This window comes from Nyctibius grandis, chromosome 5, assembly GCF_013368605.1.
Source record: "Nyctibius grandis isolate bNycGra1 chromosome 5, bNycGra1.pri, whole genome shotgun sequence".
NCBI lineage: Eukaryota > Metazoa > Chordata > Aves > Nyctibiiformes > Nyctibiidae > Nyctibius > Nyctibius grandis.
The window spans coordinates 37061092-37133180 of NC_090662.1; the positions used below are offsets into that span (position 1 = coordinate 37061092).

The following is a 72089-nucleotide window of genomic DNA, read 5'->3' on the forward strand; positions in this document are numbered from 1 at the left end:
AGATGATTAAGGGGGTGGAACATCTCCCTTATGAGGAGAGGCTGAGGGAGCTGGGTCTCTTTAGCTTAGAGAAGAGGAGACTGAGGGGTGACCTCATTAATGTTTATAAATATGTAAAGGACAAGTGTCATGAGGCTGGAGCCAGGCTCTTCTCAGTAACATCTATTGACAGGACAAGGGGCAATGGGTGCAAGCTGGAACACAGGAGGTTCCACATAAGTATGGGGAAAAACTTCTTTACGGTGAGGGTAACTGAACACTGGAACAGGCTGCCCAGAGAGGTTGTGGAGTCTCCTTCTCTGGAGTCATTCAAAACCCACCTGGACACGTTCCTGTGTGACATGATCTAGGTAATCCTGCTCTGGCAGGGGGATTGGACTAGATGATCTTTCGAGGTCCCTTCCAATCCCTAACATTCTGTGATTCTGTGAAGATAAAGCACATTTTTATCAAGCACTTAGTGAAAGATAACATTCCCCAGCAGTCTGAGAACAGGAGACACCTCTGCTGTTAGAAAGTTAAAGGTAGAGTCACTTAAAGCTGCACTTATTTAACATGCCCTCTTAAACAGCCATGGCATAGACAGGGACAAAAATAGCCGCTAAATGAGAAAATATATGTATGGATTTGAAACATCTCCAATCAAGTTTCACATTCAATGTGAAGAGATTTCAAAAAAAAGTGAGGCTTGTGAGCCACACTGTTGGTTTTGGACATGGCCAGGATAATTTCCTAGCCATCCGCATCAGCTTTTTTCTGCAGAGCCCTTTAGTTCAAACCACAGTCTGAGCAGCCCCAGCATGGGCTGCCAGCCTGTCCTCTGTGCTCATTTGTCATTAGCTTGTTAGCTAATGAGCCACTGCCCTCTCCTTCCCCTGTTCAGACCCTTGCTGCTGCTGCTCTCCTGCAGCCAGACCCGGCTCCTTTCGGTCCAGGGTGCCCTGGACAGCTGCTGTCCAACTCACAGCTCAGTGCCAGAAGGTGGGCTTGTGTCCTGCTGGAGACCGTCTGCAGAAGATCAGCACCAGCAGGCCCTGCTCTCTGCAGCTGACCCTGAACCTACTCCCGTAGGAAAAAGGCTCATGGCAGAGGCTGCAAAGGCAGGCTTTTGGACGTACATGGCCTGTACTGTATTTCTAGAGCAAATTGCTTAGCAGAAGATTAGGAGGTGTGTAATCTGGTCAGATGTTTTTATATATCAGATCAGACGTACTCTGCTATTCCATAGTAAGTTGGGCTCCAGCCTTGTACTCTTGCAGCTACACTGAGCTCAACTGCAAGCTGATACACATTTGTGGACCCCCTTAGTAGATACTGCTAGGACTGAGACTCTGTCTAGATGAGTGAGGCTACCTTGGGCATCAGAAGGGCTGTAACCTTGCAGTTATTGATCCCTGTCTGAAAAAGTTTGCAAAGTGATTTGAGAAGGAAAGCACGGCTGGTGGCTGAATTCAGTAGTACAATGGCACAGCCATAGATAGCTTTCGTTTCTACATGCGAGTTCCCCTTGGAATGGAAAAAAAAACCTGAATTTAAATCTTTTAGCATGTTTGAGAAGGTATTACACACCTAAAGCCGAGCTCTTCCAGATGATTGTTATCTCTTTGTTGGCCTTTAGAGCTATGACAGGTGACACCAGCTGGAGCCTGTTATGCTCCAGCCCACCAGTGTTTCCAAACAGTGCAAGCCAGTTAAAGAGGCAGCCTACTGCAAGGGGTTTGGTGCTAAAAGGTTAGATTACTTATTTGTAACCAGAGCCATTGTTCAAGTCTATTTTCCACAATGTACTTCCACCAAAAGTAATTAAAAAAAAAAATAAATACTTTGAGACTTTTATATTATCTTTAACATATACCCAAATAATATGCCTGATGTTCCTGTCTGGAAATTCAGCTACAAATCAGCTGGGATAGGGGTTTCGACAGCGCTTTTCATTAGTGTCAATTCTGGGACAAGCAGTGAACAAATAATCCTTGTAATTTCAAGCTGGTGTTTTTGATTACAGAAGCTCATCCCATAACTGGAGTGTGTATTTCTGAATATCTTTTAAAATCTGCTGCTCGTTGCTTCAGAATATGTTTGTAATTGAGACCATAATTGTGCTGCAGCATTGTAAAACTGTTCAGTTTGGGAGTCTTTGAAGCCTTGTACGTCTCTACCTGCAACAAAAATGAAATCAGAACATAAAATTAACTTTTTTTTCCCCATCAAAATAGCCTATTCCAGCTAGCATACTTTTAAACAAGAGTTGGAATATGATAGCAAGTCCTAGTGCTATTTGAAACTGCCTGTGTTTGCTTTTCTATTATGTGCTTGCAATAATTGAAATTAGGTAGGGGGTGAATACCAGCAGGTGTCCTAATTTAAATTCTTTTTTTTTTTTTAATAAACCAGAAATGAATGCTAAAAGATGTGAACACATGCACTTCTAGGAAGATATGTGATATATTTGATACAACTGTTACCTTTTAGAGGTTGTGAAACTTATTTTTGGCTGAGAATCATCCCTATTTCAGGTATGTGAATAACAGAAGAAAATTAAGAAGTAAAAATGTTTTGATAGAGCAAAATGTCCTTTATATGTTAATGTGAATTCTAGAAGGTTTGTGCAGTTTGAATGTAATGCTTACTGGGCAACTGCTGTTACTGAAATGAGCTGCAATAACAAGAGCTTAATTGTTAGCTTTGGTACAGGGAGACTTGCAGGAGCCAGGAACTTCCTGAGAGCACAAGTCAAAGGGGCAGCTTTTTAGAGTTTTCTCCTAAATATAGCTTTTTCGAGCAATCCCAGAAGTTAAACAAGCATTAGACGTTGTCATTACAGTCACTGGAGTGAGACTCGAGGTATGCGAGAGGCTCCACCTTGAGCTCCCCTGGACCTCGTGGCCAGAGAGCAGAGGTGAGGGGTGGGTGAAGCATCTAGAAGTGAGTAATGCAGAGTTTGGATAACCTAGTGGGAGTCTGTCTTGACACAAGCCTGAAGGATGAAGAGGTGAAAGAAAGTATGAGTTACATCACTATGGGATTTATCTACACTCCTTCCAGGCTCTTGATTTTGGCTGTGTGTGACAAGGATGTGCAGTCCCTTCTGTCTCATGCTGTGATTCAAAGCTGTATTCTTGCCTCTTGGTGGCTGTGAGGATTTTGACATGGACAAGTTTTTCAGGAACTTATTTCTTAAAGTTTTCCTCTTTGTCTGTGTTTGAAAAAATAAATCACTGTTGCTTGTCTTAAAATCCATTTGGATATTAAAACAGGGTGGATTTGTTTTTTTTTTTTTTGTCTCATCAAATAGTTCGTGTTCTGCAAATGCAATTTCGGCTTAGCAGTGGGTGCCTATGGATTGGGGACAAGCTTGGCAACAGTATGGATTAACTGAAAAGTGAAGAGCTCAGAATTGTCTGAATGGTTTGGTTAGATGTTTCAGAAGTAAACAAAATCTGCCACACAGAAAGATTCAAAAGAGAAGCCAAGGCCTTAGGGAGTAACTGGTGGAGTCAACCTTTTTTCTTCCCTCTCTCATCAAACATCCTATGGTCTTCTGGCTGGGATGCTTCCCGAGATGTTGGTTTGCAGCCCTTCTCTGAATTGGACCTGTTCCTTCTCTGTGAGCTTGTCCTACCTGCCAGTAAATAGGGAATTTGGAGGAAGGTCTCCTTCAGCTTCTGCAGTGACAGTATGTTGTCTAGTGGCATGGCAAAGAGAGTAACTGAATAAAGGTTAATGTTTGTCAGCAATTAAAGAAAATGTGTTTTAAATTAATTTCTTCTTCCATTCTCCTGTTCTGAGTGTATCGCAACTCCCAGCCATCACGAGAGAGGCTGTGGGTAACTGCTGGGAAGAACAGTCCTGTTCCCATGCTTCTACTGCCCTTCCCTTCCCTTCTGCAGGTTTTAGTAGCTGGAGATGTTTACCAGTAGCAATATTTGGTGCAAAAACTGCTGTACTGTCCTTAATTGTGAAGAATAGCAATCAGTTCTGTCCTAATCACAGAATCACACAGAATCACAGAATGTTAGGGATTGGAAGGGACCTTGAAAGATCATCTAGTGCAATCCCCCTGCCGGAGCAGGATTACCTAGATCATGTCACACAGGAACGCATCCAGGCGGGTTTTGAATGTCTCCAGAGAAGGAGACTCCACAACCTCTCTGGGCAGCCTGTTCCAGTGTTCAGTTACCCTCACTGGAAAGCAGTTTTTCCTCATATTTATGTGGAACCTCCTGTGTTCCAGCTTGCACCCATTGCCCCTTGTCCTGTCAATAGATGTTACTGAGAAGAGCCTGGCTCCAGCCTCATGACACTTGCCCTTCACGTATTTGTAAACATTAATGAGGTCACCCCTCAGTCTCCTCTTCTCCAAGCTAAAGAGACCCAGCTCCCTCAGCCTCTCCTCATAAGGGTGATGTTCCACTCCCTTAATCGTCTTCGTGGCTAATGTATTTGTTCAAAGAAGGAAAAGCCACAGAAGTATAATAAAGGACTTTTTATTTCCAAAATCAGCTCTGAGGCACTCTGTGCCCATTACGGTGCTATGAATCCTCCCACAAACTCAGCATGGGTTTCCAAATGCTGGTGCGTGAAAGGTGCCAAAGGAACAATCCTCCCTCCCATCGATAGCACTGCCAAGCATAGCTGCATGTGGTGCAGTGCCTGTCCCTTTCTACACGCACATGTACTTGTCCCTCTCCGCTGGCAGAGGCCCATGTCATGCTTTTGATGGAGAAACTTTTTATCCTCCTCTCCCAGAGGTGGTGCCTTGGTGTCATTCACACGATGATTTAATTTTGGTGATGGGTCTTGGCAGACTCCTCCTCAGGTGCCTTTACAAGGCTTTGCTTGGAGCTGGCTTCAGGCCACCCTTGAGGACACCCACCCCTTGCAGAGCAGAGCTAGGTTGTGTGTGCATTGAGAAAGGAGGGCTATTGGGAAAGGTGCAGCAGGGTGGCGACTTCGTGAAGAGGATTGTGGAAAGACACAGATCCCTCTTGCAAGGTGTCACGGTTTAAAGCTGGGCTGGCTATTAAACCTGCAGCAGACGCTCTCTGTTAACCCTCCCCCCCCCACTCGAAGGGAAAGGGAAAGGGAAAAGGGAGAGAGACTTACGGGTTGGAAAGTTAAAACAGTTTTAATAAACTATAATAATGAAAAAGAGTATAATAATAATATTGGAATAATCAAATATATACAAATATATATACAAAACCAAGATTGAGCTCCCCCGATGTCGGCAACGTCACCACCGGCACTGCAGGGCAGGCTCCGGGAAGGCCCAGCCTGGGCCTAGCGACGGTCGAGAGCTGGATTCAGGGATGCACGGATCGGGATTGGGGGCAGCAGGAAAACAGTCGGAGTCCTCCTTGGACACCGGCCATAGCAGAAAGAGCAAGAAGAGCGAGACCCTCGTGATCCCCCCGCTTTATACCGAGAATGACGTGTATGGGATGGAATACCCTCGTTGGTCAATTTTGGGTCACCTGCCCTGTCTGCTCCCCACTGCAGCTGCGACCCCCCTTCGGCTTTTCACTCGTAAGCAGTGAGGAATTCAGCAGTGACCTTGGTTTCTCTAAGAAAAAGTACAGCAAGAGCCTTACTGCACAACATCCCTACCGGTGCCTCAGCGATAACTACAAACTTCGAGCATTATCAGTCCTGGAAGCAGACACTGTCTGCAAAACATGTAGTTAGTTTCAGAAAGTGCAGTTACTTAGAGGAGACTTAGCTGAAAGTAAAAATCACTGAAAGGAAAATCGGCCTGGTTTAGGCCAAACCAAGACACAAGGGGAGCTGTGAGAAGTGCAGTGGGGGAAAGAGGGGGTCTTTCCTGTGGGAGGGTTATGGCTTGTTGTGATAGCTACTAACTCACCTGCCTGACTTACCTTCACTTGGCATCAGCAACTACACTAGCTATCCTGAGAGAGTCTAAGGAACAAGGGAGCCTGGTCCATTTTGCTCTCCTCAGCTAGTCTGCTGCTTGTTCTGCCTATACCAGGAACCAGCCCTGCTTCTGACACACCCTAGTGCTGGTGCTGGCATTTGGTGTGGCCCCTTCCAGCTAGCTACCCCCAAGAAGTTCCCCGGATCCAGCTCCTCGCTCATGAAAGGTAATACCTGTCACAGTCCAACAGCTGTGGTAAGGTAGCTAGTCCCTCCTGGGAGCATGCGTGGAAAGTTACGGGTGGTTGCCTACCATTAAAGAACTTCTTCATAATGAAGAATGACTTATGTGTCTGAAGTTCTTGGACTTCTGAGACATTGATTTAAAACAGCAGAAACATATTTACATGCTGCTATCCTGTACTCAGCACTCCCCTCATGCCCATGAGTAGATGAAACTTTGTACAAGTCAATGAGACTTTGTTCTCTTGGAGACCAAGTCACAACTTGCCTAGGGCAGACTTCATGCCTCTGTCAGCCTCATGAGCCTAAAAGAGCTTTTGCAGCCCTTTCTCCCCTTCTCCTTCTGCAGGCTTGATCTTCACCGTTTGATCTCCGGATCTACAGTCTTAGAAAAACAACAGTTTCACTGGGGTTGGGGCAGAGCCATCACATCTTCCAGGCTGTAAATCTAACCATTGTGTTTGAGCATTGCCTGTGATGCTTCTTATCGAGATCATTGTTCCACCCTTTCCTGTTTGGCTTCTTTCACAATTCCTTTTGAATGGGCTCCCTAGTAAAGAGCCCATCATAAACAAACACATCGAGCTTTGCACAATGCAAAATAACATTGATTTCCCAGTTTTGCTCCCCCGCGGCATAAAAAATGCACCCCAAATATAAAATGAAAGAATCCCAAAGGGATGGAAAACATCTAAGAAAGTCATAGCCTCGAGTGGCAAACCACTGCTGGTGCAGCTGAGAACCCCCCCAGCCAGTTTCCAGCTTTCCCAGGGTTTTCAGAAGTGGGAGAAGGGAGAAGGTGTGGGCCCACAGAGCCCCCAGCAGCACCCCCGGTCCTGCCTTCCAACAAGGTCTCATGTTGATGCAGTGTCCTCTAGTGGCAAATCTGTGGCACAGGCACAATAGCGGGGGGACATGGGGACCCCTTTCTGTCTGGCTTCAGAAGGAGCAGCAGAACGTGGCCTTGGAGTAAATATCTTGGGGGAAGGAGGGCTATTGCACGTGTCGTCCAAGCCATGGGTATAATGTGTAGCACCTACATGTGTCAGCCAAGTCACAGCGTCACTGTCATCTGCTTCGGCCTTTGGTGTTAGACATGCCAAAGAGGCTTCTGGAGAGTGCTGTTATTGCAATACATCAAGATATTCTTACAGCTGAGCAAACTGTCCAAGATTTTTCAGGGTTGTTCACTGTGAATGACTGAGATACTTCCTTAAGAGAAAAATTTACAGTTTCACCTGTGTGAAAGATAAAAAAGCCAAGCTGCAGTAGTGAGAGGGAGCCCTTTTCATCCCTGCAGCTGGCTGGGAGCCAGGTGCATTGCGCAGCAGCAGCAACAGCAGCAGCAGCAGCGGTGCTCAGGAGGGCTAAAGGACTGGCCCTAAAATCCCTCCCTCACGAGCGCTGGGAATAACACGCTCTTTCTTGGTGTTTTCAGCATACTGGCACAAATTCTTCTTGTTGCATTGAGTAGTCATTGATTACTTAAAGTATCATAACCCAACTGCATTTAAAGTGCTTTCATTGATCTCCTTTTCTAAGTTCTGTTGCAATTTCTTGCTCTTTGCCCCCCCTGCCCCGGTTTTACTCCCATCTTCCCAAATTTGGCCAGACTCTGCTGTTGGATGCTGTTTCCCTATCTATGATTTAGTGATTTCAAATCCCTTCAGACTCGGAGTATGTTTTCTGTCTGGAGATGAACTCTGGCTAAGCTCATTTCTAGCAGTGACATGAAGGCATGACTTGTTATTTTGGCATGCAGCACAAAGTTGATAGAGAAATCAGAAGATCAAATGGATCTCTGCATTAGGCTTAGCTTCCTGGAAAAGATGATGCACTTTTAGCTGTTATCAACACAAGCCCCCAATTAAAAATATGTCATAACACTACCATTGAGGAATAATGATTCAGCTTCTTAGATAATGGAGTGTTTATCCGCACCAGAAACACATCATTTTAGTGGCTGCAACCCCCCCCGAACATCTTTCTGTGTTGCAAAAACACATATCAAACCTTTGTCTGTAATCATTCTCCCAGAAATTTGAAATCAAACACTATCTAGTGTTTTCCTGAAACAGATGTAGAAAAGCTTTTTTTTCTTTTTTTTTTTTTTTCCTACTTTTGCTGTCCCTGAAGACTCCCAGGAAAACTCTTCAAAATGTCTGAGGCTTTTCAGATGACACCTGTTGGCTGACCTTTTTCACTGTATTGGGAGAAATCGAGACTGCAAAGTTACTTTATTTCTACTTCTGTTTGCACAACTTTTGCATCAGACAAACTGGTTTTGAACATCTCCAACAGATTTTTTTCCTTTAACAATCCATACTGTTTGGATAAAATGCAGAACTGGTTCTTGGAGGTCGTACAGGAGCCCAGACCTTCCCTCTGCCTTGCTAAGTGTTGAGCAGCTACAAAGTTCACCGAAGACATCCTCCCTCTCTGGTCTCAGTGGAGTTTCCTTGCAAAGTAGAACCACTTCAGAAAACAAGTTTAAGGACTTCAAAGTTAAAGGCTGCTCTCGGGATCCAGCTAGAAGGGAAGCAGCAGCTGCTGTCTTCTGGGAGAAACCCAAACCTGGCTCTAGACCAAGGTGAGGCAGACACCAGCTGAGGACAGCAGATCCCTAGGATGGTAAGACACCTCCAGTCTTATCAACTGCTTGGACCAAGCCACTGCCCTGGAAAGCCAGGTTTGCTGCTTTCTGCCACTTAGGGTTGCGTTGGGGTAGATGCTGAGCTCGTGTCTGGCCATTGCCAGTGGCAGCAGTCACTCCATCACCGCCCCATCACAGTGGGCTGTAGAAGTGGACAGCCTGGCTTTTCTGCCCCATGCCATCCCTTCATCTTCCTTCTGTGGCAGGAACAGCTGCTTCCCAACCCCCCAAACACAGCGTGGCAAAACCCAACTTTGCCCTTGTGGCTAAAAACCTGGAGCTGGTTCAGGTGGCGTCCACCGTGTTACTCATGCTCAACGAATGGGTGGAAAAGGCAGGGCTCACACTGGGGGAAGGGAGTGATGTTGGTTTAGGGCTCAGCTGGAGCTTTTGTCTGATCGGAAGTATTTTGCCTTAGATGCTCATAGTTCCTGGGGGATGTGGAAGCCTGGGGGAGATGGGAGCAGCTGTCTCTGTGCTATCTGAGCTGAGCTGCTCCTCTGTGTCTGCAGAAATAATGTTCCTTGTAACTCTTGGCAATCTTTCCTTTTTCCCACCATGTTCCTTAAACCTATCTATAGCACCCTGCCCTTTCCCGTAACTGCTGGCTGGGCAAGAAGAAAGACATTTTGTGTCTGGGTGGAGATACGGCCAAATGATCAAACAGGCCAGAGGAAGGAGGCTCAGTTTGCAATCTTTCCTGCAGTGAAGGCCCTGATTTGGATCTCTTCTCTCTCTAGATGCTGATTTTCATCAACTCTTAGAAACATTAATTTCTTGAGGGCTGCGAGGTTCTGTCAGATTGCACCAAAATGGGCCAAAAATCAGTCCAGAAAACAGCAGGACGAGCTGACAGAAAGAGAAGAAAGAAAATGCATAATCTTCATTTCCATGGGAACCCAGGCTAATGTGAAGATCTTTATCCTATCAGTCCATCTGAGCAGTGAGAATAGATAAAACATAATAAGATTTGTGGAACCGCAGGCTGTGACTTCCAGCATGTCTTTATGCCCTCATGCTTCTCCACCATCTGCTGCTCATTACCATCCCACCCGACCCTCACCCCTGTGCCAGCAAAGCTGTCCCTGTGGTCTTGCAGGGGACCAGCCTGCAGAGCAGCAGTTCTCTGGCCAGCTCTCACTCCCACTCACTTTGTATATGGCAGGATAGGTGGAAACTCAATAGAGATGTGAAGAAATGTTTTATGGGACTGAAGTGTCTAGATCCTACTTTTATGTGCCCAAATCCTTTTGTTGTTGGACCAGAGTGCCTTGAAATGAGACGAAAGCTGCTGAGAAGCTTTCCAATGGATCCAATGTGAGAAATTCATAGAATCATAGAATGGTTTGGGTTGGAAGGGCCCTTGAAGATCAGATAGTTCCAAGCCCCCTGCCATGGGCAGGGACACCTTCCACTAGACCAGGTTGCTCAAAGCCCCATCCAATCTGGCTTTGAACACTCCCAGGGCAGGGGACAGCCACGACTTCTCTGGGCAACCTGTTCCAGTGTCTCACCACTCTCACAGTAAAGAATTTCTTCCTAATATCTAATCTAAATCTACCCTCTTTCAGTTTAAAGCCGTTACCCCTCGTCCTAGGGGTACGTAGCCAATTTTCACTGAGTTGAGGCACCCTCCCATGAACAGTACTGACGGACCACGGCTTTCATTTGATGTGATCTTTTGCTTCAGACTATCTAAAAAGTTTACATATTTGTGTTCTAAATAGTTATGTAAGACAACCTAAATAATCCTTTCTTGTTTTATCCTTCCAACCACCTCTTTTTTTTTTTCTGTACTGTAGAGGAGATGAAAAACAACTTGATATCCAGGAAGAAATGGGAAGTTTCTACACTGTTCTACTAGTGTGCTGTCACCTTTCTTCCTAGAGAGTCAAGGTGATGTAGTGGTAGTGCATATGCTTTCCTCTGAATAGAGTTTTTGACAAAAGTCCCCACAATTAGCTATTCAGTAAGCAAGTGGATAAAGGTCAGGCCTGATCGTGTAACTGATTAGAAAAGAGGAGGAGCTGACTTGGTAACACATGGATGTGTCTTAACTGATGTTTTAAAAAAATATGTCTTCTTAAGCTGATGGAAGAGGGAGTGAAGAAGATCAGACATAAATCTCGCAGATAACAGTTTATCTAGGTTAATAAAAATACTGTGTGACTCACTAGTCAGAGGGACCAAACTATGCCACCCAACACAATGATACAATAGCATATTAAATACTGCATACGCATGTGGAAAGAGTAATTTGAGTTGTAAATGATTTGTAGTCACTCAGGAAATCAGATGTCATTGTGGATAGCTCAGTGAAAACATCTGGTACACAGGATCAAAGGCAAATACTATTTTGGGTTGGAGTAGAGTGCTATTGAAAGTAATATAACATAATGTTTCAATCAATAGTGTTTGGTAGGTTGCATTCAGTTTCAAACGTAGAGGTACGGCCAAAGGAGCACAGTGGAAAGGACTAGATTTTCAGAGGTCGTGGTGTTGAAGAGAGAGGTGGACGCTGGGGCCATGAGGAGGCCGGGCTCTCCTCCTGATACTGTTGTTGGATTGTGCGACACTTGATACAAGGCACCTTTTACTTATCTGCCATAAGGCAGGCATTGGAATTGCTTGCTTATAGCAGCAGTAGATACTCCAGCACTAGAAATCTTTACCTCAGGGCTTAGTTTTTTTTCCCCATAAGAATTCAGGAATCTTCTGGTCTGTGCTCTCATGAGGTGAGGGTAGATAGCGGTCCCTAGCCTTAAAATATGTCAGTTAGGATGGAATAAGAGGGGAAAGAAAACTTAAGGAGAAAAGAAGTGACACTTTACAGATGACAAAAAAATCTAGAAACACATTTGAAGTACAGGAAGAAACATTTAGATTAATTTCTTAATGAGGAAGACTAGTGAACTGTAACAGACCCAACAGAATACCTATGCTGCTAGTTCATCCACACTTATGTGGCCAGATTATCCAGGTTCAAAATCCTCAAATCTAAAATCTTCTGATCATATCTGAAAACTTTTCCTTGCACTGGGATGAAATACTTTCCATGTGCCAAAACACCTGAATTTTTTCCTTTGACCAGTCTGTAAAGGACAAGAAGAGGCTGAAATATTCATTGTTTTTTTTCCAGACTTCTGGTTCTGACACAATTTTACCCATAAGGCACTCGGAGCATAGTCTAGAATAGCAAATATTTTGGTAAATTAGTTGTCTTAACAGGGGCTGATGAACTTCATCATGAGACAGTGGAAAAACACAAGGCCTAAGCAATCTAAGACGATGAGGATTACCATGGAGAGCAGGAGACTCCCAAATTACATCAGTTGGGGAAATGTCGTTATTAAGCTTCATCTGATTGATTTAATGACAAAAAGTTCTGTGTCTAGCGAGGCAAAATCAAATGCAGAATTACCAACAAGGTGCAAGGGTTTATGCAGTAGCAAAGCAAAAAAAGTGATCTGGGCATTATAATGGAGCACAAACCAAATAGCAGTCAGCCATGTGCAGAGGCAGAGTAGGAAGCATGGGGAAGCATTGCCCTTCCTCTCTGCATGCTGTAAGCTAACTTGAGCATTGAGATAGACTGCCTACCTATTCTCCCATTCTGTGGATTTGCTGTATAAACTTATTCTGTTATTTTAAAGGCTGCACATGTGATTCTGGAGCATATGAGCAAGATCTGGAACAGAAAATGCAGACAAATTAGATGGAGACCAGAGGCGGGCAAAAGAGAAAGTCCTGAAGGTTTAGAAAACAGCCCCTGTGAAAAAGGTTGAGGAGAATATGTGATTCTTTGGGTTAGATGTTCTGTTGAAGACAGCTGAGAGAGAAAAATGTAACATGGAAAGTGGCCATCTTAATGAGCTAGTCTGAATATTTGGCTTGGGTAGCACATGCCTCAGAATTTCTTGTTGCAAAACCTGCTTCATGTTTGATGTCATGTGGCTGCCTAGGGCGTTTCAGAAGGGCATACCACCTTGAAATAAAACCTTGGAAGGAGGACAGCTCTGCTGATGATGACATGATTGCTTCCAGAGAACTGCTCTGGGGTTCTGGGTTTAAGACCTTGGATGGGGATAGTCAGGACAGGTCCTGTGGCCCCTGGCAGCAGGTGGCACTTAGTGCCCATGACAAGGAAATAAAAAAGTGGATTTCATAGCGTTGTGTCATATTGCTGCATCAGGAAATGGAGACTCTTTGGCAAGGGGTTCTTCACGATGCGGTGTCATTAGAGACTTGGCAAACAGAGGCCGTGGCTAACCCCTGGGGTATTATCTTCAAAGGCTCTTCTTAGGCTCCTTTGTGCAGTGAAGTCTAATAATTCACAAGGACATGTAAAATCTAAAGGGGTTGTCTTGGCAATTACACGCTGTTTGAAGACTGTTTAGCAATAGCCTGCTCTGGAGTGGACAACCTTTCATGGCCTGGGAGCCAGGAAACAGAAAAAATGGGTGGCACTAAAGGGTAATGGGTCTTAAAGCATTCAATTTATGATTTCACGGATGTTATGAATATACCACATCCTATTTGCTTGATCTTTGCTTTCTTCGACTCTTTTTTAAAGCATACTTATTGTTTGTATATATCTGCAAAATCTTGCTCTTGCAGCAAACTCATCAGTTGCAGTTATCCAGAGGCAGAACTACAAAATGAAGCTATCTAGGGTTAGTCTCTCTGTGATTGTTTTGTGCTACCCTGCAGCACCCATAAGTCTAAAGCTCGGCACCCTGACACATACTGCTAACTAACCCCCAGGTGCTGCAGCCTCTCCTTGAAGTCCTGGGACCCTACATCTCTGCTTTCAAGTACACAAACAGGAAAAGCCTTATTTTAGCAGTCCCCAGCTGCTGTAAGCCATGGTTTCCACTGCTTTCCAGCCTGAAAGACTAATCCCCAGCTGCCCAGCTGAATACAAACACAGTGGGGAACAGTGTGCGCTCAGATAGCTTTCTGCGAGGCTGACCGCTGCCAAGGTGCAGCACAACTGTGGGGTGCAGCAGAGGCCACAGGAGTCGTGGGGTAGCAGGAACATGCTTTCCCTCAGGACTCTGCTGGGTATTTGCGGTCAGAGGGACCACGTGGCCAAGCAAAGTCAGCTCTAGGACTTTATTGCCTCAGATTGTGCCTTTTGCAGGGTAAAACACGGCCAAACAAAGCAGGCTAGTCATAGGTGGTACCGTGGAGGGGATGCACAACTTTTTTCCGGTCACACTGGGGATGTGTCAGTCCAAGCATCTGAGGACCATGATTCAACAAGTTCAATATGGGGGCAACGGTCACCAAATTAAAATGCCTCATGTGTTGCAATGGTGGAATTTACAACTTTATTACCCACAGAGAGAAAGGCCAGTGTGAGACCAGTGCTACAGATCAGGCTTTTCAAAAGCAGTTGCTTTTAAACTGCCTGCACTCGGGAGTATCTCATAAAACTGGTCGAAATTTCCCCCCATTCTGCAAATGTCCATTTATAAATGGGGAATGATGGACCCCTGTATTCAGCGGCAAGGCATACAGCTCTGAAGAATCAGATGTGAAAGCCTGCAGAGACTGAGGCTTTCACTTAATTTTCTCAAATTTGGTCCCAATTTCAGAACCAAATGTGTTGAGCTAGCAGTGACCGTGCTATGTGTAGGGACAGCCCTCACCTTGGAACGTCTGCTTCTTTGCCCCAGTTTCCTGGCTTACAGGACCAGCAGGTCACGTCTCAGCTGGGCAAAGTGTCAGCGATCTAGGGCTTTGGGCTACAGGCTGAATGTGAGCCCTGAGGTGCAGATAAAGTCATTGGTGTGGTACTTAGCCTAGTGGAGCCCAAGCTAGCTGCAGCCTTTTAGCACAGCAGCGGTACGAATGTTAATAATAAATCAGTGAATGGCTGAGAGATTTTCCCTAAAAGGAAATCTCTCCAGCTCTATTCTTTCCAGCTATGTTGTTTCTGGGAGGTTGGTGTGCTGTTTTCCTACAAAAAAGGCCCTTTTTCTTCTTCTCGACGCAAGATGCCAAGTCTTGAGGTCCCACTGCTCTGAATAATTAAGCACACAAAGTCCTTCCCTACAATGTGACTTAGGCCTTGTGCTCTGCTATGGTCTTCTCATTTCTGATTCTGACTTTAAACGACCAGATTTTGAATTCTATATGAGGCTGAATAAGTAGTTACTCATACATGCAAACTGTTTTCAGAGTGGAGCTAGCTGAGCATGTCTGATTAGCTGTGGGTGTAAAGACCTCATGACCTGCCTGAAGTGACGGTAGGGTCATTTTTAGCAACAGTACTTTTTCCTCCCTTTTCAGACTTGGGGTGAGTATGTTCCTGGACGCAGGAAAGAAACACAGTATTCAAAGTCCCTTGTGAAACAGAGGAACTGACTAACCGAACAAAAAGGAGGGGAAGAGTCCTCAGCCGAGAATGTCAAACCCATGAATCAAGTTGTCTTATTACCTTTTGGTTTTTTTTAGCCAGCTTGCTAACACGGTGATTCAAGCGGACCTTAGGAGGCAGGGGAGGGCAGTCTGACCTCTTTTAGCCCCTGAGGGATGCCACAGCGCTTCTTCCAAAGCAGCAGGTGTTAATTCCAGAGCCCTGGCAAAATGTGAGCCCTGGATTAGAGCCGCCGTCCTTGAGCAACTGCTACTGAATCGGGAAAAGCTTTGCTTCTGTACGAGCTGGATGTACACCAAAGGCAACCTCAGGATCTGGCCACGGAGATCCTACCTATAATTCTTTTTGTTTTCAGTTGAAAAATCTATCTTGTGGCTGTTCTCCTGCTGTAGTTTTGCTGTTGTGTAGTTCTGTGTTTCAGCCCAGAAATGGTAACATTTACTAGTGGCTGAAATACCTCATCTATTACCTCATCGGTTAAAGAGGTGTCAGATAATGATACTTCGTCAGTTAAAGAGCAATCCAGGACTCTTTGGATTTCATATGAAGATATATTTGTAGATGTTAAGCCTGTTGATCAGACTTAATTTTGTGGGCCTAGTATGATTATAGAAGTAAGTTATGCATGATCAGAAGGTATGGAAGGTAATGTAATTATTGTGCAGAACCCTGTGAGAGTCTAGGAGACAACCTGACAGAGACAAAACTGCGAACAGAGGTATCTGGGAATTACTCTGTATAAATTTCCCCTATTATCAAATTTCCGTGTTGGCCTCCACAACCAGTAGAAATCTATCTATAGAAAAGCTTATGGACAGCTGCCCGTAGATGATGCCTGGAAATCAGGAATGGGACAGCTGGAGCTTGACCTTGCTTTACATGATCCTGATTTATAAAAAAACCCTGGAAATCTCAGGGCTCCCATGACTCCGGTGGGAATCACCCTTTCCAGCCCTGTGGAACAGCCTTCTCAATAAGATCTATAAGCCACAAGTGAAATTTTCCATGTCCCTTGGAACCTTCCTCTGGCTAGCCATTGATTCACACCCCCAATGGGAGTTTCAAAGACGTTCATTGGTGGTGATTGATTTTTTTTCCAAACCTCTCGTTGGAGTCTTGGAACAAGCCATGTAATTGCAGCTTGAGAAAAATCTACCTAAAAACTACACAACAGATTCAGAAAATTGCATGCACAGTGAGCCTTAAAAAATCTCATCATATAGCCTGAGTGGCATGAGGGTTTTCAGAGGTGCATTGATACTTAAAATAACAAACATGGCACATCATTGACTAAAACTGTGAAAAGAAGTGAGTTATATAGGAGCTCTCCAATGCTTACTCTAGGGCTAAGAACCAACCAAAAAAAAAATCTAACTCTCCTCTGTCTTCTTCTTGGTCCCCTGCTGCTGTGGTCTGTCTTCTCAATCTAGCAAAAGTAGCTCAGAAAAATTTAACACTTGACAATAATTTCCAGAATTCCTGGGTCTTCCAGTAGAGGGAAGTATTGCTTCATTTCCTTTGGCTTTGAAAGGTTTTGCCAGGGAAATAAGGCACAAGTACAAAAAGATGATCAATATTATATAAACAAGGAGATGGAAATTGTCACTTAGACCTTAGTCCTGCAGGTATCTGTACACCTCACATTATTGCAGGAGCAGGCACTCAAAATAAGTGAACACATAAAGCTTCAGGATCAGGCCCTGCATCATTTAATATGCATGTGAAGGACAAAGAAACTGTACCAAAGTCCTGCAATGGAAGCTGAAAGTGCAAGTTAAAGTTTTAATTGTGCTATTGTAAGTGCTTTCCTGGATGACAGTCTGTACCCAAGCTTTTGCTTGTTTTCTTACTGCTGTTATATCCTGTCAGCTTTCTGTTATCCAAGGGAAAGTGGGGCTGGAAGCCCTATGTAATACAGCTACTACGGCTTCCCAAGGTGGCTCCACATAAAGCCAGCTTGAATTTCTGCGTCACGCTGCCAGGCGCACTCATTCAGGGGGAACTTCCCAGCTCACGTGTGCTGTCGTGTGGGTGCTGGAAGCCAGCTCAGGCGGGATCAGAGGCACTGGTCCTGAGCTCCTGGAGCAGAGAGCAGGAGGGGGCCGGGTGCGGAGGTATGGAGCCAGCTCAGATTTACCAGCTCCTGCTGCTGCGCTCCGGGGCTGCGGACATGCTGCTGTCAGCTGGCTCAGTGTGAGCAGAACCATGCCTGACTCAAATGAACCTGATTTGGGTACCTTGGCTATAGTAAAAACATTAGGGCCAGAGCATAGACTCAGACAGTGGCCCTTAATTGTTCACACACTCCTTGGTATGATTTTTCCTGGCACCAGTTAACTCTCCTGCAGACCAAGGTAGGCAGGGACAGTTTGGAGAGTGTGGGCTGGAGGCAACATGGACACAGCTGTCTCTCCTGGGGGTGGAAGTAAATTTCTCCATGTGGACACGAACTATATGGTACTGCTCAGACGCATTTTCTGTGCTAGTGTAGCCGTAGCCCCACTGCCCTGAGTAGAGCCAGCTTTGGTATTTCTATCCTGGGAGGTGTTATCTGTGGAGGAGGTAGTCTGCTGGCTGGTAATGGAGAGCAGACTGAACGGATGGTGCTGCTGAGGGTAAGGCTGGTCACAGAGCCACTCTGCTCCACAGCATGACTGCACCTTATGTGGCTTCACCTTTTCAGGTGCTGATACCAGCATGAGTCCCAGCAGCATGGGCTGCAGCACAGGCCTGGTGCCCTGGGTGACTTTCAGGGACTGAACTGCTCTGGGATCCCTTCTTCTACTGCCCCATCTGCATGGCTATTAGTACGCCTCCAAACTTGCCCTAGGATGCAGCTCATGGAAGGACTCAGCAGTGCCTGAGTGAATCCTCTCTCCTGTGGGACAAATGAGATGATACTGCTTTGGTTTTGAATAATTTCTCCCAGTATTAGGGTTACTGCCATGAGCTCAGCCTCGGTTCCTCAGCAATTCAGTGCCGTTTGCGATGCTTTTTTCCCCAGCCAATTCGGTGCTGCCATTTTCCCAGTGAAAGTAAAGGCAGGATTTTGGTGCACTTGAATGTGATCACTTCATGCTCTATTACCTTTCTTGCTACTCACGGCAGCAGTGATTAAAACTATAATGGTAGAAATTTTGAACTTATGGACCATTACATCTATCTTTTTTTTTACCTATAAATCCCACCTAAAGTGTTTTTTTGTTTTTGTTTTTGTTTTTTTTTCCCTTGAAAACAGTCAGACAAAAGCCTTCTTCTCCCTATAGAGTCAAGATAGATGCACCTGCTCCCTCCCAGTTCAGTGGTATATTAGCCTAGAGACTGGCCTGGCATTTCCTCAATTATAGTTGGGGAAACCTCTTTTATTTTCCTTCTAGCATCTATTGTGGGAAATTTGTCATTTTAAGGCCAGCTTTGTTTCTGCCATCGCACCTGTGCTGACTCACTGGTGCGTCAGGAACAATGTGAAGTTATCCTGGATGCAGCAGCTCATGGCGTATTCCTCAAAACATGAATCAAAGGGTCGGACAGACAGCACCCGCTGCTCTCTGCGAGGTGGCATAGAGCAGCAGTGACTGTGTATGATCTGTTACCATACCAGGCTCTTATTCAACCAGTCTGAAGGTGATGCTTCAAAGGACAAGAGTGGGTATGGCAGAAATTCCTTCTCAGCTTGTTTGTGGTAGCTTTGAGGATTAGTATGTCACGCTCTGCAGGAACTCAAGAACTTGTTACACTCTTTACACAGGCGTGAGCAATCAGGAAACAGCAATGTGGAGATTATTCCAAAATGCTCATTTCTCATGTGCACATTGTGTGTTACTGAGTGCAGAGCTGTTTGACATTGGCAGAAATGTCAAAGACAAATTTTATTTCCTCATACAGAGAATCAAATGCAAGCAGAAGCAGTTTTGTTGGTTACAATAGACAGATTAGCTCAGAGAACAGGTATCAGTCGGTTTGTTTTAGCATCGACTTTACTCATAACCTGAAAGTTAAAGGGTATCAGGCGGCTGCCTTCAGTGACCCTGTGTACGATGATGAACACGTTCACTGGAGAAAGGGCTTCAGCATTTGAAATATCACTTGCCCTCTGTGATGTTACTGCCCTTTGTTGGAAATGCAGTCCCCAAAGCAGAGCCACTGGGAGCGACACGTGAGTGCTCGTCCGCAGTTTCAGAGCATGCTCAGCCTGCTGGGTTCAAGCCACTCTGGTGATCTCTGGAAAGGATGTCTGGGCACTGCTGGTGCAACACCGGGGTGGGTGATCCCAATGGTTGGCGAGCAGCCGTGCCTGCGGTGGATAGGGTCACTTCTCACCCCTCTTGTGGAAAGATTTAATGTCTGACTGTTAACAGTTTGTATTTTTTTTTGCTAATGCTGAAAATGCTTGTCAGAGATATGTGTCTGGATGCTTTCTCCAGGCAGAAGTGCCGGTGGGATTGTGCACAGGCACCAGCCAGGGCAAGTGTCTGGCTGTTTCTGATTCCTTCCGCTAAAGGCTGTTGCTGAGGCTAACAGTTCACATGAAGGCATGCTGGTGAGCAGTGCCAATTAGGAAGGGGTATTTAACACAAAAAAAGATCTAATCATTGCCTAATAAACAACATCATCTTGCCTTGTGTCAACAATACACTGTGCACATGGCTACAGCTTCCTCCAACCCTGTGACCTCTATGATATGTAGCTTTGCCGAACAATGTTTAAAATAGCCACCCACATAGACTGGCTGTCTTAAAAGTGACATTATTCTAGGCTGAGGCTCATCAGTGTGATGAGAGACACTGAAAAAAATGCAAAATACAGTTCCTTATATTACCCAAACTTCAGGACTGGATTCATGAGCTTTCTGGTGTCAGGTCGCACTCCTGCCTTCCTTCTGCCTATCCTTTGATAAGGGTGTAACTATGGACAGTTGTGACAGAGGGTAGTTGTCAAAAAAGCTTTCTGAAGATGGGACAAAATTTCAACTACCACTACTACTTCTACTGTTATTACCTCATATTTTTGGTTTCTGATTGGGATTTTATTGCCTCACTGAGATTAAAATCTATTTGAACTTTGGATGTAACTGAGCTGAATGCTTTCAAAGGGCACATTAATATTATCAGTAGATCAGTGGAAACTGAATCCAAATGTATTGTTTGACATTCAACTCAATTCTCTGTTTGCAGGATAAATATAAATATAAGGTGATTTTAACTAAGAAGTTAGAAATATTGCAGGTTTTGTTCTGTATATCAGGTGCTTGACACTTCACATTTTGTGTTCCTGATTTCAAAGAATATCAGAGAACAATGACACCCCAGAAAAAAAGCTCAGAGGATTATGCTGTAACTGATATTTATACAGGGGTTACAGACATGGTGGAATAAAGCGCATGCTTAGAGTTAACCTGCATTAGTGCTTGCATGATTTTCTTCTATTAAAAGATAATATATGGGGATCCTCAAAACAGAAGAAGTGAGACTATTTCAGGAACATATTTAATATCTTCCTTCTTGTGATTTTGTTGCCACTTCTCTTTGGGTGCATGTGATTTTTTCTACTTGCTTTTACTGGACTAACTTCATGCTAGCCGCTACTAGATATATGGTGTATCAAGTCTGCATACCTTAGCAGAGATGATCTAACTCTTCAGGGTGATCAGTTAACTCCATATTTACTGATTCCTGTGGATTGCCATAGGAAGACTTGGATTTTTATGAACACGTTTGTTATTTGCTTAGTTCTGGATGTTTTTAGTCAGGTGCTGGATTTCTCGTAATTTCCCATCACTTGTTTCAGCCCCAAGTGACCAGTAATTCACACAATATATGGTGTCTTGGCTGCCTCCATCTCATGGGATGGTGTCTGCTTTATCATCGGCAAGCTGAAACTTTTCACGAAGGCTCGAACGAGTCCCTTGGGGCTTGGACCTTTGTGCAAACACATATTAGTGTTAAGTGTTGCTATAGCGACATGTGTTCATGTATTATCCATGCATTGCATGTCTCCCCAAAGCGGCAGCAATCATTCTGGAGAATTCATTTGCACATCAACGCTCTCCAGGCCATCTCCTTGCATGAGAATTGTCATGCGTGAAGTATTTTTGTGTTCAGGAATGAGGAGAGCAGAGCACATGGGTGATATTTAAGCAGATGTTGGAGAAAACTTAATATTTTCCTAGTTCCCCACTGTCTGCACTCCAGCTGAAAGAGAGAGGTTTTCCTATCTCCCATCTGAAGTGAGGGTCAGATGATGGAACCTTTCAATCTGGGCAATCTTTGTGCCTTGTCTTCTGTTCATCACCTTAACATAACTATATACCAATGTGAATGTACTGGTAAATTTATCAGAGCAAATAAGAAAAGTTTTTCTTCATTGTTCCTTAAGGCAACAGATATAACCAGTGTTTTTTTAATGGCTTCTCTCTGGTGATTTTTAGAATAGATGCTAAAATATAACGTTTAGATAGCTGTAGTAACCAGCATAGACCTCCAGTGTGGACACTAGCAAATATCAAAGGATTAAGATAGCTGGAATGTAAGAATCAAAGAAGATGATGGAGTAGTATCCAGTGCTCAGATGAAATCTCAGCACACAGAAGCTGTGAGCACAAACACCACAGGTCTTATTCACACATGCTGAACACCGTATTGCAGAGGCTAAAAGAGCATGTCTCCACTCTCCTCCGCAGTCACTCAGTAATAATGTTTAAACACTGAAGTTCTCTCCATTTCACTGTCTTTTGCTGTTTTTCTCTGCAAGCAGGTTTGCAGGAAAGCTATTTTTAGCTTTTGGGAGGGGAATCTGGACTACAATGAGCAATTTCTGCTTGGAGCTCCCAGAGAGAGAAAGCTCTTCCTGCCAGTTGCAGCTGAGGCTGGAGCATATGGCACAGCCTTCTGTGACAGGCAGGGTGGGCTTGGATGTTTGGGGTGACCTGCTACTGGTTTCAAATGGTTTCTTGTGCAACTCGTCGTTTGTTGTGTCCAACAGGGCAAAAAAGTTGCCTGCCTCCCTTGTTGCTGATTAAAGAAGAGAAAATGCTGTATCTGTGTCCATGGTGCCAGAAGGCAATGCTCAGCACACCCTGCGGGCCCTCTTCTCCTCGGATTCACATTTTATTGCTAGCACCCATATACTGCTTAGTTCATATTATTCACTGGTTGTGGGACATAAGGTTAACAGAAAAACTGAAAGTGAAATGGAAAAAATCTCCTTTGGCATGGAAACAATCCAGTTTGACTGTAGGAGAGTTTTCTTATTCTAGTAGTTTGCTTCCTGGTATTTACTATGATAACCAATCAAAATATTCTATCAGGCTGTAGTAAGTGTTGTAAAAAACTTTTTCACATGTGCACACAGCTATGAGGCCTTTCTCTGGTTTGGCATTGAATCTGATAGATGCTGAGTAAAGACTTCGTCACTTTAGTTGACTCCAGTGTTTTAGCAAATCTTCTCCTGTTCTGAACAAGTAACCTGGCCCTCATGGTAGCTGTTGTGCTTCAAAGCGGCTGGAGCACAGACTGAACCAGTATTAACTGCACAGTCCCATTCTGAAGTAAAGGATGTGATCCCTTTGCTGCTGGTGGCACAGTGTCTATGGCAGGGAAACAGTTGGTCCCATCCAGAGGATGCTGGTGATATCCTCTTGTTTTTACGGAAATATAGAGCTTGTCCTTGGCTTTCTCTTGTACCTGAAGCCAGGTAAGATATTCCCACTTAACTAAGATGTCTGTTCTTGTCTCTAGCAGTGTGTATGAGTGTATATAAAGAAACTGAGTTATCTCCATGACTAGGTTGCCTGACTCACCCCACAATGAATGCTCTTAGACTGAATGCAATTTCACGTAGTGCGATGAGATCTCAGACGCTGGAGACAATTTCAGTGAAACTTGCTTCCTGAGTAATCTTGTCTTTGATTTACCAATAGCTTCTAGGATCATAGTTGCTTTAGATGCCTGCTGTAGCTTTAGCTGCATGTTGGACAGCTTGCTGTGGGTGAGGTCAGTAGCAGTATTCAGTGTCTTGCAGACTCTTAATGAGCAATGTAAGGAGCCACATTCCCTGCAACAGCCTAGGGTTTGACATAAGATTTCCTGGAGAAAATAATCGGGGATATAATTTTCCATTGAGCCTGTATCTGTCCAGTTACTCACAGGTATAAAAGAAGGGGTAATTCAAATATTTGTTTTCTTTGAGGCTGAGGTCTGAATGGCATTTTGCAGGTTTATAAAATGAACTGTAGAGTGCAAAAGCATTACTAAGAGCAAAGGGGTGTATTAAGACAGCCCAGACCCCATTGGAAGATTTATATCAGTTCATTGCAGGTTCCAGAGATATGTAATTTATATCACTCTCTAGCTGAAGGAAGGAAACAGGTGGCTCTTAACCCCTGCAATAGGGCTTTGAGGACATTTGAGCACCTATTTCTGTCCACTAGTGATGTATTAGGCTGAAGTGCCTCTGAATGGTGAGGAGGTGGTGTTGCAAGCCAAGGGGAGACCACCAAGTGACCTGTAGGAAACAGTAAATAAGGCAGGGTATGTGAAAAGGTGTCTGCCTCAGCAGCTGCTTCTTCCTGGGGAAGTTCAGAAATGTTTTGTGCTAAGCCCTCAAAGTTTGCTCAGGCTGGACCAAGTTAAAGGTGGGGATTCAAAGGAGAAGTGTCAGTTTTAGTGTGAGCACTTGTATTATCTCATGCATGTGAACCTGTTTGTTGGTGTCCTGGTTTGGCCTAGAACAGACCAGTTTTCCTTTCAGTGATTTTTACTTTCAGCTAAGTCTCTTCTAAGTAACTGCACTTTCTGAAACTAACTGCATGTTTTGCAGACAGTGTCTGCTTCTAGGATTGATAATGCTCAAAGCTCATAGTTACTACTAAGGTAACAGTAGGAATGGTACACAGAAAGGCTCTTGCTGTACTTATTCTTAGAGAAACCAAGGTCACTGCTAAATTCCTCACTATACACAAGTGAAGAGACGCAGGAGGGTTGCACCTCCAGGAACGAGTGGACAGAACAGGTGACCCAAAATTGACCAACGAGGTATTCCATCTCATACACGTCATTCTCAGTATAAAGCAGGGGGGATCATGAGAGTCTCACCCCTTCTTCCCCTTCTCGCCCCCTTCTGCTATGGCCGATGTCCAAAGAGGACTCTGTCCGTTTTCGTGCTGCCCCCGATCCTGATCCGTGCGTCCCTGAATCTAGTTCCCATCCATCGCTGGGCCCAGGCTGGGCCTTCCCGGACCCTGCCCTGCAGTGCCGGTGGTGATGTGACCGACATCGGGGGAGCTCCATCTTGGTTTCGTATATATTTCTATATGTTTAATTATTTCCATTATTATTATTATTATACTCTTTTTCATTATTATAGTTTATTAAAACTTTTTAAACTTTCCAACCCATAAGTCTGTCTCCCTTTTCTCTTTCCCTTCCCCTTCTGGGAGGGAAGGAGGGTTATTAGAGAGCGTCTGCTGTCGGTTTAATACCCAGCTCAGCCTTAAACTGTGACAATTGGGTTAGTTTGACCATGGCAATCTGGAAACCTGGTCAATTGCTTGAGCTGCTTGTGTAAAAGACAAACTCAGCCATCTCAGAAAGAAAGGGTAGAAAGGGTCGGATGCTCTGTGGTGGAAAAGGCAGAAGTTTCACCTAGGTCAAAGAGGGAAAAGGAGGCTGATGCTGGTGGCATGCAGCTATCGCTTCCTGCCATCAGCAAGCTTCGCCCTGAGAGGAGGTATGGACCCTCCTTTTGGGAGTAAACAGCTAGGTAATAATTTATGTGTAGGCAATCTGTTGCTGAGGACAGGGTAACTTTCACAAGCTTTAAGATAAATGTGCCAGGAGAGGCGCATGCTGCATGTAAAGATGAATCAACACTTTCCGTTTGAGTGTGTGGAACTTGAAACACCCACTTCAAAGTGTCCCGGAGAGCTGTGGCCAAGTGAGCGTTCTTTTATGTTTAGTTTTGCTTCTGCTGGGTGATAAACACCTTCTGTTTCATGGTTAGTAACTGAACAAGGTCTCCATCTCATTTTATGTAGCAAAATTAGGACAGTGTATTGATTTCCAAAGCTATTTGTCATTATACAATGCGTTGTGTTTAGAACTTGCCTCACCAGGTGGGCAGGGGGACTCAGGCTACACATGATATACATAACTCCTTTCAGAGTTACGCTTTGCTGCTGAAGGAGGCAGCTCTGCAGCACTGCGAATGCCCCCAGCACCTCAGCGTCCGGAGGGTACTGAGGGATCAGCCATGTCTCCTGCGCAGCTGGAAACAGCAGCTCTTTGCAGGCTTTAGCAGTTGTGAGACCAGGCAGCACAGCAATTTTTTTGTTCCCTGGACTTTACTAAATGTCTGAAATGAGCAGCTGGAGCCAATGTTGTTGCCTGCAGACACTAACTTAAGACTGTTATCTAGCCCAGGTGGGGAATAGGAGTGTCAGAGTTTAAAGATGGTCTGGCTATTAAAGGGACGGTAGATGCTCTCTATTAACCCTTTCCTCCCCCCCAGAAAGGGATGGAAAGAAAAGGGAGAGAGACTTATGGGTTGGAAAGTTAAAACAGTTTTAATAAACAATAGCACTGAAAAAGAGTATAATAGTAATAATGGAAATAATTAAATATACACAAATATATACAAACCCAATATCAAGCTACCCCGATCATGGTCATGTCACTACTGGCACTTCAGGGCAGGCTCTGGGAAGCCCCAGACCAGACTCAGCGACAGATGGGAACTGGATTCGGGAACACACTGATTGGGATTGGGGGCAGGAGAAAAACAGAGTCCTCTTCGGATGCCGGCCATAGAAGAAGAGGGGAGAGTGCGACTCTCATGATCCCTCAGCTTTATACTGAGAATGACGTGTATGGGATGGAATACCTCGTTGGTCAATTTTGGGTCACCTGTTCTGTCCACTTGTTCCTGGAGGTGCAACCCTCCTGCGTCTCTTCACTTGTGTATAGTGAGGAATTTAGCAGTGACCTTGGTTTCTCTAAGAATAAGTTCAGCAAGAGCCTTTCTGTGTACCATTCCTACTGTTACCTTAGTAGTAACTATGAGCTTTGAGCATTATCAATCCTAGAAGCAGACACTGTCTGCAAAACATGCAGTTAGTTTCAGAAAGTGCAGTTACTTAGAAGAGACTTAGCTGAAAGTAAAAATCACTGAAAGGAAAATTGGACTGGTTTAGACCAAACCAGGACAAGGAGGTTACTTGAGATCCCTTCTAGCTTCACATCTCCCATGCTCTTATGAAAGCAGTCTATCACTCAGGTTCAGCACAAGCTTTTAAGTAAGTGTTGATTTAATAACTAAAAATATTCTCCAGGTGTAATTTTTTTCAGGATGCTACTGGACAGCACAGTATACCATGGAAATATTGACAGGATTGCCACCGCAGCACTGAGGCCAGGCTCCATGGGAGGAAACTCTGTGACCCTGAGCTTACTCTGGACCCTCAGCCAAAGCATCTGGGCTGCCTGGCCTGGGTCTCATTGCCTGCCCCTACAGCAGATCCCCCTCCTGGGGGTCCCAGGTGCCAGGGCAGGTGGAGGCCAGGAGGTGTAACCCCTGGGAGCCCCCAGCACCTTGCCAGGCAGGTTATTGGAAAACCAGGTAGGTTTACACTCAGGTCTCCCTGGGCTCTGCCAGAATTTTGTTGCAATAGCACATTTTCAGTAAAACTTCCATTGAAATTTAAAGTCAAATGAATGGAAATTTCCCACCTGTAGCACCAACTAGACCTCTTAGTGAGTTACTGCTGACTACCTCTAATTACTATTATGTCAGCCATTGAGAACTAGCCAAGCATACCAGGGTTTACTGAAAATTAACACAAAGAGCCAGCTGCTTTGTGGCTTATCTAGGCCTGCTGCCCTTCTTTCAGCTAGATGTTGTTTAACATCAACTTTGATTATTTATGGACTAGAGAGGACTTTACCCTCTAATGAGTGCCCCTTGTTCTGCCTCTTTCCAAATACAGAGATGAAATGTTTATTCATTACTTCTGCTTTTTTCTATATCACTTCTGGCATTCTTGTCACGTCCATTTAATGACACACCTCTATGACTGCTAAAATTTCTAATACGTTTTCATTGCTTCCTTTTCTGTCCTTGAAAACATACCTTTTCCTTTTCTTTAACTCCCCTCATTCACTTGCCACAATTTTAGTTGTTTAATTAAAACAGCCTCCTGCCACAAGAAATTTATAGCTCAAGAGCCATCAAGACAGAGCAAAGGAGATGCTGCAGGGAATTACAGATACCTAACCACAAGGGAAGGAGAAAATCGGGGAGGATGTTCATGTTGCAGGTGTTGAGCAAGCATCTGGGTCTACAGTGCCTCCCTCATTAGTGGGCAGGTTGCAAACGCTGGCTGGCCGGGTCTGCGAGTGTGGTTCTCACATGAGCTCATCGGAGCTGGAGCAGTGCGTAGACCAGAATATTTTGGGCTACGATTATACACCAGACAAATACGTAACAGGAGGAAAACCTACAGCTGCAATGGTAGGAAATATTTATACAGAGCGGTACCATCTGGTGCATGCTCCTAGTAGTGACTATACTTAGCTGCTATACTGTGTATCCCAGCTAATCCCACGCTTCAAAGAATGAGGCATTCAGTATCTCGCAGATAACCCCACTTTTAATGCCAGCCATTCTCTACCCAGTGATGTCTACACTGCTCCATGAATAGATACAAAACAGGGTATGCAAAAGGGTTATTATATGAAGGGGTTGCCGTCTTGCTCATCTGCAGATACATGGATACACAAATTTGTTTCTTAAAAGGGAATGCAGTTTTAGTGATGCTCGTGTTAAGGCTACCAGTTTGACTCCACTTGATTTTAGAAAAAATTCCTTCTCCTTCTAGCCTAAAACAGAAGAAAAAAAGATCTACAGTCTTTGAAAAATTAATTTATTATACATCCATAGATAGTTTTGTAATAAAAATCCTCGTAAGACCTATTGTCAACATTACAAAACAAACAAGAAACTCCAACATCCACCATTCCCAGCAGTGCTAGTAAGTTAGTGTGCAATACTACCCTTACTCCCTGTGTGCGCAGCAGCTGCATATCGCTGTGACCAACATATTTTAACATGAAAAACTGGCATTTTACAAACTCTCTACCTCTATTTTGGACACTGACAGTTTTGTGCTGTGAAAGGGCAGTGAGTTATGCCATTGTTCCATAGCTTTTCTGTTACTTTTCTTGAGGTCTTCTATATTTTAGGTGGGCTACATGAATTCCTAAGTCTGTACCTGCAGCTGCAGTCACTATATGTGCTTTTGCTCTCAAGCAAAGATGCAGTTACAGTTCAGTTCTTCCATACATGTAACTCTCAGTAATGGTAGCAGGAAGAGAGGTGTGCGGGTGTGTTACTATTAACTCTAGTCCACGTCAAAGGTCTCTTCAGTAATAATGTAGCATTATTTTTATTAGTCTGCTTAAAATAGAGCAAAAGATTATTGGCACCTTCTTCTTTAAAAAATGCAAAGCCAGACTTAGCATTTGCAAGGAAGCGTGCCCCAATATTAAGGATACTGTACTCAAGTGAGCATAAAATACTGCTCAGAAAGATAGTAGGTGGCATGGAATAGATATTTGATATGCTTTGCCAGTTAACCTATAAGTATACACACATTTATGCACACAGACACAGAATTTTGTGCAGAGCTGAGGAGTGAGCAGAGACAACTTTTGTGTGCTTTATGGCTTTCTGAGGTCACAGGTATGTACTCAACAGATCTCTAAGTCAGAAAATGAAAACTCCAATTAAATGAGCCTGGATTTGTGTAAGCGTGTTAAAATCAGCAGTCGCACCTTCCCACTCATTCCCTCTGCTATGGAGTTAACGTGACTTCTCTGACTGTTTTTCCCTGGTGTGTACAGAAAGCATATGTAGCGGGTACTCCACAGCACAGCCAAAACCACAGTCTGGAGAGTACTGAGTGTTAATTAAGCATCCATATAACATGGGACTTAACCTTTTTTTTTCTTTTTTTGCACAGCTGCATAGGATGATACACTTGAGATTGCCAGTAATGTCTTTTCCTTTGCATACCTTAATTAGGTATGTTGTTGAATGCTAGCATACGCATAGACAAGCTAAGGTACAGCAACCGAGCAAGTTACCCAAATTTGTGGTGTACAATGGTAATACACAACTTTGAGCCACGTATTAAAATTTCTCAAGAGGAAAACATCTTGCAATTTATTGTGACTTAAGTAGTAAACATCTGAATGTATTTTTACACAGGTAGGAGTTTGGGCTTGCTACAGGTATATTTTAAACACTGCTGAATAAAAATGAACCTTTTACAAACCCACCAATCCAATATGTTTTCTTCAAAACAATATTAAGTGTGTGGCTATGAAAACAGACTGACACATAAAAAAAGTTTCAAAAATCATTTACCACAGGGTAACATTTTTATAACTAGAGGAAAACAAAAAATTATGTACATAAATATATATTTTTTATATAGCAAATTACAGTTTCCTGCACTGAACATTTATCATATACACAAGTACTGAACAATACTGGATAGGGTGCTTTGCCACACCTTGTGGTGTCCTTAAATTCCCGTGAGATTGGAAGACAACTTTCTATGGAGGATACAACTTGTTCAGTGATGCAAGCTCACACAAGAATTAAAAACGTAAAGAAAACCAAAAAAACCCACAGTAGAAATGCCTGACGTTTCCAGCACAGGCATCTTTAACAACAAAATGTGAATGCTCAACTCTTCTTCAAGCATACGCCCCAGCACAGAGCCTGTGCCAGAGCGCTTTATTCTGTATGACAGCCGTCACCTGCCACAGGCGTCGAATTTGGGCAACAAATCTGATGCTCAGCTTTGTCCACTGCCTTGTCAAAATCATCATCTTTCTGATAGACGGGTTGGTAGGTAGCAGTCACCTTTCAGCTCCCCTACAGAAACTGTACCTTTTCTCTTGGAGCTGGGCAGCCACTCCCACAAGCTTCACACAGAAAACAAGGCACTAGCTGGTTTTCTGGCCACTACCTTTCCAGGGCTTTAGGAACTGTGGTTGTTAGCATGATGGGAAAGGTTAAAAAGGGTGACACCAAGCTATTTTTGAGGACTATGTACACAGTTATTTTGGTTTTGAAAAGAGAAAGCATCCACACCACACATTTCATTTCACCTGGCCAGAAATGTTAAGCTCAGGTTCCTAATGCATAAATAATGATCCTTAGTGAAATGGATGACATGGACCCCATTGGGTTCTAGTGACCTTACCAGAAACTGTCTTCAAAATACTGCAGTTACTAGCTAGGAATAACAGTCCCGTTTAGGTGTCCTTCGAAGCACACAATACAAATATTTATGTTACAAAAAACACTTGGTTGTCTCCACAGGTTAATGATGTCTGGAACGTGGGGGATTGTAAATCCAGTCCATTACAATAAGAGTCATACTCACAATCATGAAGATTATGCCAAGTATGAGAAAAATTAAAGCCTGCAATTGGAAAATGAAATTTTATTAATAAACAAGTGACTGAGCAGACTGTGGTTCACAGACTGTCCCACTGGAACCGCATTTATGTAACACCCAGTGCCTGAGTTTGGGTCATTCTCTGTGAATAAAGCCCAAGTACTGTCATACAGGGCTACGTGAATCAGTTAGGCCTGTGTGAATTTCAGTCTAAGAGAGCCAAGCTTTACAAAACTAGATCTGAAAAAAGCCCACTTCATTTCTGTGAACAATAATACAAAATATAACAGAGGAAGTTTTTTTCTTTAAAAACTGACCAATTTTCAATGAATGATCATTGTCTCTGATATCAAGAACACCTTCAGAGTTAATCCTTTTCATCCTTACTAGACAAACAGGTAAGCCCATCTCCCTTCTCTGAAGGCATTTCTGTATATATTCAAGTGATCCAGATGCTTAGAGTCACCCTTTGCTTTAGTGGGGCTTTGGTTTACTGTAGTCTGTCCACACTTACCAATATTCTGCCTTGCAACACAAAGATGAATATTGTATGTGATCTCAGTGCAGGCTGTGAAATTCTAGATGTGCCTAACACACAGCAACATGAAGACTGAACAAAGAAACATGAACAAATATTCACAGTCTCTCTATAATATCAGCTCCAAAAGTCATAGTCAGAAATCACTTTATGATAACATTTTTCTTTTATACTAGCAGTATGTATTGGTTGAACTTCCACTTCCATGTTTTTTGTGAACATGTATATAGATGTATATATGTACATCTGTTTACATGATGTGCCTGCTTATATACTTCATCAATAACTTTTCTGATTAAATTTTTAAAGGACATCTCCTTGGTGATATTGTTAAATGTGCAGATAGCTATTGCTGTTCAGGATGAAAGGTACTGCTGCAGCAGTCCAGAACAATGTATAAGCACATACTGTGTATAAACGATAGACCTTCATATATGTCTCCTGTAGGTGTATGGATCTATCTCAGTGAGGAACTCACTATTACTTAATTATCTCTGCAGTACAACTTCCTTCTTAACCTTGACCTCAAATCTTCTTGTTAATCCACAGCTGGCCTTCTAGCATGAACCAACAGCTCCTTATACACTGTCTTGGTGTTATTTGTGCAACTGCAAGTGTTAACTAGAGGTTAGATTGGATTAAATAAATGCCCTTTTCTAGTGATTTGAGATACACTTTAACCGAAACACTTACTGTTGTGTATCAGTAGCAGCAGGGTGCTGAAGGCTTTGGCTTGTGAAGCCTGGCTCTCCACGCTAAGGTGAATCACACTGCCCGACCCGTATTTTGAGTGAGACACTACCATTTATGAGCAACTGCCAGACGTTGCAAGTCAAAGGTCTGAGTATTTGTGACCAGCAGAAAGCACACACCCTCCCATCCTTCCTTTTGCAATTGCTGCCAGCTGCCTTACCCCAATCTTCTGGGGAGACCTCAGGGGCTCCTTCTCAACGAGCCGCAAGTAGAAGGCAGCAGGAAGGATGAAAATCAGCATTGTAGCTGAAGAGGCACCTGTAAGAGAAAACAGAGCTGAGTACCGTGCTGTCTGACACATAAGCAACACGGTGCACCTGCAAAAGAGAGCGTGTGGGGAGGCAACAAAGCTCTTCCAAGCCCAGCTGCATAAAGGGCTCTCTCTGTAGACAGCATTCATGCAGACCTGTAGATGTCCAAACACTTATTTGAGTGCTCCGGACCCAAAGAGGCACTCGACACCAACAGGTTTTGTTCAGACTGGTGTGGCTGCCTGCGTTATGGATGTCTGCATGTAAGCTAATGAAGTGAGGACAAACAGGCACTCCCAGGGTGTGATGACCCTGGAAAGCAGGTGTTGAAAAGAGGGTGGATGACCTGTGCGCTGGAAGTGCCTACTCCTCTCCTCTCCCCAGAGCCCAGCGAGGCAGCCCAGATGCAAAAGTCAGGGAGGAGCAAACCGGTTGCCTGTGTGGAATATAAAATGTGAAAAAGGCAGAAACCCCATGGAGGTGTCTTTCTCAAGGGCATCTGCATCCATGAGTCCTCAAGCAACTCAGAGCACTGAGCCTCTTCGTGGACCTCTTTGGTCAGAGGCCAAAACTGACCAAAAGAAAGAGGTAGGGAGAGAACTGTGAATGTCAAAAGAAATGTGTCACTTTTCTCCTTTTTCTAACATCACAGTTTGGAAGTCAATACTTTTTGTCCAGGCTATAGATGTTGGAAAACCAAAGGTGATTTCCCTCTCCTCCACATGCACTAAATGTCCTTTTTGTCCAAATGGGAATTCCTTATCAGTTTTTATACTGGGATTTTTAGATTCCTTGTGCCTCATGCAAGGTAGCAACAAAGCTGGGTAGTGTTTAGCTTTGTCTATCAGCTGTTTGGGAATTTTTGTTTCCCTTTTAACTTTAACCTGTGTATATATTACTCTACTGTAAGACCCAAACTGAGACTGTCATTCAGTCCAGGAATGTAAATATGTTGTAGAAAGGATTAACAGAGTAAACAAAAAGTATTTATGACACCTACCAATAAATCCGAAGATGTCTTTAATAGTCGGGACAAAAATTACAAGCAAGTTATTCAAAGCAAGAATTACTGCTGCAATCAGGAAATGTCTTATCCAGCTGAATGGCCTTTTGGGAAACAGCAATGCACTGATAGATGAACGGATCTGTAAGAGGAAAACCAGCAGGGAAAGTAAAACAGCAATTAAATTATCTTTGCTTTTCACTTTTAAAAATGATCTATGCTAGTTACTTTTGCTGTGAGAAATCCTGACTGAAGAAATGTGTTTTCAGTCTTTGATTCCCTTAATGTAATCTCACTCTGCTGTAGGTATTTGAGAACTGGGGTCAAAATTTAATGCAGAAGCTCAAATATTTGCAGTGTAGAAGAAAGTCAAGTAAATAGGGTGTAAAATCAGGGACATGAAATCTGTTCAACTGAAAGATGCTAATATCAGCAAAAAAAAAAAACCAAAGAAACCCCCACTATGAATACTAATCAGCAGGCAAAAAATGTATGGATGACATATGAGTTCCTGTATTCCTGAACCTGATCCCTCTGAAAATCCCACAGGAGTTCTGTCATTTACTTTTGTGAGAGAAAGAGCAAGCTGTTGTTTTACTTCCATTACATATATAGATATATTTAAACATATACATCTCAAATATGTATATATTCAAATATATTATAAATATATACATATCTCAAAACAAAAACATATTTTTCAATGCCCTTGGAAATTATAATCCTAAAAGCTATTGCAGAGGATCCTTTTTGCTCTGCTGACTTGCTCACACAACATAGAGTTTTCTGCTTTTTCATCAGCAAAGATGGTAACTAGGAAAAAGGTCAAGAGCAAATCGCTTTTGTGGCACGAGATAGTGTTACTCTGAAGTACTGTGATTAACTTAAAAGATTTGAAATGTAGAAGTTGAACAAAAGTGTTTTTACACTGAAAAAAGCTCATAACCCACTTCTGTTTGGTTGTTTTGAATTAACAGCCAGCTGTTTCTGGATGAGTTTGGCAGTTCAATGAACGTATGGGGTTCTGTCAGACTTGGAGCACATAATTTGAAAAGACAGCATGAATTTTGCATTTTATGTTTTTCAGGTTGATGTCAGCCAATATTAGGAAGAGGGAGGCAGATTGCAAAAATTTTGTCCAGCCCCTGAGTTGGTGTAAAACAGCTTTATTCCGCCAAAGAACTGCTGCCTGCATTCCTGTTTGCTTATTGTCAGCACCTTGTGCATTATTCCTGCTGTGATGTAGTCCTTAAAATGAAGCTATCAAGCTGAAGTTTTACAGTGACTGATGGCACATAGATCTATATTTATCTTTTTAAGCAGTGCAACGATTTCTTTTTTTTTTTTTTTAAAGAATAAGCTCTGATCACCTTAAGAAAATACAAATGTGGTAGTTCATAAATAAGTAGTTAATACAACTATAATACTTATTTGGAGTAATTATACCTGCTGAGCTGGCTGTCCTGATAGGCAATATAAAATTGTTTGATATGCTGGCTTACAAGCAAATGATATTTTCTCAGGAGTTCTTTTAATAGAGCAATTAGTGCTGTGGTGTGTAACTGCTAAGACTTTGCACACTATTCAGATATAGAAATGATTATACAGAAAGCTAAAAATGGAAAATGCTATATCTGACAGATAGAGGCTTTTGCAATGCCCTTAGCTTGTTTTCCCATGAAGAATGATCAGCTAGTTAAGACTAATTTAAGCATTTAGTCACTGGTTTAAACACAACATTTAAGGCAAAACACCAGAGTGCTCCAAGTTGGAGGGACTGATCACTCTGGGTGCTTTATACCAGAACTCTATTTTTTTTTTTGTAGACAACCCTGAATGGTGATCACTGCTCTTAGGTGTTTGTCAGCAAGCCTGGAAACAGCACCTACACAGAGCTCGTGTCTGCATCCAGGACAACGGAGCAACAGGACCCCAGGGTTACTGCTCTCATCAGATGGGAACACTATGATGTGACGCAGATTGCTGGGAGCCCGCTGGCAGTGTGATGCTGGGCTTGTACGTGCCATAAAAATGGCACACCAGCCTCCCAAAACTTAATGACCAGGTTCAACTATTTTCTCCCCTGCTGTGTAGCAGCTCAGGGAAGGCACGAGGGACAGTCCTGTACATTCAGGAGCCTGGAGGTCTGCTCTTCAGGTGGCAGTTGATCCCTGAGGAGGGTCAGTCCCTCTGCAGAGTGGTTAGTTTAGCTGTGTCTTTCTGTCCCTGCTACTGTGAATATTGCGTTTTTCCCTTTGAACAGCACCTAGAAGCTCCAAACTTTGCTCAGACATCTGACTACGTGGCTGAGTCTTGACTACCTCTGTTTTCTGGCACTTAGATTCCTTCCCTGTCCACAGACTCAAGCATGTAAGATGTGTACAGGGCCTCTGCCCCTCTACCTTGGCAGCCAGGTCTGGCAGTCCTGCACAGCACGTGGCCTGAGCTGCATGTGTCTGTCTTGAGTTTGTATGCTGCAGTAGATGCCTATGGCTGTATTAGGAAATCTCATAAGTGGTTTCTCTATATCCCCAAGTCTTCGGTACTTAGGCTGCTGCTCTGGTAAATATAGTACAGAGAGAGCCAGAGAGACACAATGCCATTGTTCCTGATTTATTTCTGATTTATTTATAAAGACTGATTTATTTCAGTCTTTCAAAGTTTGCAACCATATCTACCTAAGGTCCTTGCTCTGGTCAAACTGCATATGAGAAAACAGATCCTCCCAAATAAAAACTCAGGCTTACTTTTCTTCAATGTTAAAGTCTGAGAACATACAGTCAGTGTACATGGGCTAGCCCTGATTTCAGCTTCAGCAGCTTTGTTACTTACAGGGAAAAGGACAATGGGTACGGTCAGGGTTACAGCCACCAGCACTGCCAGGCGAACTGACAGCAAGAGGGTGTCGAAGGTGTACACTTTGGTGTATGTATGAAGTAGCTCATCTTCAACTTCTCCTATGAAAAGGAAAGAGAAAGGAGTTAAATCACTTACTTAAGCAATATCTGCACATGCAAAAGGATCTTTATACTGCAGCCAGATAATATTAGCTTTGGCCCAGCTGCTGTCATCAGATATATGTTATGGGCCAGGCACAAAAGAAGAATTTTCCCAGCACAACTGATACAAGTCCATCATTCAGAGACGACGAGGGTAATACAGCTCTGAGGTGATGCTTTGTACTCAACTACCTCAAATTACTCTCTCAAAGTCATTAAGTGGATGTGGAACCTGAGGTAAAAATAATTTATCTGATGCGAAATAGGAAACAACTCACTGAACTGAGAACAGCTCCCTTCGACCTCCACCCAGGTGTCCCAGCTCTCAGACAGAGCCCTCTTGCCCCAGTGATAGAGAGCAGATTGTGCTGCATCATTCACTTCTCTGCTGTAACAGAGGAACTAACGAGGTGAAAAGAGGTGGTGTTTGCATAAAATGGTGTGCTAATACAGGGGCTACTTTGTTTACCTACCGGTTAGTCTCTCTCATCCATATTTTTTTTACACTAGAATGATTTGCACCTGTTTTTCGGCATAGGTGAAGCTGAATTAGAGGCATTAGAGCCAGGGTGGGTAGCACTTAATAGTGTCATGTAAAACTGTGGAGCACTAGAGTATTTTTAGTACGGTCACTCTTGGCCTTTGCCAAGAGCTAAGTTTACAGCAGCTTGCCTGAGTTCATAAAAACAGGAGATACACAACTGGCCCCCCTAGTAGGCGCCTCTGAGTCTCTCACAGGTGAAGAGCTTGTGGCCTGACAGCTGGATAAGTCCCACTGATTATTCAGGAGGTTACATACTGCGTGTTATGTTTGAATAATGCTTACACCTGGATTCAGGCCCACAGAAAGTAGATGAACTTGAGCCTCAGTGTGATAGAACCATCTCACCTGCTTTAAAATGAGAGGGAAAATTCCGCAGAAAATTCTGCATTTGACCTACCATAGAAGGTAAGGTATCCAAAGAGGGCAGCCAGAAGATACATGATAAGCATGCCAGTGATGGAGATATTTGAGACATTCTGCATCCGCTTTCGGGAGCGACTGAAGTAGGAGAGAAAGAGAGTAACAGTGCTATTCTTATTAAGTCTCTACTTGTACACGAAGTACTCTGAAGAGTCATAGCTCTACAAACATCCCCTCACTGGCTAGTAAGTTCATAGCGACTATATTGATTATACAGAGCTCTTCAAGCTTTGCAGCTCTGTGGAGAACAGCACAGACTTATAAAAATGTATTGAAACTCCATTTCTACTGCTTACTTAGTGACAATATATCAATGTGCCACATTATCTTGCATATCAGTAATTATATACTATCAATCTCCAATGGTGTATTTTAAATAAAAAAATGGAGTGGCTAAAATTACAGGGCTGGTAATAATAGTAGACAAGAGCTTTCAGTCAGCTCTATATGAACATACCCTTATATCTATACAGGGCTGTTCTGCAGGTTCAACAACTTCCTGCACGTCAAATCCTTTCTTTAGAAATCCTTTAGTTAAAGATTTGGTGTAAGAAAATCTTCAGCTTATAGGACCTGGAAGCATGTTCACAAGTCATCTGAGAATTTTTAATTCTTCTGAGGTTACCCCTGCTGAAATAGGAGGTAATGGGTCTTGGCTTCCTTGAGTTTTGCAGGAAAACCTCCTGTAATGTAATTCTGGCTGTTTAACAAATGCATTTTCTTAGCCCTTCCCAACTGTCAACTCTGCTGATTTAAACGAGTGTATTTGATTTTTGATATTTGATAAGCAAAACAGGCTGGGTGAAGAGCCTATGTAAGACACCCAAACCAATGGCATCCCAAGAAACCTTAAGAGTAAGCAGCAGCTGACCCAAACACAGAACTCTTTAAGATATTATTAGAAACCAGAATTATCTGTTTCAGTGCAACCAAATTCCCCAGTATATTCCATATCATTTGAAGGACTGTCCAGATTCCTCCTTTCCTAAGTAAATATCGATCAATGTGGCTCTCTCAACAGTGGTTATCTGTCACCAATATCTGACTATTAGGTCAAAGCAAAGCCAGTATCTGCTTACTATGGAAAGCAATAGATCATTAACAGGTGGGTGTCTACACACCAGCAATCAAGGCAGAACATGTGGAAAGTGATCTCTAGCTATGGTTAACTGGAAGTATGGGACAAAATTTAAGAACCTTACTCTTTCAGTTCACTGTATATTGGTAGCACCTCAGGGTGGCATACGAATGCAAATGCCAGGATGGGTATTGCATAGGCAGTCTGTAAAATAAAGCTCCCATTAGTAAGAATGGTCACTGCTGTACCTCTGACTTTTGGCAGGCAGCAGTTTAGCTGTGGTACGAATGGCTAAAGACAAATTCTACAGAATCTCCCTTACCCGTGAGTTGAACACAAAGAATTTTGGCTGACACATGTCACTCTTGTCGCTGTGTGCTTCATATTCTACACCACTTTTGAGGGAGGTATCTTTTGGCTCCTCAAGGCCTGGCAAGTGTCCAGCTGTGTTGTCCATCATGAAATTCACACCAGAACTGAGAGACTCATTTGGTAACATGATCAGGTGCATTGGCACTGTGTTGTTGGTGGTGGTCCAGTTTTCAACCCCATGGTCCATGATGGGGAGGGGACAGGGTATTTGGGATTTCTTGAAGATTACCTACAAAAGAGTAGACAATGTCATCAAAAGAGTACCACCATAGGAGATTACACTTACATCCAGGGTTAGCCAACAGAAATATAAACAGACACACAGAGAGAGAGGGGAAAGAGAGGGAGCAAGAAACCAAGTGCTACCACTTCGACTTCTCCTGCAAGTATTTGTTGTTACTCTGCCTCTACTGTTGTCCTGCTTCATTTTTTATTCTCAAGTGTTGTTTTTTAGGCTGATCTTTTTTATTCTGGCTTCATTCAGCAATGCACTTGTTAATTTCGTTCACTTGCAGGTGCTATTCTAACATCCACATTAAATTTTCATAGTAAGAAATATAACAGCATTGCACAGTTTACAGGCTCTGTATTTGCTTAGAGACAATACCTAAACAGTCACCTACCACACTGACAAAGAAAACCATACAGGTCAGCGAAAAACCACTCGTGTAACCAAGATAACCTGTGCAGCAAGAAAAAAAAAGCACAGTTCACTACATAAAAATTCACAATCCTAATAGAAAAAAAGAAATGAAGTTAAGTGGGGCGTTAAGCTCACCTAAACTCTTCAGAAGGGAGAGAGGAAGAATAATCCCAACAGTTACGAGTATGACGAGGTAGTTCCCATTTAGGTACCATTCTCTAAAGAGGAGGAATAAAAAATAATAATCATTATCATTGACATCAAAGTGAAAAATTTTCTTCCGAGGTTCAAGTTGGGCAAAGGTTACCTACCCAGAACTCTCCTCAAGTTTCATAAATGCTCTGATCACTTCAGGAAGTTCATATTTAATAATAAAGAGGTAGCTTGACATTGCTGAAAAAAACAAACAAAGACCTTCAGAGAAAACAGTGTAGTTTCAACAAAAAGAATTTGTTTTAAATAACATCAGTGCTGCAGGAAAAGCATATAGATTTGGGAAATCAGCTTTTGCTAAAATAGAGAAATGAGTTTTGTTCAAATAGCAGTGAGACTAAATAGACGTTATGTTCCCTTGATATTACAGAATCACAGAATCAACCAGGTTGGAAGAGACCTCAGGGATCATCGAGTCCAACCGTTGCCCTGACACCACCACGTCAACTAGACCATGGCACTAAGTGCCATGTCCAGTCTTTTCTTAAACACATCCAGAGATGGTGACTCCACCACCTCCCTGGGCAGCCCATTCCAATGTCTAATAACCCTTTCTGAAAAGAAATTCTTCCTAATGTCCAACCTGAACCTCCCCTGGCGAAGCTTGAGGCTGTGTCCTCTTGTCCTATCGCTAGCTGCCCGGGAGAAGAGGCCAACTCCCACTTCACTACAACCTCCCTTCAGGTAGTTGTAGACTGCAATAAGGTCACCTCGGAGTCTCCTCTTCTCCAGGCTAAACAACCCCAGCTCCCTCAGCCGTTCCTCGTAGGTCAGATCCCTCCAGACCCTTCACCAGCTTGGTCACCCTCCTCTGGACTCGCTCAACACCTCAACATCTTTCTTGAAGTGCAGGGCCAGAATTCGACACAGTATTCAAGGTGCGGCCTCACCAGTGCCGAGCACAGAGGGACGATCACTTCCCTAGACCGGCTGGCTACACTTTTCCTAATAGAGGCCAGGATGCCATTGGCCTTCTTGGCCACCTGGGCACACTGCTGGCTCATGTTTAGCCGGCTGTCGATCAGCACCCTCAGGTCTCTTTCCACCGGGCCGCTTTCTAACCACTCTTCCCCCAGCCTGTAGCACTGCATGGGGTTGTTGTGGCCAAAGTGTAAGACCCAGCACTTGTTCTTGTTGAACCTTATGCTGTTGGTCTCGGCCCATCTATCTAACCTGTCCAGAATCCCTCTGTAGGCCTTCCTACCCTCCAGCAGATCGACACTCCACCCAGCTTGGTGTCATCTGCAAATTTGCTGAGGGTGCACTCAATCCCTACGTCTAGATCATCTATAAAGATATTGAACAGCACCGGCCCCAGAACTGAGCCCTGGGGAACACCGCTAGTGACCGGCCGCCAGTTGGACTTTGCCCCATTCACCACCACTCTCTGGGCTCGGCCATCCAGCCAGTTAATATTGTTACGAGCATGTCCTGAATGACATCTATCATTCAGTGTTAGAATACAACACAGTTATTACTGAATTAACAACATGCTCAAATAACTGTTCTGATGAAATTTACACTCTTAACTTTTCCTTTGCTTTCTGTTGTAAATGTTGTTTTTCCAATTGATACTGTCCATCCACATTCTGTAGTAACTTTAGTTGGTTACTGCCTCTAAATCTCTTAATCTACCTTATCCCTTCTATTTTCAGATTCTTTCTTCCAATATTCTACTCCATATATACAAAAAAACACCCTAGTTGTCAAGATTCCTGATGGGAGGGTGGACTTCCTATACATCTAATTTTAAATGTACTGCCAGAAGGTGTGCTTTTTTCAGTTATTTTACATTGGCCACAGAGAGGTCTCTGGAGACCTACGGATCGATCTAGACAAGAGGACTAGAGGAACAGCTATTCCTCTCTAGCTGGGAAGCATACTGCCTTCCTGAATTCAACCACATTTGATATCCAGGCTTGAGGAAGGAAAGGAAGACCATGGAATAGGATCTTTTATGAACGTAATCAAAAAGTATCATGCAGTAGAGAGATGTGAACCACCTCTGTTTGGGTAGCAGAGTTGCTCTAAAAGGACAGTAATGATCTGTTGATGGAGATTTGCAAGACATACCAAGTTCCAAGAGAGATCACAAAAAAATCTACATACATTTAATTGACCAATGATGCATTTAATTTATATTTCAACTGCCTCTTCTTAAGAAATGTGGAAAAAATTACAAACTCCCTGAGCTTTCAGATATGGTGTTCTTCAGTCTGCTTTAGGCTTCTTCCAGGTAGAAAAAGGAAATAAGTTTTGGTTGCATGAATGTGCAGTCCTACCCCTACTAATATCGGTAAGTAAACAGTCTCCTGTTCTGAGCGGATGGAGGTTACTTGACAGGTATTTCACAGGAAGTATCTCTGTGGATGAATACTTTCAACAATCACTCTTAAACACTCAGCATCTTAGAGAGATCACAGCCAACAGTCATTTCAAGGAGAGAATTCATTTGGAAAATGAACTACTAAAGAGCCTTTCTTTTATGGAGAAGTCAGAACCATGTGCTGTTCCTTTTAGGCCAGATTAATCTTTTCTAAGTTGAAGCAGATGATGTCTAGTCTGATCTGTATTCAATGAAAAGAAATGGCCAACTCCTTGAGGACAGTCATCCAAGCCATTTTAGCCATCATTGAAGGCTCTCCAGTGGTCATGGAGAGATCCCAGGCAACTTACTTTCACCAGACACTGAAGTGTTAGATAGCTGAAACAAAGCAAGATGAATTCCTCCTGTTCTTCCTTATTACAATCTACTGTATACTGTACCTGGCTCATCTCTTATGCCATTTAGCCAGACAGAGGAGACAAAGCACTTGTGTTCTATAGAAAAGCATCAGAAGTTAGAAAACTTCTGCCCCTTACCTCCAATGTTCTGCATTGTAACCGAAATGAAAACACCACACTTCCCAGGCCAGCCAAATGCCTTTTCTCCCAGTTTTTCGTATATTAGTGATCCTGAAAAAAACAAAACAAAACAAAAAAGAAACATGGGCCATTGCATTGGAGACATTTGATGAATTACATTCCAGGGCAAAATACACGCATGCAGTAGGGAGTCTTAGTCACAGCCTGATCCTCATACCTCCTTCTTTTGATATCTTCAGTAAGAGGTGGACCGAGTAGAGTGACAGTATTGCTACGCTGAGCAGCAAAACTCTGCAAGGCAAAGCAGAAATCAGAATCCTAAGCAGGACATCAGAGACAGTTGATTTAAGCATACACTTGCTCATTCTCATGAAGTTCAATGTGTAAACAGTTTTCAGCAAGTTTGTGCTTTGGACTCCCAGTTCTAAATGCAGAGGTAAGTGTCAACTGTAGCTTACTTGTGAGTGCAGTTGCACCTTATACACTCCAAAAGCCCCTCAAGGCTTGTTTAAGTCCAGGTAAGAGCCAATTCTGTGTTACTCCACAAGGACAGAATCTTACATCTTAACAAGACCCTACTAAAATAAACAGATTTCTATGCAAGAGGTGGGTCTTTGGTCTCTTACCTGCTCACTGACCTCTCATTTTAATCTCTCTCCTTACTCAGAGCTATCAAAAACCAACCCCAAACCATGATTGTGACAACTTCACTGCCAGCTCCTGGCTAGTCACTACTTTTGACTTCTGGTATGTCATCGTGAAGTTGTGGAGTTTAGCTTGAGATGCCTGCTTTGCAAAGTACATTAGAAATCCTGCATAATGCTAAAGCATGGCATGACACTGGAAAACCTGCTCTTGCAGAATGCTCTTCTAGCCTAGTCTGCTTGAAAGCACTGGTGCCTGAATTCATTAATTCTGATTGCTGCCGTGTTCATTCCACACAACATTTGCATCCTATGTGATTTTCAGCTATCTTCCCCTTGTGAACTGCTGGCGAAAAATGTAGCTTTGTATGACATTTTCAGGGCACAACACCATGGGCAGCATATCTTATTAGCATAACTGTCTTGTCATCAGCCTGCACAAGTGTTGGTGCAGAAGGGGACGCAATGATAACATGACAGAGCCAGGAAATATAGATGTGCCTTACTCCATGGCTGGACAGTAGGTTGTGCCTACACCTTGCCACTCCACTGAACACACAGTTTGGTATAGATATGGGAGACACTGACAGACAAGTTTGTAAATGAGTTACAGTCTAAGAGGAGACATAGGCCCTGGGGCCAGGTGATGGCCACCAGACCATCGCAGTTTTCTCTGAAGTTTCTTTCTCAACGAGACACAGCCTGTGCTACAGACTTCATGTGAGCAGGGGTCATCTCTCATGCTGTGGGCTCATGCAATATGGTAAGGGAAGATCATGTCTGAGGTCGCAGTGTATCCTGCCAAATGGCATCCTTCCTTGGTCAGGGGCACCCATGTAGCTGCTGTTCAGAGATGTGGTCTCTGTGTCCTGACACATGAGGTGTGGTAAACTAAAGCCACCCTGGTTGCACTTGCTAAATCGTGCGAGGCAGCAGAAGTGATGCTCCAGTGTGTGCTCTGTGCCATTGCAAACCTCCCCCACAGGAGAGGAGGATGTAATGGGAACTTCTGGAGAACTTCTGAGTTTTAGGAGCCCTCCTTTTGCCTTCACCCTGTAGAACATCTTCCAGCATGAAAGTGCTTAGGCAACATGAGAACAGTAAATTACAAAAATTAGATGATGATGCAGCATCGTCTAAATTAGAATTAATGTCCAGCAGTTTCCATTTAGTAGATGGGATTTTTCTGCTCCCGCTAATATTAATGTAATGATCTGTGAAAACAGAGGAACCTCCAGCAAGTGGATGCATGCCATGGGGGTAACAATATCCCCACACAGTTTTATACTTTTAAATAAAACTCCTTCCTCTACCAGAAGGGAGAATGTTCTTATGCAGAAAGTATGGAAGTAAGACAGAAAAGAAAATGAGCTGTGGGTGGAGACATCCTTTGGTTTTGATGTTTAACACTCCATAAGGGTTGCTTTAGCATACTCCCTGCATTTAGCACTGCCAACAGAGCTAATGTCATTAGGCTCATATCAGATTTTTTTAGCCACTGTGTGAATTGAACAGAGCCTTAAAATTAAAGATATTAGAAAGATAATGTTTGTTTTTCCCCTAGTGAGGCTTGATGTATCACAGTTTTCTTTCCAGTGATAAATTATGGCCATACTAGTTAGTACAAGTGCTCAGAGAAAGTTGGAGAAAAAAAAATCCTACATTTTTCAGACTCTAATGCAGTAAATTTTATAACTGGCTTCCATTTTTTGTATCTGCAAATACTATATCTGAGCGCAGGTGCTGGGAAGTACTTATCCAGGACAGCATTTGCATCTACCATTAATTTTCAGTTAAAAATTCTACTGACAAAACAGGAGGTGTTTCTTAGCAACTGGAAGTTACACGCAGCATTTCAAATGCTGTTGCTGTCATAGTTACACAATCTCCAGAAAAAAGAAGCCATATAAAGATAGCCACGCAACCTGATTTAAAGGCTTGTTAGATTTCAGTAATGTAAAACAATGGCCTATTGTCGTACAGGACATGCTTTATTCCAGCCTCATAAGTGACTAAAAATAAGGCTTCAGTTTAAATTAAAACCAGTTATTAAAAAAAGAAAAACAACTTTTTTTTTTTGTACAGTCTGTTTCATTTTACAAGGTTAGCCATAGATTAAAAAACTTCACATGGCTATCTGTTACTGCCTATCAAAACCTGTTTTGTAAATATACTGTATGTCAGCCACATACCATTGCTGTCATCTGTGCACATTGAGTGCAAATAGACTCGAGGGAGCAACATTAAATCTGAATAAGTCTGTGAATGCCTTTGCACTCAAAGCGTACTGCTATTTCAGACTTATATCAAATATTCTTCTTCCATTTCTTCATAGTGATTAGATAGTTGGGATGATGTAAACATATACTTTATGGGTGATTTATTTCCCTTGTTGAATTCCTATACTGAACCAGCAAGACTGCTGCTGTTATTTTAGGACCAGTTCTTCTCCTCTGGTTTTTGACTGCACAGTATCAATTCACAGTTGTGTTCCTGATGCAAAACAGGGCTAAAATTTTAAAAAAAAATGGTTTGTCAGCAGTGGGTGGTTCCTTGCGGTGCAACTAAAATGTTTTCATTACAGATGATCTTACAAAACTTTTCAGCTAACAAAACAAGCTTAACGTACCTCTCTAACCACAAAAACTTTAACTCCAGCTCACTGCTTATATTCTATTTGCTTTTCTTTCTACCTACTTACACGAAAAGGATAATTCCTGTGTTGGCCATGGCATAGGAGAGCCCTAAGATGCCGCTGCCCATAATGGCGTTGCTGAGGTTGAACGAGGACATTCCGAAGGAAGCTCTGCCCCGGTGCTGTCGGGAGCAAGAACAGAAATTGGCAATTAATTTGTGTTTTACTGAGCACAACAGACTAATTGTCCTCATTACTTGTTCTCCTTGTATTACTCCCTCGATCGTTAGAGGTGCAGCTTTGTCAAGGTTCCTGAGCCCACAGGCACTTGCCACCACAAGGAGTCTCTCCTACCCCCAAAGCCAGCTGTGCTGGTAGGTGTTTGCCTATTCCCACTCTCCCTTTGTCTCTGTGGGGAGGAGGGCTGCATCCCTGACAGGAGACTGAGGTGACGTAGTCAAAACTGGCTGTCTTGGCCAGCCTCTGTAGAAATATGTGCTGTTATCTAACAGATTTCCCAATTATTGATTTAAAAAATTGAGATTTTTTAAAAAATTAATCCAACAGATTATTGAATTTTTCTCCAAGTAGGATGTGCTGCTTTCTTGGGGAACTAAAAGTGTGTCTGGGAGAGAAGAGATGGACGCGCTGTGAGGCTCGGGCTGGAGGCAGGAGAGTGGAAGAGGACAAAAAACTAGGAGAGGGGGAATTGTGTGTGAGGGAGTCACGTCTGCTATCAAGTGGAAAAGAAAGGGGGAGAATATGGCTCTTAATTTTAGCTTGCAATGGAAAATAATATTTTTTGGTTTTATCTGATCAATCCTAATAAAATCTGTAACTTGACCAATAACACAATGCCTTTCTTTGCACTAAGTTAATGAAAACTTTGAATAAAATTAAATCCTGAGCAGGGGTACCCACACGCACACCCCAGGAAGTGGTGCTGTGCTTCCATTTGCACATGGAGTTGTCTAAAGAGTTGGAGGCATGTTGAGCATGTAATGTTCAGCATTGTAAAGCCAAACATGAACGTCCTTTCTTTAAAGCAGTGCAGCTGGGTGTGGATTCATTTACACCAATGCTGGAAACAAACAACACAAGCGTGCATGCACTAAGCTCCAGCTCCACCTTGATATAGGAGCAACAAAATTCCCCTGAACCAAATCTCCTGTCAGAAAAATGGGTGCAGACCCACCCTGGCTGAGCATCTCGGGTGAGATGATGTGGGTGCTACTGAAGTCCAAGTATGATCTGAGGAATTTTTCTGATTATTTGTGAAGGAAAGACCCAGTTTTGCTTGCAAGACAACAGAAAGAATTTGCTGCACAAATTATTAGAAAATGTGTTTACTCTTTCAAAGCCAAGATTACACTGATCAAGCTCCAGGGTGACTTTGTTTACTGAAACTTTTGGAAAAATATTCAGTTCAATAAGATTTACTTTGCAATAACCCTTGAAAATGAATAAAACTTACATATTCTTCATTAAATTCTTCCAATTTCTTTTTGCCCAGATATCCATTTGTAAGGAACTTCTGACTTTCTGCATCATCACTAGCAAATGGACTGAATGCAAAGAAACAATAAGAAAATATTAGATAAGGCTTATGACACACATTATGTTCAAGCAGTGTCTTTTGTCATTAGTGGGAACTTTCCTTTGTCATTGCAATGAGTATCTAAAATCAGAAAAAGCCCTCTTTTCTCCTGTAAGATTCTCCTGTCCAATAGCATGTTTAATAAATCTTTGCTTTGCCTTGGAATTTAGTTTTAAAACCAGTAATCTTCTAATTATATCTGATTGCAGATGTTGGAAAGTAACAATTCCTTACTGCCAGCAATGTGCTAAAGCTAAGCACGTACTTCACATCCGAGGAACAAAGTGCCTTGCAACAGCCCTGTTGGAGATACGTGCTGAGGGGGGTCAGCAAGCTGACAGCTGGAGGCTGATGGCTGGTTTCTCAGGCCACCCAGGTACTGGTGCTATGGTGGGTCCTGCTGGAGATGCCTAAGGATGGGCTGTCCCGGTGGGAGCACTGAACTGTGCCCTCCATACCTTGCCCTGGAAAGCGTTCCCCTCTCTCAGCGTGCTCAGGTTGCACTGCCCTGAGAGTGTATCAATTTACACATATAGTATCTGACTGGAGTGGTTGGAAATTGCCAAGCGGGTGCTCGTGGCTGGGAGCCTGCAGAGGTCACTCCAGGCAGTGGCTGGCAAGGGGGACCCAGGCTGCCCCTGATGCGCTGGGCACGCCATCCTCCACGGCGCAGAGCAGGGAGGATCAGTGCTGTGGGAAAACGCCAGCTAAACAATCCCACCAATTTCAATGTATCACCTAGGAAATGTTTTGAGTCCCAGATGCCATTAGTGAAGCTTGTTTTTTGATTACTGCTTTCTAGCCTTAACGGAACAGCCTTCCCATTTAAATGCTTACCTCCTAATTGCAGCCTTTTCCGAATCAACCAGCTCTGCGTAGTTGTCTTCGAGGCTTTCCCCACTGTTGCTCTGATCATCGAGTTCGATGTTGACTTTTTGCAGCTCCATGCGATCCATTAGAGCGGTCAGCGCTTTCCAGCACACACACACTTGCTTCTTCAGGGTAAACAGCACCGTGCCGTCTGCTTGTGGGTCCTCTCTACCATGTGGGGACTGCCAGAACACTCTGTTCTGCAAACAAAACACAACAGAACTCATTAGAGTTTTCCTCAAATTAGATAAACCAGTATGAATCGTTGGGTTTGTGTTTGTTCTTTGTAATAGCATTAAGAGGGGAAACCGTTGCAGACTGGGAAAATTTGGCAGCATAATGTCCTTTATATGCCAGCACTTGGCCCTTCGGTCTCCCTTCAAATGGTAAAAGAGTGCAGGGATCGAGGGATGCACAGTGGGTGTCCAGCATCTGGCAAAATTACAAAGCTAGCAGAAAATAATTTGCTGCTTTTGAATTTCTAGGGGATGGTGATGCAGAAGTGCTTGCTGTTAAAAAAGAAGGGAGTATATCAGGGCTTTCCTACCACTGTTTCAAAACATACCATACTCCTAAGGGAAATGCTCATTGTTTTTTAATTATTTGTTGTAAGATTAATGTCACAGGTTTAAATTTTGAAGATTTGCCCTTTCACTGGGGTCTGACAGAGGGGAGCATCTCTGTATGATCACCCCTTTGATAATTAGGAGGTGCAATTCTGGTACAGCAGTTTCTGTTTTTCAGTATATTTGTATTTAATTCTTACTCATCCCACAACTAGAAGCTCTGTCTCACACAGGATTATTACATGGATATAAGACTGACTATTTTCACCCTTATTAGAAAAATTCCTGCCTTTTAAAAAACACATGAATAAGTGCTCAATTCTCTATTTCTATATGGACCAAAGGAATCTGCACAAATTGACGTTACAAAGAGGACTTCACCTCTGGGATTTCAGCAGTTTCATGTTAGAGTCTCATCTGCAGATACACATTTACATTCATTTGCTCATTCCCAGATTCGAGAGGAAAACACCGTGCAAGAAATGTTGCAGTTTTGCAATACTTTCCCCTTCCCAAAGATATTCCTTGAGGCATCTTATAGCTCCATTTCACAGCTGAGGAGACAAAGGGGCACAGCAGTGAAGGGAGCAAGCACAGAGGAGGTAGCACATTGCTGGCACACCTGGGGCCAGAACTGCAGACTCCTGGCACTTCACCTGCCAACTTGCAATCAGGCACACTGACTGGATCATTACATTTTTCATAAATATCACATGCTAAATGCAGCCCAGCACTGTGTGATAATAATATCAGAAAACACCGCAACAAATAATGTCTATACGTCTGGCCTTTTGTAACACTAAACCTGCAATTATTTAATAGCCTTTTTCCTGGTTTTGCATTTATGGTTGTATAGGTCCTCGCTTGATGACCAGACCTTCACTATCCTCTGCTACCGATCGCATGCTGTTCTTAAGAACATCTACAAATGTATTCGTAGTGGCAAAATGTTAAGAGTGCATTTGCTTAAAATGTAAATATAAACTTTAAATACCAATCCTGGAGGCTAAAACTGACCCCAGGCCAGAAATTAAAGTCAGCTTCCTTGCTTCTCACTGAAAACATTCACCCAGACCAGACAGCTGAATAGGAAAGGCAACATCACAGTGCATTAGGAGATTTCCTACCAGAGAGAGCGGCTGTGTTTACTCCGTTCTGCTGCTGCGCGGGGAGTGTGTGTGAGGGGACGAGTGACTCGGGCATCGGGGCAGAGCCACCAGCACTTGCATTCCAGCGGCCGGGGGGCTCTGCCTGCTCCAATGTGAATAACTCCGGGAGACAAAAAAATAATAATGAAAAAAGTCCAACAGAGCCCTCCCAGCTATGGTTTAATTCATGGAACCATCTTCAAATGCAGACGCTGTCCTGTGAGGAACAGAGTCCTTCCAATTCCTGATGCTTATTTTTAATCTGTGGTGTAAGAGTCAGGCAGACAAATCTGACTGTGTTTAGCCCTGTTTGGTTAAAGGGTAAAATCTCTGCTGTGTGCACTGCCTAACGCTTGTCAGAGAAACATCTTTTCTAGAAGTGGCAGTCCAAAAAATACAGATCTTCAAAGAGCTGGGAAACAGAGGAAAAGTAAGCAAAAAATTTGCCAGGAGTTAAGTTACACAGAGATTAGGCTGAGGAGGAAAGTCTGTGCAGCACAGCAAACACAATTGGGAAAGGGGAGCAAAAATTGACTGGAAATACATGTCACAGCGTAAGACTCATCTGGACATTGTCCTGTCAAACATTTACACAAGTAATCTGATTTATGGGTGTCATCCAAAGAGGCTGTGGAATTACTACATAAAGCAGTGATTTTTTTTTTTTTTTAATTTCTGAATTCCTAAATGTCTTCTGTGGAAGGTGCAAAGCCTCAGGTGGCAAAATTAAATCTATTGAGAACATGGTTTCTTGCAGTTGTCACTTTTTAGGAAGCGGTTGGTAGAGCTCAAGGGGTCTGCAAACTATGAGCTGAAAGCCAATGGCATAAAAGTGGGCAGGATGAGACCCGTGAAACAGGCTCAGTATTAGATTTGAATCCTGCAATCACTAATGACTGTAATTACAACCAATGGTGCCTTTGAACTTCAGCAGAAATTGGCAGAGCTGGTCCTTAGTTGGTGGAAATCCATTTCTTCAGGTTCCTAAAGCTGCAGGTACTGAAGGGTTTGGGAGGATGTTGAGGTACTGGTAGCGCATGGTCCCTATGAGTAATGTAAAAGGGGCAGAGCTGCCACGCCTTCACCTGAGGAGGAAATGGGTTAGCCCTGCACCTCTTGGGTCGTTGCTTAATCTGCGAGATGTTATTTAGAAAAAGGGGGATGCACTAGCTGGCTCTGTTTAAAATAAAATGCTAGCTACAGCTGCACGCTGCACCATGCCTGAGCCCACTGCCAGGGCTGGCAGATGGATGCTCGGCTATACCCCTGCGAGGGATCGTGCTGGCTGGACCTCTGCTTCTGGGTCATGACCAGGTACCAGGGCAGCGATGGCGTGAGAGGGCATGGACACCAAGGTCAGGCAGGCCTGGGCCCTGCCAGGAGCTTAATGCATGATATTGGAGGAGAAACACCAAAGTTCATCCGCTTCAGCTTCCCTGGGATTTAATGCTTTCGGATTCAGAATTCTGAATTTGGTGCCTAAACCCTGTTTCAAGCATCCGAAACCCATCATGACCCACCCGGTTTCCTTTCCCTACAGAGGGATTTTGTAAATTTGGAAGTAAACAAAAAGCTCTCCACTTCTTTTTCCTTCCCTTGAGTTAAAGCCAGTAAGTTTTTCCATTATGTTTACATACAAGAAAAATCTCTTAGTTCTACAGTGTTCCTTAAACTTGGTTTCAATATGGTGATGGTTTTGCTGCCTCCTGTGGCATTTGGCTGAACAGAAAAGATTTTTCTTAGTGTCTGGCACTAAAATGGAAATATTGGTTGCAAAAGGTATTCACATGTTATTAGAGGAAAGTTATTCCTATAAAACTATTTTTCTCTTCAAGTATAGGGTACTGTTCTGCATCATTTATTAAATAACAGTTTTCAGAAATGACTCAGAAAGTGATGAAATTTTTGGCATCTGATTTCACAAGGTTATTGATTTCTGTCCAGTCTGCAGTTCGGACATTAAGAGAACAGACAACCGTTGGGCAAATAATGCCAGGTCACAGATGTTACTAACATTTTAATGGATTTTGCAGTATTGAGATTTGTAAGCTCCGCCATGGTATCTGATTTAGCAGATTTTGACAGATTCTTCATCTTCATGACAGTGAGTTTATAATATTATTGTTTGTGCAGCTATTTCAAAATTAAATAAGTGTTGCCACTGTGAAATAAACAATTAAAATGCAAAGCCTGCTTTCACAAATTCATTTATTTACAGGAATTTTAGCCAAGTAAATCAAGAGCCTTGAAAAAAACTCTCAGAAGTTAGCCAAGGGCTGCAGAGCAAAGCAAGCATTCATTTCTTAATTGCCTGGTCGATTTTAAACACCTTTTGCTGCTTTGGTTGCTTAGGTTTTGATTTGCTGTACGAAAAAAAAAAGGCTAAATTGCATTGCTGAAGAAAAACCAAAGACACTTGCCAACATAAATTACCATGTCAGTAAATCTTAAGGAGCCCATCCTTCACATTGCATTTATATTTACAGATTAATTAAATTTCTAATTTCAATTTTTAAAGATGTGGTCAGTATCTAACATACATTGATCATACATTGTAAAGAAAAAAATTTTAGGTTTACCTCTGAGTCAAGCAGGTTTTCTCGCTCCCGTGCTAAGCAGGTTATATCTTCTAGGAATTGCACCTGTAATGAAAAGTTTGCTCATGTGCAACCTAGAGCAGTTGGACAGTGATTTAAAGACAAATGGGAGTGTATCAGATGAACCAATCAACAGCTGCTACACCCCAGCAACTCCCTTTGACAAACTTGCGTCAGCTCTTTTTAAAAAAAAGGGGAAAAAAAAGGAAGAAAGGTAAATCAGTTTATTGGAGCACACTGAGGGCAAACATCTCAGTTACCAGAGCTATTTGCTCTCTGAGCTTAGCACTATTACAAAATGCGTATCCACAGAATGCTTCAGCCAGGCTTGATCATGCTTTCATTTGATAGTCTTGATTCTTGAATGATGCGGGTGAATTAAACTTGCAGTAGCACAATAATAATAACCCTGGAAAATAGGACCTGGGAGAAATAGCTAAGGGCTCCCACATTGCTCTTACCTCTGTGAGTACAGAGGTACATCTTGTGATTGTGGTGAGGTGTGCATGGCAGGACTTGGTTGGAAGCGTGTGCTTTCAAATAGGCTGGGCGACCTATGCCTTAGTTTCCCAGTTGAAACGTTTACTGTAATTGCAATTGAGGAGGTATATGTCAAGTGTTATTCAGTTTACAGCAACATATACCTGTGGAGAAGTATTTCATTACCTGTGATTTGCCTGTAATACTGTAGAATTTACAACCTTTTATCCAACTACATAATGACAAAAACCAAACAACCCTCCAGCCCTCCCTCCTGTGCAGGCTTTGTGATTAAAGCCCTCAGACTGGCCTGATTGTGAAGGCAGGAAGGCAAGTGAGGGGATGTAATTTCTAATTCTTAGAGTTTCCTGTGGAGCCCTTCAGACTGCTTTAGCTCAGTCTGGGTGACAACCTGTGGGAACCCAACCCCACTCCGCCATGAGCAGGGCTTCTGCCTGCTTGCTGCCGGCACTGGCTGTGGTGTGCCATTTCATGGTTCCCCCCTCCAAAAAAATCCTAGTTCCAATATAGACTCAGACAAATAGTTTAACAAAAATAAGCTCTCTCTCCCTCAGTTCTGCATTCCCATGAAAATGCAACTGATCATAAGGCCTGTTGTGTCATACAATGCCAAAAGTAGTACAGTCCAAACATTAAGAGGTCCTGTCTTGCTTTAAACCTATCATATAGTTATAAAAACGAACAAACTTTTGGACTTAGATTAGTTGAAGGGACTTCGAGTCTGAAAACTGCCCATATTTTTCATTGCATCAACTAGTCTAATGAGGGAAACAGGCTCTCCCTCTAAAGCATACAACACAGAATAGGTGTCCTTAATGAAGTAAAGGAGGAGCAGAGCTGCAGGAGGTGCTGGGGAAGCAGTCCTGCTCCGTTTGTGCCTGTTTGCTTTGCACACTTGACAGAGCTGTGGGTATAGGCAGTTTCCTCGCCGTGCTCTTGTTCATGTGGATGTCTCATGTAGCGACAGGGGAGAGAAAAACATTTCTTTAAACAAATGAAAATAAGATTGTAAACCATAAAGCAAACAGCAGGGAGTTTTGGGGACAGATGTACTAACAATCAGCAACAGCTGTGAAAATTACTTCTGATACATCTTTTGAACCTGATTAAAAAAATAATAATAAAGAATAGAGTTAATTTCCTTTTCAAATACCACAGATATCAATGTCTATTCTGATACCCATCAAGCCTAAGCAGTGTGACACAATTCTCTCTGTAGCCACATCAGGATACTTGGGTGGGTCTTTCCTCAGTGCATGGAGGGATAGAGCCATCAGGACCGATGGTGCTCAGCAGTGACCCTGCCCCAGCACCTGACGCCCCGAAGATGTCAGACGGTGCGAGGTATATGAGCAGGTGGACCTGGCAAAAACCGTCCACATGATTGTAGGCAAATTTGTCTGCAGAGGAGAAGCCAGCTGTATTAACATGTGATTTCTTGACACTGCCAGTTCTTTCTGCCTATCCCTAACTAGAAAATCACTGCTTAATTTTCAGCAGGAAAGTTTTCTCTCAGCAGAGCAAACGTCAGTGTCCAATCTTCAGACTGAAGAGAGGCATATCGTAACCCTTTCTATCTTGTCTTCAACATGGCTGTATGTGATTTCACTGTTTCTAAAGAAAACTTTGCATTTGCTGGGATTACTTGAGAACATGAAGGAGTTTAAAGAAAATACATTTTCTTGTTTTCTGGCAAAGAATAGGTTTAAATTCTTAATTATAATGTTGGAAACAGTTTGCAAAAGAAAGCACAACCTTGGGATACAAATGACACCCATGCCTGGTTGCAGCTATCACTAGATTTCTGAGAGACGTCTCTGCTACAGATACTCTGCAGTCAGAGTAGCTTCTCTTACACTCAGAGGAAGGCCAAATGAACTACTTTTGGACCAACCCCCCAAAAAAACCTGCTAAATAAGTCTCTTCTTTCTCTGTTAGTTTGTGGGACTGTTCTACAAGCTCTAATAGTCATCTCAGTGCCTATGGAGCACCCTGCAGCTCACTAGGAAGTGCTTCCCCTGCAGTGCACAGACCCATGTTTACCCTTTCTCTGAGCAAGCCAGGTCAACTGTGGCTAGAACTATGATATTTGGTAGACAGTCATAGAACCATAGAATCATAGAATACCAGGTTGGAAGAGACCTCAAGGATCATCTAGTCCAACCTTTCTTGGAAAAAGCACAGTCTAGACAAGATGGCCCAGCATACTGTCCAGCTGAATCTTAAAAGTGTCCAATGTTGGGGAATCCACCACTTCCCTGGGGAGATTATTCCAGTGGCTGATTATTCTCTTGTGAAAAATTTTCCTCTTGTGTCCAATTGGAATCTCCCCAGGAGTAACTTGAACCCATTACCCCTCGTCTTTTCCATGTGACTCCTTGCAAAAAGGGAGTCTCCCTCTTCTTTGTAGCCGCCCTTTAAATGCTGGAATATGGTGATAAGGTCTCCTCTAAGCCTTCTTTTCTCAAGGCTGAACAAACCCAGGTCTTTCAGCCTTTCCTCATGTGGCAGGCTTCCCAGTTCTCTGATCATCTTTGTGGTCCTTCTCTGGACCCTCTCCAGCCTGTCCACACCTTTTTTGCACAGCAGGGATCAAAACTGAACACAGTATTCCAGATGTGGCCTGACAAGTGTTGAGTGGAGTGGGATAATGACTTCTTTATCTCTGCTGGTGATGCCTTTGCTGATGCAGCCCAGCATCCTCTTGGCTCTCTTTGCTGTAGCAGCACACTGTTCACTCATATTGAGCTTGTTGACACCAGGACCCCCATGTCCCTTTCCACAGAGCTGTTCCCCAGCTGGTTCCCCATTCTTCCAGCCTATCCAGGTCTTCCTGGAGGGTGGCTCTCCCTTCCGGAGTGTCCACTTCCCCACTCAGTTTAGTATCATCAGCAAACTTCATCAGGGTACACTTGATCCTGTCATCCAGATCACTTATGAAGATGTTAAACATCATTGGGACCAATATCTGCTGCTGGGGGACCCCACTTGTGACAGGTTGCTAGTTTGAAAAGGAGCTATTTACCACCACCCTCTGGGTACGATCTGTCAGTCAGTTCCCCACCCACCACACAGACCACTTGTCTAAACTGTAATGCATCAGTTTCTCTAGAAAGAGGCTGTGGGAAACCATATCAAAAGCCTTGGAGAAATCCAGGAAGACAATGTCCACTACTCGCCCCACATGAGCCAAGCAGGTTACTTTGTCATAGAAGGAGATAAGGTTTGTCAAGTACAATTTGTCCTTGGTGAATCCATGCTGGCTTTTCCCAATCCTTTTGCTCTTTGTGACAGCCCCCAGGAGAATTCATTCCATAACTTTCCCAGGGACTGAAGTAAGACTGACACACAATGACGTCCACTAGCTCTCTTAACACCCTTGAGTGGATAACGTCTGGGCCCATCGATTTGTAGAGGTCAGGTCAAGATCCTGTAATAGTTCACATACCAACTCTTCCTTCATTGACGGTGAGTCTGTGCATAAACCTGGATGTATATTATACCTGACAATATATTACACTTTCCTCTTCTGGTGCCTTTTGGCTAGCTGCCATCTCATAATGTCACCATGGAACGCTTGCCATTGTTTACAGGAGAAATTTCCAGACATGGCAGATGCAAGGACTGAGGGCACATTTCCTGCACAGGGAAGGCTTTCCCTAAACAGTCTTCTACAGCGAGAAGGGTGTTTCCAGAGCAGAGGTTTTCAGCAGGGACTGGAGCTAGCAGTGGTGGCAGTGCCATTAGTTAGGGCTCGGTGGTCCCTGCGCTCCAGGCACAACCTCCCACATTCACCACCTCAGCAGGTCCCACATGTAATGAACACTATAATGCTCTTTAGGGAGCAAAACCTACCAGCCCTTGCTCAAAGCCCTTGTCTGAGGCAAAGAACAGTCAAGAGCTGGTCTGGCTGCATGAACCTGAGGTGCTAGCCCAGAACTTGGTGCTTCAGGTCCCGCAACATGAGGAGCACTGGGGCACTGATGGGGGGTCCAGTGCACTCTTGCTGCCTGCCTCTGCCCCAGCTGCTGTTCCACACACTTGAACCACTTGGGCTGCAGCGGACAGCATCTAGGATTTGGGCTTAGTCAAAGCAGGTCAGGGCTGCGCTGCTGCCCCTGTAGCTGCCTACTTTGCCTATGCCTGGAGCATAGGTTGGCAAAAAGGCTTTATAGGGTGAAATAAGGTTGGTGCTGAAGGTGCAGAAGATGCTTTTGCCAAAATGCTAAGCACATTTTTTCTTCACTTTGGCCTTGTTTTTTAAAATGTGAGGTTGTGTTAAATGTTTCATTAACATTTTCCTGTTTTCTATAAACAGGAAATCCCGCTCTCACTTATAAACTGAAAAAAAAAGGTAATATCACAGAATCACAGAATCACAGAATCACGGAATCAACCAGGTTGGAAGAGACCTCAGGGATCATCGAGTCCAACCGTTGCCCCTGCATCACCATGTCAACTAGACCATGGCACTAAGTGCCATGTCCAGTCTTTTCTTAAACACATCCAGAGATGGTGACTCCACCACCTCCCTGGGCAGCCCGTTCCAATGTCTAATAACCCTTTCTGAAAAGAAATTCTTCCTAATGTCCAACCTGAACCTCCCCTGGCGAAGCTTGAGGCTGTGCCCTCTTGTCCTATCGCTAGTTGCCCGGGAGAAGAGGCCAACTCCCACTTCACTACAACCTCCCTTCAGGTAGTTGTAGACTGCAATAAGGTCACCTCGGAGTCTCCTCTTCTCCAGGCTAAACAACCCCAGCTCCCTCAGCCGTTCCTCGTAGGTCATACCCTCCAGACCCTTCACCAGCTTGGTCACCCTCCTCTGGACTCACTCCAACACCTCAACATCTTTCTTGAAGTGCGAGTCTGTTTTGAAGTCTGTTTTGAAGATATGTCTGTTGAAATATGTCTGTTTTGAAGTCATTGCTGCTCTCTGACTCATACTAACTTTCTCTTGGTACAAGAGCCTTAAGTCTGTCTGTATTTGCTTCTTGCTCAAACACTATCTTCTGAAATTGCAGGAGGTTTTGTTGGAGCTCTGAGTTTAGTTTTCATTCCATACTCATTGTCTTTGCAATTGAGACAGCCAGTCTGTAGGGGAAAGCAAAGTGTATTTTTATACTTTGTTGTGGCTATCTGCTCTTCACCAGTACACTAGAAGACAAAGTAGCCCTGGTGATGACAAACCAGCTGCATTCAAATCACCTGCCCCTACACACACATCTACACAGAGGTCCAAATCCACACTTTAAAAGGGTTAGAACACTTTTTGCAGGGATAATTTCTATATTAGCTGACTCTTGCTGTGCTTTATCCTTAGAAATACACATTAAAAAAATTAGGTTTTATTTCACATTTTTTTTAAATTTAAGGCCAAGAGGGATAACGTTATCTCCTGCATCTCAAACACCCTAAATTCTCACCCAGATCCTGCAAATCCAAGAAGCCACATGACTTTAGCTGGACTAAAACATTTGGATTTCCAGAACAGAAAAGGTTGGGAAGGCGGAGCTTGTTTAAGCTGGCAGAGGGGAAGATAAGGGTCGTCATGAGAGCAAGCTACTACTACCTAGTTACAAAGATGACAGAGCCAGACTCTTCTCAGTAGTGCCAGACAGCCCAGACATGGGGCAGGAGCCACATACCAGAGTGTGGGAGGTTCAGGTTGGACATTAGGAGAAAGGTAGTGCAACTGGGGAACCTGTTGCTCAAGAAGGCTGCAGAGTCACTATCCTTAAAAGTTTTTGAGACTTTGCAAGGCAAAGACATGTCTGAGCTGACCTGGTGTTTATGGCAGCCCTGCTTTGTGATGGCGGCTGGACCAGCTGTCCTCCACAGGTCCCTTCCAACCAGTGTTCTGATGAGTCTGTGAAACTGCTTAGTGCCACAAGCAGCAACACAAAGTTATTAAAGATGCTCTCAAAACTACTGACGACAGGCATATGATTAGGTGAGACATGGCCAGATGTTAGGCAAAAAACACTCCATGTGTCAGAAGCAAGTTTAAAAAAAAGACAATGAGGAATTCAATAGTCCATTGATTTCTTGAGGAGATTTGCTGGAGAAAGAGCTGCAGGTTTTGGCTTAAGAATTCTTTTTGTCTTCACACATACACTGTAAACACATAACTACCCACAGAAGAGCTCAAAATGCTCTTTTAAAATATTAATATTCACAAATTTTGCAAAACAAAGCTGAAGATAGTTGGTAAATGTATTCAATTCTCTGTAGAAGAATAACTGGTATGTTCTGAAAAAAGGCTGCAACATCCTGTTTTTCCTTTCCAAAAGCATAATTTCTTCTTATCCCCAAGTTTATTCTGGTCTCTGTGGCAATAAGGAGATTCACAGGGCAATTATGAAAAGCTGAATTTACAATTGGCTACAGTGAGCTGAGGAAGAGCTAAAATGGAATATTAAATAAAACTCAAGTGATTCATTTTAAGAAATAGGATTCCTTATAATAAACACAAGTTTCAGAATCATGGCTATAATTTACAATATATTAGTTACTTTACTACTGTGATTTTTGACTTGATGTGCTTAGAGTATTAAGTATGACTACAGATGGCACAGGATATTTTCTTTGCAACATTTCCACGTCTTCCTGTTGTAATGATTCCTGCTAGTGCAGAGTGTAAGTATCTATTGCTGCCCAATATTTTTAAGAAGAAGGGAAAGATAGAGAGTTTCAGGTTCATAACACCTAACAAAAGGCACTTTACTGCAATAACTAAGAAAGGAGACAATTTGTCTTAGGGTCTGTATAATCTCAATGGAGGGAGACAGGAATATCTGAGAAAACGATTCAGCCCACCTAGAAGGGGCTTATGGTCACTAGCCAGCTTCTTTAATACACTTCAGTCAGGTGCTTAAAGGTTGATGGGATAAGTCTGGGCTTTGGGAAGGGTATATATGTTATTTATACTACTTAGAAGAAGGACTTACCATGCAAAATTTTTTTGCCTTCTTTCTATTGGAATGATATCAGGAATGGACAAAAACACCCTCTCTAGATTTTTACCCCGGGGCCTTCTGTTGTTCCACACCCTCACATAAAAAGGATTACTTCAGTTGTGCCAATCCCCCCTCCATTATTTTTCAGAACACATTTGGGAACATCTTGCACTGTCAAGACAATTATTCCTGGCTTCAAGCCATGACTGAGCAAAGGCAGGGGCTACCTGGAGATTTTCACTGCAAGCCTGTGTCTATTGTTTGCTCTGAAAGTGCCCATGTGTGCTAGAAAGAACATATTGTCCGTGCTCTACATGGAACGAGACAGAGCAAACAAAGCTGCAGGGCAGAGGAATGATGAATTCACTAGGTAGTGAATAGCCACTGCTGGATAACATGCAATATGATAGCATGGTTTTATATGTTTTAAAATATAATATCTCACTGAAGGATATTGAGGTGTTAGATCACTTTAGCCTAGCCCCTTTCTATACTGATATATATAAGAAGTCTTAATATCCCTGATTGTTTAGAGCTATATATTCCAATTTATCCAATCTTTTTACACTGTGCCATTTGCTAAGTGTAGAGAACTGCCCTTTCAGGTGACTAACAGAGTGCCTGTGATTTCTCATAGGTGCTGCCGTGTTCTGCCCAAATGTGAGCAAGTGATTTCAGGCTCTCAAATATACCACTGGTTTGACACCTGTGACTTGGGCAGTGAGTGGTGTTGAGACTTGGGGGCCCTGGGAGCATCCAGAGCTGCACGTTAGGCATGTCTTTGGGACCTCTGCTTCTTTTAAGATTAGAAAAACTTGCAGGTCTGGATCTGCTGCGTGAAAAGGAGTTAAACCTAGTCTGATATTTTGGTCTTCAACATCATTCGAGGAGGCTAATCTTTGCAGCAGCTGCAACGACCCCTGCATCCTAAAAGATTCATCAGAAGCAGCCCAGCTTGGATCCAACCTGCCAGAACATTTCATCCAGGTGGTCCCCATCTCTGCTGCCACCTCCCTTTTCCCTGGGGCCCAATGCCTGTCGCACTGCATGTCCACCATGGCATGTGTCCGTGGTTATCTACCATGAGATAACTACACTTCCAGTCACACAGACTGGGGAGATCTCACCATTCATCATTTAATAGGGAACACATGCACACATTTTTGTTCATGTCTAGTCATCCAGAGAAGCCTGTATTTGTTTAGTAGTGTACAGCTCTCAAATGCCTCCATATGTGCCGGCATGATGTGCTGGGACAGAAGAGCTGGCCACCACTGCTCCTCAACTCAGGGTCACAGAGTGAAGGCCTGGAAGAGCTCTCATGAAACCATCTGTATTGTATTAGCTAGAGTGCAGCCAGCGGGTCAAGGACAGGGAAGAGATTATTCCCCTTCATCAGGCACTTTTGAGTTTTGCATCCCCTCCCTCCCAAAGAAGGAATACAGCAAGACGGTGGTGGAGTGCAAGGCATACAAAGAGAGGTTGAGGGAGCTGGGCTTGGTCAGCCTGCTGAAAGAAGGCTGAGGAGAGATATTATTGCTGTCTACAACAATCTAATGGGGATATGGAGAAGAGAGAGCCAAGCTTTCCCTGGAGGCAGAGAGGCACTGAACACAGTTGACTCACAGTAGGGTTAGCAACACCTGGGTCCTTCCTGACTGAAACCACAAGCATAGTTGTAGCTCCCATGGTGAGCTAAAGAAAAGAGGCAGGCAAGGGGATAGGGCACTACTTTTATTGGACCACTGACCTAGCAGGAAAAGTGGGCAAGCTCTTCCTAACAGTCATTTGTCTAGTCTGTCCTTGACCGTGTTTGTGTTAACCATGATTTAGTCATTTGTATTTCAAGTCGTTGTTACATCAGGAGTCAACAAGTTTTCATAAAAGATGCAAAAAAAGCCACTGATAACTTAGTTTCACCAGTAATCTTTAGGATCCCATGACTACATTTCTGTTTATAAGAATAACAATGTGTTCATATAAACTAGACGCGATTAAAATCAGCCTGTGAAAACAATCAGATTTCCCTTTCATTAGCTGACTCTGTGGGAGAGCAATACTGTTATTTGTGCTGTCTGAGCAGTGTATAATACTTTGCAGCACTTAACAACATTACTTAGACCCTGAGAGCAGAGTAAGCTCTTTAGAAGGAATCAGGATGAGGTACCACTCTTAAAAATGTTTGTATTTACATTAGGGGAAAAGCATACCTTTGGAGACCTGTGGGCGTTGACAGCTCACAAGGATTTCCCATTTATTAAAATAAATGAAAAAGAGGTGGAACCAATACTTTCCTGGTCCAGTAGAGTGTGAGCCCACTACTGTCTTCTGGCAGCAAGAGGGAGATGCCATACACCTAGCCCTGCTATCCCCAGGTGCTCTGTAGTTACTCCAGGGCACAAAACTGAATTCCTGGTTCTACTGCAGACTTCTCCTGCCATATTGAACACACCCCTAAGGCAACATTCATGGAGAGCTTAGGCATAAGAGTAGCAGTCAGAGCTCACACCAATATGTTAGGCACTGACACTTTCCCTGGGGAGGTCCCCAAGCTGCACAGAGCCCTGTCTGGCACGGCCACCACCTGTGCAGGGCTGAGTAGTTCAGTATCTGGTCAACTCAGGCTCTACAAAGTCAAAGTTTCTTCACTGTTCAATCTACCCAATCTATTCAAACTACACCAAGCATACACCTACCAGTATGAGATGTGGCAGCCTAACAAAGCTTCAGTTCTCCTCTGCTGTGCTCCTAAGGTTTCTGTGGGTTAGACTGACTTTGAGCATGGGCAGTGTCAGCGCATGTCTGCCTAAAACACACCTTGTAGACAAAGTCACAGCAGCTCAGAATAAGATGTCTCGATGGCCTTAGTGGATCTAATCCACTCTCTGCTCCCCAGTCCTCCATCTGCAAAATCGGGAATGTAGTACCTCTCTGTTTCACCTGAACATCACAGGGACAAGTACATTCAAGGATAAGCATCAAAGGAGCATGCAGGTCCTCAAGGACAACTGGCTGCCATTTATCAGCTATTTAATGAATGAACAATATAGAAAAGCCACATAAAAAAAGACATGATGCAAAAAGGGTTAAAAAGATCAAAAACATACCCTATGTGAAACATTCTAGTTCCTACTTTTTTTTCTGTTGAAACTTCATCTCTAGAAAAGCTTTGTCTCTGTCAGTTCCACATACTTGTCTTGATAGTGTTCCTTACCCCATGGTAGTGACTTTTTGTAATGCTTTATTAGTTTCTAAAAAAAAATTAAAAATTGCCAGATGACTTATAACAATGATCCATGTTATTGTTATTGCTCATTATTGTCATTTGTCATATGAGACAATGCTTGGCTCTGCATTTTTCCTCTTTTAAAAGAGAAATCTGGCTCAGCTCTGAAGGCTTCAAATTCTGTTTATTGTACTAGCTGAAACTTGTTTATTACACTGTCATGTTTTTATATCCCTCCTGCTACCTTGTGCAAAACATACTTTTGCTCTGACCAAACTGTGAAAATTCTGCAAGGTTTTGCCCTCGCTGATCAAGCCATTGATCCACTGAGTTCAACAGCCTCACGTGATGGTAGCCAGTATCTCAGCCAGCAGATTGTCCTCCACCTCTCAGTACCACACCTAATCCTGAGAGGTACTCCATGGGGAAGATGCCTTTGTGAATTCCAGTCCTAATTCATGAGATTTCCTGAGTTTTAAGCTCTATTCTTTCCTAAAAAATATGAGTTAGAAACGGTCATGTACTGCCTGTCTGTATGATTGATCAAGTGGAGAAGCCGCAGGAGACATGCAATAATAGCTAAAAATAAGAGTGATAAAGCAACCGTAATGACAACCTTATTTTCATGTTGCAGCTGCAATGAATTTGTGCAGAACCTTGGCCAAGAGGCTTTCTAGGCACTTAACCAAGCCTTTTGGACCCCTGAGCTACACTGGCTCTGCAAATTGATGGTGAGAAGTCTGTTAAGTGACTTTCTGAACACAAATAGCAATCAAAGAAAGTTGCCTTATGGGAACTCAGTCACCGTTGATATATCCTTGATTGTGGACCATATCTGAAAGACTAACAAGCTCTACTTTTTGTATCTGGAAATGTGAATGCTCCCTCCTGAATTCTGCCATTGGATCTAATGAATTATATTACCTTCCCCTACAAATCTTGCACCATCAGGGTTGCCTGTGATTCAATAACGAATGGGATGTTGCTAGAAACTCACTAAAGTTTCATTGTGGCATGAAAACCTCCCAAAGAGTTTGCTTGGCTTTGCAGCGATGTCAATATTTATTGTCACTGTCACAGACCCAGAAAGATTACACAGACATGGCCAGGACACTGCACTTGCAGGTTACATACAGCACTCTCCCTCCGCTTTTGAATTTAACCGATATTGCATCAGAACTGGTGCCAATGAGACAGGTTTTTCAATCAGTCCAAACACTGTTGGGAAAGGAAGAGAACCAGTGGCCGACATATCTGGGCTCCTGCTTCTTGCTCCACAGACGCCGGCTGGGTTTGAACTCCGGAGGAGTGATGCTAACACTATAGTCCCACAACTCCCTTAAGTCAACATAAGCAAATGCTGATGCTAAAAGAGGCAGTGCCAACTTGCCACTGACCCAATCACTGTTTTCACTCTCCTTGCTTCCCCAATGACTGCAAATAGTCATAAATACATATGGGAGGGAAAAAAAAAAAAAGAGGCTAGTTTTAACCCAGAGCGTTGCCCTGTTCCCACTCACCATGTGGCTGCATGAACATCTGGTAGAAGGGAGAGAGATGCAAGTGGCAATAAGCAGGCAGAGGACTGGAAGGTAAGCCAGGGCTGCTTATTCTGGTTTAAACTGATTGTGGAGCTAGTGAGTAACCTATAGCAGTTGTACAACGTCCCCTCAGGGCTACAGAGGAGTGGAGGGTGGGTATGCAAAAGCAGGAGGCAAACTTCCCTAGCCCATTATATCCGGATTAGGTAGATAAGATGAAACCAATTTTCTGACTCCGAGAAAATGCCATCAGAAATGTTTAAGCTAGTCTAAACATAGCTAAAATACCCTTTACTTACTAAGTGCTTCACATTATCCGTGATGACATCCAAAATCAAGTAGTGATAATTTCTAATGAAACATAACCTAGTCGAGTTGCTCTTTTAAATCAAAACTGTTGTCTCATCTTTTTTTGAAATGAAAATCACTTGCCTCATAAAAAGTTTTTATGTTTCAGAAAATTATATTGAGAATAATGCTTCTTAATAATGATTCTTATAACAGCATTACTTAAAACAATTAAATCAATCAATTCAATGAAATTCTTCAACTGAACTGCAATATTTTGGCACTGTGACTGATTGAGTTTACTGCCTTTCCAATTAATAAAAGATTGGTTCCTTCAGCAATTACACTCTGATTAGTCCGCAGCAAGAACATTTTCCATTACTCATCCCCCACTGCTATCAAAGGGCCTTTATTGCTGGCTTTTCATTCTCTCTTTAATCCTAAATTAACAGAATTTATCACAACTTTTGCTTAGTAGAACTCTTGGAGAAAAAATGATTTTGAATTTTGTCCGTGCAAAAACTTCATCGACATAGGCAAATCCAAGAAGTAACGTTACTACACACTGAAGTGTCATGCCAGCCACAACCAGCGAATGTTTTTGGCTTAATTTAAAAAATTGTAGTTATGGCTGTTCAGGAACAAGTAAGAGTTAATGTCAAAAAGTGGGATGAAAAAATAACAGTTTATCACAAAATAGCGTAAGGAATCTTTTCATAGCCCAAGTAATCAAGCTTCTGTCAAGGTGAGATAATTGTCAATCAAGCTCTCAATTCAAACACAGCTGGTAAAAATCAAAGACAAATGAAGCCAGGCACTTCACTGCAGTTTGAGCGTCTAACTCAGAAGTGAGTACAGAGTCTTGGCAGTAGCTGAGACCCTGTTGTAACTCCATACAGTTGTAAAAGCACTCAGAAAAGAAGCCCAAATCGGAGAGTTTTGTCTTTCTGAAGCTGAAAACAAATGTATTTGCCATGCTGGTTAAAATGGTACTTAATGAGAAAAATCTGTTAGTATATTAGCTGTTTTTTTAAAAATTTTTTAAGTATTAAAGAAAAAGTGGTTCTTGACTTCCAATAGGCAACTAGTATTTCTTTTAATCAAATCCTATGAGTAGGAGTCCTTTTTCCTGACTCAGTAGATTGAATGAACATGCCAGAGAGGACTGAGCATGCTGCAATGAGCAGTCACCTTTCCTGCAGACTCATGCTTCTTTACTTTCCTCTTGCCTGTTGAATGTAATTGGAAATTACATATACAAATATTGCTAAAACAGAGCTGTATTTGTATTTATATTTTATCACCATTAATTTCCATGTCTTTTTTTTCTCAAATGTTAAAAATTATTTAATATAAGTTTTATCACTTAATATACTTGACTCTGTTAAGTTCAGTTTGAGGTAAAATCTGGAAATCAACAACTTTCACAAGAAATTAACTTTTTACTTTTATGTGCTTCACATTCATACACCATTATTGTTTATTATACTATTGTGTAATTTTGCACAAATATTGATTAGTAATTTCGTAAATCTGAAAACCACAATTCTCGGGTGATGACCATGACCCTAAAAAAAGTCTAGAGAAAACAACTTCATTACGAGACATACCTTGCAATAGATGTTTGTTTAACTGGAAATCCGCAAAGGCAGCTGCCCAGTGCAACGGTACATATTTGCTTCTGAATCCTTTCTCAAAGGCACTATTTAAACATGTTGATGAACTGAGCTGGATTTCTCCCCACCTCCATTCCAGCAAAACAAGGAGACTCAGAAGACAAAATTTTTTTTTGCTATTGCAAGTAGTGCTATGTGGTAAGTCAAAAATCTACTTTCTATAGTCCTATTTAAATACGAAGGTGGGAAAGTTCCATATTCCTGTACAGATGCAATGTCTGTGTGTACTGTTCAGTGACATTTCTATTTGAAAATGAATATACTTCTATTTCTAGAAGTGTTTGTGTATAGAGCTCCTTCTTATCCATATTTGGCTTGATATTAAAGATCGGGCTACTCTAGCTGCACCACTTTGGCAGGAGGGAAACAAGAATTACTGTATAGAGAATATCAGTCCAATTCAAGATACACATTCAGATCTGGTTCTGATTTATGTTAAACTGTAAACAATTGACAATGATTGATAACAAGGGGTTTATGATGTGTGCAGCTGGAATAGCTGTCAGTAAATTTCACACAGCATCCTGAACAGCAACCAGCGATAACAGATTTTTCAGTCATTACCCCCGTTCTGGGCTGTGTTCGATGCTTTGACCTAGAAGGGAAAGTTTGTGACTCCTGAGCCAGTCACACTTCACACTTCCTTTCTGGGCTCTGTTTTAGCCTTTCTTCTGCCAATGTCTGGATGGGAATCCCTTCAGCCTGTCAACACCTAACTTTAATTAGCTGAAGAAATTTCTCAAAGTGCTCCTTCTCTCTTGGAACTGCTTTCTGCAGTCATTGCAGCTCCAAAAAAAAGGAATCAGGAGGGACAAAAGGCGGGTCATCAATGGACCATGGCTGAGGCAGTGTCACTCCTCCACCATTGGCCAAAGATGTAAATTGTCAGAAAGAGCTTGATCCAATGTCCCTTCTACTGCTGTGGACAGCATTTCTGCGTGTGACCAATCTCACTCTCCCATGGAGGAAGATCTGAACTAATCTAATGGTATGCTAAGTGCCACAAACCCAAACTTTCTCAGAGCAGGAGTGGTGTTTCCATAGCAAAATAGAAACAAAAAAGTACAAGATGAGTCATACTTTTAAGGTGTGTGAAAGTTCTGTGACACCTGTTTCAAACAAAACTAAAAGTATCCATCAGCCACTTACTCTTTCATTTGTTTTGCAGCACCTGCATTGGTGTCTGTAGGCAATAAACCATAAAGTAGAAACATGGACTGAATCCTGAGATACTCATTCAGGCTAAACCCTTATTACTGGCAAAGGAATATTTGTCTGAGTAACCTTATCATCCTCTAATTTTTTCACCGTAAAAAGGAAAAATACTAAAAAATCATATTCCTGCAGCATCCAGCAATTTTGCTTCTCTCAGTTTCAATAATCAGAACATTACCGACTAATCTGGTTTAAAAGCAGAAGGGTAAAACTACGCCTCCTTATAGGACTTGTGTGGGACTTGAAAAGCAAAAGTTGTTCCTTAAATTTCAACCTTTGGTTTCACAGTGAAATTTTCTGATTAACTTACCTTGTCTTTTCTCCTCCTCTGCAATATCTTTAACACTAATTTCTGAAATATTGCTTTTAAATTTTCAGCTCTAATTACTGGATAAATTAAAGAAAAAAAGGAGAAAAAGAGCTATATTAGAAATCAAGTGGTCTGTAAATTAAGGTTATGAATTGCTAGAAAAACAGGACGATGTTATATTTTTTGTAGCAATGTTAGGAAATTTTCTTTTTACTTTGAAGCAAAATGGGCTAACTCTACCATTTTTAATAGAGAAACTGTCCATGGTGGTTATGAAATCCAAATCATCAAAAGAATCATCAAGACTAGATGGTAGTCCTGACTACTGCTACTTGCAAAACTCAAAAGTCGTAGTGACATATGGCATGTTTTTCAAGTCCTAATACTCAGTTCTGATGAGAGGAAAAGTGTGATAATAATTTCCTCCCTATTTCAACATGATTTTATGAAAATCAGTTAGTGCTTGTAAAATGTTTTGACTGGCTAAAATGCTGCGTAAGTGCTCATATTTTAATTGGACATCTGACCTTAATGTAATATTCTTAAATATTCTTAATGTATTTCTTAATAACATAATTCTTAAATTTATTATTACTTCCTACAAATTCTGAAATATTTAGCAATGATATGGTCTAGCAGCTGATATATCACACAATGCTGTGCCTTCCATGACTTGAAAGTGAAATTCAGAATATTGACAAGATGACGAATCTTCCCCTTCTCGAAACTTTACACACTTGGATAATACTATTGATTTTTTTAGTGATGAAAATTATCACACCGTGGTTCTGAATTTTTGCTTTCTGGTGCTAATAGTTTACAAAACCAGACTAAAATCATGTCAAATTATGTAGAAAGGGTGTCTGTTGCATGACTTTCAAGATCTGGAATCTGTGACTCACTGGTGGTTCATAAGACTTTTGGTAAAGATGTAACACATGAGGTCATGTTTCCAGATTTACCTGATGATAGATTTTCTATCAATCATAAGAATAATGAAGGTAACAATAAGGAGTCTTAGCCACCAGTGAGGTTCACTATGAAGTGCTAGATTTATCAAAACCCAAAAGTGATAAAAATTTATAGTTAACTTCAAAATAATCCATTGGGCCTCAGAAAAGGTATGGTCTTTTAGTCCACACCTTTGTCATCTTAAGGTTATACATTGAACGCATTCTGGTACTGTCCATAAGAAAACCAGAGAAGTCCCAACTGTTTCTACATGTAGGCACTGACCTCCTAAGGGATGATGGAAGATTACTCTTAGCACATTGCCCTGCTGCATCACACAGTTTTCAGGTGCTTTTTTCAGGATAGCTCAAATGCTACTTTCTGGGTTCCACTTATTTGAAAAACCTCTTTATTTCTCATCATGAATGAGGTTGACAGAGATGCTGTGATGATATTATATGGGTATTCACCCTTGGGGTCTGAAAACTGCTTTCTGATGAAGACCCTTAAATGTAGGAATTAGCCCTCTCCTTCCAGTCCTTCTTGCTCCAGTTTTATATGCACAAGTGAAGGAAAGAGATAGAGAAAGAAAGAATACACTGACTCACTGTCTTAGAAGGATTTCTTTGCATACTGATGAATAAGACTGAAGATAACTGGTATACAGATATGAATAGAGGATCTTAATGGGATAAAAGATGAATTACTAGTGATTTATGGTGATAATTCTTTTGAAAAGTGGATAGGCTGGTGTTTTAGCCATATTCTGCTCATAGGTAGGTGCCATAAGACCTGTAGAATTCATTATGTTCTATTATTCCTTGATTTATATTACTGGACAGTATTTTCTAGACTTTTTTAGTGCTGTAGCTTTTGACCCTGAATACTGCAATGTTAGATACTGGCTTGTATTTGGAAAGAAGTCCTTACAACAGAAGGCTGAAAGTGCATGATCTATTTCTCATCTTCTAGTGCTGTAATACTCGATTTTGTGGAGCTTGAGAACTATCCTATTATATGGTGCTGCAGAAACTGAGCAACAAGTTAGGCAGTAACATCTAAACACTATAGCACTTCAAAAGAGCCACCCCCAAAAACACTATCAAAATTCTTCCAGGAATCTCTATGATTCAATTTAACATGTAGGACTTTGATTTATTCTGTGTGAAAACCCAGCTTCTATAGTTTATGTCAGGGCAACATCTGAAACATACCGCATCTCTCTCTTTCTGACTATGGGAGTAAATTCTCAAAAAATAGCCTTCCCTTCTCATTACCAGCTAATGATGTACATTTATGATCTGTTTGAGTTTCTCCATCCAACCGTGTTCTTCCTGACTTTCGGGAAAGATATGTTTGTTCAACTGCACTGCTCAGCCAATTCAGTAATGAGTATCCACTCTTGCTGGCTGACTTGAAGCACAGAAGAAACTGTTCCACTTAAACCTATAGTCTTCATAAGGTCAATATACAAGCACATATGCAAGTCCCAGTATAATAATCAGACCTTATGAGCAAGTTGGAAAAGGTTGTTTGTTTTATTTACTGTGAATTTTGACTTTTCCACCCAGGTCCTTAAAACCCACAATTTTGCGTAAAAATATATTTATTTGGAAATACTTTTGTAGCAGTTTTGCTTCAAAATATTATTATTTGGTATAAGGGATTTTGCCAAATATAGACATTTGCCACACAAGTTATTTTACATTTCATACAAAAGTTATTTTATTAAAAAAAAACTCATGAAAGGAAAACATTTAATCAGGTAAATCTACAAATTTATACAAATGAATAATGCAAAAGTTATGCTGACATGTACAGGGGGGTTCACAGAGAAAAATATTCTCAGAAAGTTACTTGCTCTTTTTCAAAGTAAATGATTAGAAAAATAAATAGGCGCCAAAAAGATAAATGTATTGGATTAGATTACTTCCATCAATGCAGTACTTTCTTATGTGTTATTCTGGAAAGTGTATCAAATAACTGCTCAAAAAGAATGTGCTGGAGTCTACAAGTTAAATTTCTGATGCTATTTAGTTAAATAGAGTCATTAAATACAAGAACTAAGGACCTGTTTCTCCTTTACACAAAAGTCTGTTTGTGACACTCTGGCAGTACAGAAGGGCTGTAAAACAAGTAATGCAATTAATGTCTGACTGAACGTCCACTGGCACAGACTGGAACAGTGAAATGAAAACTAACCCCCAAATTTCTCTAAAGATTTTTCTAAATGAAAAATCCCATAACTGTCATCAAAATCACTAGCTACTAAGGAATAGAAACAAATCCACTGATTTTTTATTTGATTTTTATGGCAGAGGACTTCAGAAAGTGAATGAAGCTGTGAAAAAAATACACTAAAAAGAGTGGCAAAGACTTTTGTGGATTTGTCTAGGAGTAGTTTTCTCTTTGTCTTTTGGCCAAGGTGGCCACAGGAAAACAAGTATTTTTGATAGAAATGCTGACACATAACTTTGCTAATAGCACCTCTAACAGAGATTCTTACCAATGTGTATTTACTCAGGTTACAGCATTAAATAAGAGCTGTGAACTCACCATAGCAACCCCTGTATCACATTGCAGATATTGCTGCTCTAAGATACGGCAAACATTTCTGAAGAAATACACATGAATAGTTAGGTAAATATATATCAATTCCAAATTGTGTTTCATAAATACTTTGCTATACAGTGTAGGCAGTTATATAGTTTATACGTATAACTTGATGCTATTTAAATTATTAATGTATTACTGGACTTTACTTTAATTGTCTTGTGATTATTGCCTCAAAATGTAGGACAACTGCACCCAAGTCCTTGATGTCAAAACAGTGGCAACCACGTTATTGAGCTCCTCCAAAATGCACTGTGGATCCTTACATTCCCTACTAATCCAGGAAACTCACTTCTCCTTTTCAGTCCTCCTCTGCTGATGGCCTGAGATCTTCCAAAAAATACTACTTTTCACCATAAGATATTCAGTAGAGTTATGTGAATACAGTTAAGGTTGGAAGTAGGTTTACTGCTGAACTGTCTGTAGCCCACTTTTAGGGGTATGACTCTTTC

At 42.5% G+C, this 72089-nt stretch overlaps 1 protein-coding gene across 1 annotated transcript; it reads right to left on the reverse strand.

Moving 5' to 3' along the window:
* Nucleotides 1–30546: 30546 nt before the first annotated feature.
* SLC38A4 (solute carrier family 38 member 4) lies at nt 30547–48154 on the reverse strand. The gene is made up of 15 exons (XM_068400747.1): nt 48017–48154; nt 47057–47147; nt 45649–45764; nt 42521–42594; nt 42301–42393; nt 39537–39618; nt 39361–39443; nt 39206–39264; nt 38533–38811; nt 38335–38414; nt 37110–37210; nt 36002–36126; nt 33167–33311; nt 32076–32173; nt 30547–30648 (listed from the first exon to the last, which is right to left on the reverse strand). The coding sequence occupies exons 1-15, from the start codon at nt 48133–48135 to the stop codon at nt 30547–30549; spliced, it is 1647 nt and encodes a 548-aa protein (XP_068256848.1). The 5' UTR covers nt 48136–48154.
* Between the last annotated feature and the right edge of the window lie 23935 nt (nt 48155–72089).

What these genes read in the sequence shown, in the direction of transcription:
- SLC38A4 (XM_068400747.1), bottom strand. Translation starts at nt 48,135, where the DNA reads ATGGATCGCATGGAGCTGCAAAAAGTCAACATCGAACTCGATGATCAG. An exon ending in CTCCCTTCTGAAGAGTTTAG is followed by an intron (nt 39,265 to 39,360) that starts GTGAGCTTAACG and finishes CTTGCTGCACAG; the next exon opens with GTTATCTTGGTTACACGAGT. An exon ending in AGACATCTTCGGATTTATTG is followed by an intron (nt 32,174 to 33,166) that starts GTAGGTGTCATA and finishes TTTCTCTTACAG; the next exon opens with GTGCCTCTTCAGCTACAATG.